The following is a 72089-nucleotide window of genomic DNA, read 5'->3' as shown; positions in this document are numbered from 1 at the left end:
GCTTCCCGGGACATGCATGGCAAACATTACCGCTCATTTTCTACCGAGTGGGGATGGAGAGAAGATGATAATAGGCCACACTAAAAACGACCCAAGGCCATCGTTCAGGCAAACCTGAAAAAACAACTCAATTACCAACCCACCTTTCACATGAAAATAAAACATGTCACTTGTATCATTTGGATGAGCATGAGGGACTAGGATGAGCTAGGGAGCCACACCACAACAACCAATAAAACCCCAACAACTTAGAGAGTAGAAGGGGAATTGTTCACATATGCCTCCCTGGACAAGCATAGCCAACATTACCACTCATGTGCTACCAAGTGGGGATGGAGAGAAGATGAAAATCGGCCACCCTAGAAATGACCCAAGGCCATCGTTTAGGAAAACCATAAAAAACAACTTAATTACCAACCCACCTTTCACATGGAAAGAAAACATATCACTTGTATCATTTGGATGGACACAAGGGGACTAGGACAAGCTAGGGAGCCACACCAAAATAGCCCATACAATTCCAAGAACTTAGAGAGCAGAATGGGAATTGTTCACATATGCCTCCTGGGATAAGCATGGCCAACATTACCACTCATGTGCTACCGAGTGGGCATGGAAAGAAGATGAAAATCGGCCACCCTACAAATGACCCAAGGGCATCGTTCAGGCAAGCCCAAAAAAACAACTCAATTACCAACCCACCTAAAGCACGAAAAGAAAACTTATCACTTGTATCATTTGGATGAGCACGAGGGACCAAGATGAGCCTGAGAGCCACACCCCAACAACCCCTACAACTCCAATAACTTGAAGACCAAAAGGGGAATTTTTCACATATGCCTCCTAAGATGAGCATGGCCAACATTACTGCTCATGTGCTACTAAGTGGGGATGGAGAGAAGATGAAAATCGGCCTCCCTACAAATGACCCAAGGCCATCGTTCAGGAAAACCCAAAAAAACAACTCAATTACGAACCCACCTTTTAGACAGAAAGAAAACCTATCACTTGTATCATTTGGATGGACACAAGGGACTAGGACGAGCCCGGAAGCCACACCACAACAACCCATACAACTCCAAGAACTTGGAGAGTGAAAGGGGAATTGTTCACATATGCCTCCTGGAATGAGCATGGCCAACATTATCGCTCATGTGCTACCGAGTGGGGATGGAGAGAAGATGAAAATCAACCACCCTAAAAATGAACCAAGGCCATCATTCAGGCAAACCTAAAAAAACAACTCAATTACCAACCCACATTTCACACGGAAAGAAAACTTCTCACTTGTATCATTTCGATGGGCACAAGAGGACCAGGATGAGCTAGGGAGTCACACCACAACAACCCATACAACTCCAGGAACTTAGAGAGAAGAAGGGGAATTGTTCACATACGCCTCCCAGGACAAGCATGGCCAACATTACCACCCATGTGATACCAAGTGGGGATGGAGATAAGATGAAAATCTGCCACCCTACAAATGACCCAAGGCCATCGTTTAGGAAAGCCTGAAAAAACAACTCAATTACCAACCCACCTTTCACACCGAAAGAAAACTTGTCACTTGTATCATTTGGATGGGCACGAGGGACCAAGATGAGCCCGGGAGTCACACCACAACAACCCATACAACTCCAAGAACTTGGAAAGTAGAAGGGGAATTTTTCACATATGCCTCCCAGGATGAGCATGGATAACATTACCACTCATGTGCTACCAAGTGGGGATGGAGAGAAGATGAAAATCGGCCACCCTACAAATGACCCAAGGCCATCATTCAGGCAAACCTGAAAAACCAACTCAATTACCAACCCACCTTTCACATGAAAAGAAAACCTATCACTTGTATCATTTGGATGGGCATGAGGGACCTGGATGAGCATGGGAGACACACCACAACAACCCATACAACTCCAAAAAATTGGAGAGAAGAAGGGGAATTATTCACATATGCCTCCTGGGACAAGCATGGCCAACATTATTGGTCATGTGCTACCGAGTGGGGATGGAGAGAAGATGAAAATCAGCCACCCTACAAATTATTCAAGGCCATTCTTTAGGCAAACCCAAAAAAAAATCTCAATTACCAACCTATCTTTCACACAAAAATCCCACCGAGGGACCAAGATGAGCATGGCCAACATTACCACTCATGTGATACCGAGTGGGGATGGAGAGTAGACAAAAATGAACCACTCTAAAAATTACCCAAAGCCATCATTTAGGCAAAACCGAACAAAGATCCCAATTACCAGCCCACTTTTCACATGAAAGGAAAAAGCGCACCCAAACGAGTTTACATGGACGCCCCCACATGACCCGATCATACCCAACCAAACGCGTTTTCATGGGTGCCCTCACAAGACCCGACCCAACCCAACCCACCCGAACAAGTTTGCATGGGAGCCCACACATGACCAAAACGAAGGGAGAGCTAGGAAAACGAGCCACACGAACATGCAAAAAGCCCACCCAAGGTCACAACTTAGAAGTTTTGATACGGGCTCGTGCTCCCGGGCATGCCCTCACACTAAAAGACCTGACCAAATGAGTTTACATGAGCGCCCTCAAATGACCTTCCCGAATGAGTTTACATGGGCGCCCTAAAAAAACCCACTCGAATGAGTTTACACTGGTGCCATCGAACGACTTGCCTGAATGAGTTTACACAAATGCCCTCAAACAATCGGCCCGAATGAGTTTACATGAACACCCTCAAACGACCCTCCCAAACAAGTTTACACGGGCACCCTCAAACAACCCACCAGACGAGTTTACATAGGTCCCCACAAGATCGAAATGAAGGCACAAGGGAGAATCGGGAAAATGAGCTACACGAACATGCATACATCCCACCCCGGGTCATAACTTAGCATTTCTGATATGGGCTCGTGTGCCCGGGTGTGCCCTCACACTAAATGACTCGACTGAACGAGTTTACACGGGTGCCCTCAAATGACCCACCTAAACGATTTTACACAGGTGCCCTTGAACAACCCACCCAAACGAGTTTACATGGCCACCCTCAAACGACTACCTAGACAAGTTTACATGGCTGCCCACCCGACCAAAACAAAGGCACAAAGGAGAGTTGGGAAACCGAGCTACATAAAAGTTCACAAAGACCACCATAGGTCACAACTTAGCATTTTTGATACGGGCTCGTGTGCCCGGGCACGCCCTCACACTGAACGACCCAACCGAGCGAGTTTACACAAATGCCCTCAAATGACTCACCCGAACGAGTTTACATAGGCACCCTTGAATGACCTGCCCAAATGAGTTTACACGAATGCCTTCAAATGACCCACTTGAACGAGTTTACATAGATGCCCTCAAACGACCCGCCCAAACGAGTTTACATGGGCACCCTCAAACGAACCGCCCAAAAATTTTACATGGGAGCCCACATGACTAAAACGAAGGCTCAAGAGAGAGCTGGGAAAATGAGCTACATGAACATGCACAAAGCCCACCCTGGGTAAGAACTTAGCTTTTTTGATACGGGCTCGTGTGCCCGGGTGCTCCCTCACATTGAACAACCTGACTGAACGAGTTTACATGGGTGCCCTCAAATGATCCACCCGAAGGAGTTTACATGGGGGCCCTCGAACGACCTACTCGAACGCGTTTACACAGATGCCCTCAAATGACCGCCCGAACGAGTTTACATGGGCACCCACCCGATCGAAACGAAGGCACAAAGGAGAGCCGGGAAAACGAGCTACACAAAAGTGCGCAAAGCCCACCCCGGGTCACAACTTAGCATTTTTGATATGGGCTCGTGTACCCGGGCGTGCCCTCACACTAAACGACCCGACTGAATGAGCTTACACAGGTGCCCTCGAACGACCCACCCAAACGAGTTTACATGGGCACCCTCGAACGACCTACCTGAACGAATTTACACGAACGCCCTCAAATGACCCACCCAAATGAGTTTATAAGGATGCCCTCAGACGACCTACCCGAATGATTTTACACGGGTGCCGTCAAACAACCCACCTGATGAGTTCACATGGGTGCCCACACGATTGAAATGAAGGCATAAGGGAGAGTCGGGCAAATGAGCTACACGAACGTGCACAAAGCCCACCCAGGGTCACAACTTAGCATTTTTGATACGGGCTTGTGTGCTCAGGCATGCCCTCACACTGAGCGACCCAACCAAATGAGTTTACATGGGTACCCTCAAACGACCCGCCCGACTAAGTTTACATGGGCACCCTCGAACGACCCACCTGAATGAGTTTACATGGATGCCCTCAAACGACCCACCCGAACAAGTTTACGTGGGCGCCCACCCGACTGAAACAAAGGCACAAAGGAGAGTTAGGAAAACGAGCTACACGAAAGTGCACAAAGCCCACCCTGGGTCACAACATATTTTTATACAGGATCGTGTCTCCCGGTGCGCAGTCACACTGAATGACCCACCCAAACGAGTTTATGCAGGCGCCCTCGAATGACTCGCCCGAACAAGTTTACACAGGTGCCATCGAATTATGCGCCCGAATAAGTTTACATTAATGACCTCAAACAACCTTTCTGAATGAGTTTAAATGGATGCCCCCGAATGACCCACCCGAATGAGTTTACACGGACACCATCAAACGACCCGCCCGAATGAGTTTACGTGGGTGCCCACACGACTGAAACGAAGGCAAAAAGGAGAGCTAGGCAAATGAGCTACACGAACATGCACAAAGCCCACCCCCAATTCACAACATAGCATTTTTTATATAGGCTCATGTGCCCAGGGATGCCCTCACACTGAACAACCCGACCGAACGAGTTTACACGAGTGCCCTCGAATGACCCACCTGAACAAGTTTACACAGGTGTCCTCGAATGACCTGCCTAAACGAGTTTACACAAACAGCCTCAAATGACCCACCCAAATGGGTTTACATGGATGGCCTCAAATGACCCACCCAAACAAGTCTACATGGACATCCTCAAATGACCCACCTGACGAGTTTATATGGGCACCCACACCATTGAAACGAAGGCACAAGGGAGAGTCGTGCAAACGAGCTACACGAACGTGAACAAAGCCCACATCGGGTAACAACTTAGAATTTTTGATATAGGCTCATGTGCCAAGTGTGCCCTCACACGGAACGACCCGACTGAACGAGTTTACATGAATGCCATCAAATGACCCACCCGAATGAGCTTACACGAGTGCACTTGAATGACCCGCATGAATGAGCTTACACGAACACCCTCAAACAACCCGCCTGAATGACTCACCCGAATAAGTTTACACAGATGCCCTCAAACGACCCGCCTAAATGACCCACCTGAACGAGTTTACATGGATGCCCTCAAATGACCCGCTCGAACGAGCTTCCTAGACAAGTTTATACGGACGCCCTCAAATGACCCACCTGAAATAGTTTACATGGACACCCTCAAATGACCCACCCAAATGAGTTAACAGATGCCCTTAAAAAACCTGCCCGAATGACTTTACATGGGTACCCACACGGCCAAAACAAAGGCACAAGGGAGAGCCAGGCAAACGAGCTGCAAGAGCGTGCACAAAACCCACCCTGGGTCATAACTTTGCATTTTTGATACGGGCCTGTGTGCCCAGGTGCGCCTTCACACTGAATGACCTGATTGAACAAATTTACATGAATGCCCTCAAATTACCTGCCCGAACAAGTTTACACAAGTGCCCTCGAATGAACCGCCTGAATGAGTTTACATGAACGCCCTCAAATTACTCACCTGACCCGCCCGAATGAGTTTAAATGGATTTTGTTAAACGACCTACCCAAACACCCTGAAACGACCCACTTGAATGTGTTTACATAGACGCCCTCAAACAACTGACCCGAATGAGTTTACAGAGAGCGCTGAAACGACCCACCCAAATGCCCTGAAATGACCCACCCGAATGCCCTGAAATGACTAACTGGAATGAGTTTACACGGATGCCCTCAAACAACCTGCTCGAATGAGTTTACACAGATTCCCTCAAATGACCCACCTGAATGAGTTTGCATGGATGCCTTGAAACGGCCCACCCAAACGAGTTAACACAGATGCCCTCAAATGACTCGCTCGAACGACCTGCCCGAATGAGTTGACACATATGCCCTCAAGCAACTTGCCTAAAAGAGTTGACATGGACGTCGTCAAACAATCCGCCCGAACGAGTTGACATGGACACCCTAAAACAACCCGCCCAAACGAGTTTACATGGATGCGTACATGAGCTAAACGAAGGTACAAGGGAGAGCTAGGAAAACAAGCTGCACGAATATGCACAAAGCCCACCCTGGGTCACAACTTAGCATTTTATATATGGGCTCATGTGCCCGAGTGTGCCATCACACTAAATGACCCAACCAAATGAGTTTACATGAACGCTGTCAAACGACCTGCCTAAATGAGTTTACACAGGCACCCTCAAACGACCCATCTGAACGAGTTTACACAAGCACCCTCGAATGACCCGCCTGAACACGTTTACAAAAATGCCCTCAAACGACTCGCCTGAACGAGTTTACACAGATGCCCCCAAACAACCCACTTGAATGACCTGCCCAAATGAGTTTACACCGAGTCCCTCAAATGACTCGCCCGAACGAGTTTACATGGATGCCCTCAAATGACCCACCCAAACGCGTTTTAATGGGCACCCACACTACCGAAACGAAGGCACAAGGGAGAGCTGACAAACGAGTTGCACGAACATGCACAAAGCCCACCCCGGGTCACAACTTAGCATTTTTTATACGGGCTCATGTGCCCGGGCGTCGTCATCACACTGAATGACATGACCGAACAAGTTTACACAGACGCCCTCAAACGACCTGCCTAAATGATTTTACATGGAAAACGACCCTCCTAAACAAGTTCACATGGAAAACGACTCACCCGAATGATTTTACACAGCCACCCTCTAAAGACATGCCCGAACAAGTTTACACAGCCGCCCTCAAATGACCTGCCCAAACAAGTTTACATGGAAAATGACCTACCCGAATGAGTTTACACGGCCACCCTAAAATGACACACCTGAATGAGTTTACATGGCAAATGACCTTCCCGAACGAGTTTACACGGGCACCCTCAAATGAACTACCCGAACACGTTTACATGGAAAAAGACCCACCCAAATGAGTTTACATGGTAAGTGACCCTCAAACGACCCACCTGAATGATTTTACATGGAAAATGACCCTCCCGAATGAGTTTACATGAGTGCCCTCAAATGACCTGCCCGAACGATTTTACATGGCAAATGACTCGCCCGAACGATTTTATGTAGGCACGCTCAAATGACACGCCTAAACAAGTTTACATAGAAAACGACCCGCCCGAATGAGTTTACACAGGAAAACGAACCACCTGAATGAGTTTACATGGGAAAACGACCCGACCAAACGAGTTTACATGGGCAAACAACCCGCCCGAACGAGTTTACGTGGGCTTCGAAAAATGGGCCACACGAACATGCACAACGCCCACCCCCAATCACAACTTAGCATTTTTGATATGGGCACGTGTACCCTAGGCACCCTCACACAACACGACCCAACCTAACTCGACCTACCCGAATGCATTTTCACATGCAGCCACACATGACACATCCCCACCTGCCTGAACAAAATTTGGGGTTTCCATGGGTGCACGACTCGAACAAAATTTGGGTTTCCCGTGGGTGCACAACTCAAATGAAGGCACAAGGGAGCGTCAGGAAAATGAGCCACACGAACATGCAGAAGACACACAAGAGGTCACGACACAACATTTTTGGCACGGCCACGTGTGCCCGGGCACCCACACACAACACGACACGACCCGACCAGCCCTAGGCAAGCCAGCCTGAACCTTCTAAACATGTTTACACGAGCACCCACACATGACACTACCTGACCTGCCTAAATGAAATTTGGGGCTTCATGGGTGCACAACCCGAAATTGTTTTTGGGTTTCCATGGGTTGCATGACCCGAACGAAGGCACAAGTGAGTTTTAGGAAAACAGGCTGCATGAATGTGCAGACGACACATAGGGGGTCACAACCTAACATTTTTGGCACGACCACGTGTGCCTGAGCACCCACACATGGCATGGCATGACTGACCTGCCTGAACGGGTTCACACGGGCACCCACACACGACACGACATGACCCAACCTGCTCAAACGAAATTTGGGGTTTCCATGGGTGCACGACTTGAACGAAGGCATGAGGGAGCGTCGGGAAAACGAGTCACACGAACGTGCAGAAGGCACATGGGGAGTCACATTTTAACACTTTTTACACGGCCAATGTTCCCGAGCACCCACACACAGCATGTCATGAGCCGACCCAAATCACCCAAACAAATTTGCATGGGCACCCACACATGACACGACTCGACCCACCCAAACGAAATTTTGGGTTTCTATGCGTGCACAGCCCAAAAAAAATTTGGGGTTTCCATGGGTGCACGACCCAAACAAATGCATGAGGGAGCATTGGGAAAACGGGTTGTACAAATATGTAGAAGACACATGGGCGGTGACGACTTAGAATTTTTGGCACGACCACTTGTGCTTGGGCACCCACACATGGCACAACATGACCCGACCCACTGAAATGAAATTTTGGGTTTCGATGGGTGCACGACCCGAACAAAGGCATGATGGAGCATCAGGAAAATAGGCCACACAAACATGCAAAAGAAACATAGGTGATCATGACTTAGAACTTTTAGCATGGCCACGTGTCCCCAGGCACCCACACATGGCACAACATGACCTGACCCACCCTAGGAGAGTCAAGACGACCAGCATGAATGAAATTTTGGGTTTCCATGGGTGCATGATCAAACAAAGGAATGAGGGAGTGTCAGGCAAACAGATCGCATGAATGTGCAGAAGGCACATGAGCGGTCATGACTTAGCATTTCTGGCATGGCCACATGTGCTCAGGCGCTCACACAGGGCACGACACTGCACGATCCAGTCCGCTTGAAAAAAATTTATGGTTTGAATGGGCACATGACCCGAACAAAGGCACGAGGGTAGGAATATATTTGACCCTAATACATAAATATACCCGGTGTAACATGCCCTTAAGTTCTTCAACATTTTCTTTTAACTCTTCGACTCACCTATAACACTTTAACATGTGTTAGGCCTATTTCAATGAGCAAGAAACTCAATGATAAATATAATATATATATATATATATATATATATATATATATATATATATATATATCTTGAATAAATACAAATATCAAAAGTACATTTAAGAAGACCGAACTCAGTTACACTTTTTTCAACACCCACTCTTAACTAGGGAGGTATTCATAAATCATTACAAGGTGTTTGGCTATTTCTCAATATTGAGTAATTCACATAAGAGAAACCGGATTGGCAACCCATCTGTTATAGCATCATAGTAGCCAACATTGTTCATAGCAAGGCCTTGACTAATAGCTTTATCTCTCATAAGATCATAGCACAATTTTGGTGAGACCAATGGCTTATAAACACCTTATTCATTATCTCTCAAGGTACATACCCACCCAGGTGTTCCTTGAGTATGACCTTCTAGGACAATTCTTGCCTTGGGTTTCCAACCCTCAAAGAATATCACTCCTCTTGCCTAATCTTCTCTTGGATTCCCTACACATCCTCAAAAAGCATCAGATGCCAGATGATTACCCAATCCTCCCATTATTTCTTGCCAAGTGAAGACAAGAATGTTGTGTCTATCTCTTCCTCTTGATTGAGGAAGACATGGCCAAGTTTCCTCTGACAATGAACTTTCCCAAGCTCCTTTGTAGTTGGGAACTTGTTAGAACTCCCTCTTAGCTAGGGACTTGTCCATTCATCAACATCGTCTTCTTCATGGGTCCTTCAGCTGCTTTATCTCCTTCTTTCCTTCGATGTCATGAAGTCTTTTTTTGAACTTCTTCTTGGCATGGTACCAACCATCGATCACTTTCCCTCCTGGTTTTTCATGTCATTGCTCCATTCGTGGAAAGTGGTCTTCCTTATATATATCAGGTCCTTTCTGTCATCTAGCTACTCCTTTGTCATCTTGTCTATCCTTAATAATACTTATCACATGGATGCTTAGTTGTACTTGTTTGTTCCCATACTTTGATTTAGCAGCCCTTCATGACTTCATCATGATATTGCTTCAACATCAAATGGTGCTTTTGTTGGATGTCTTCTTCATCATGACATATTTGTAGAGTTGAATTGGTTATCTGCACCTTACTATCACTAAGGCCTTCGTAGGTGTCAAGGGTCCTTTGATCTTTTTCTTCCTTTGTCAGAGTTTCCATGCCTTCTTTCAAGAGATGTTGAGGAACCTTGTCAAATAGTGATTCTTTGTGACCACGATGTTCTTCACATGCTTGATCTCTTTCTTCATTTGCTTCTTTTTGGATTGATCAGTCAACCACCTTATACTCTTGATGAGAGCACTTCTTCGTGTTGACCTTTACTCCATTGTAGTACATGCCTCCGAGCATATCGTTGGTGAAAGAGATCCTTTTATTCTTGAACATGACTCTAGAAAGTTTCCCATGACCCAATATATATGATGACATGACTTAAACGTTGATGCATACATACCTCATCTCGATTATGATTTTATCATCTCAGCTTTATTTGATAGTTCTCCTCAATTGGCATAGCCTTTCTTACTTCATCTGCTATCGCCTGTATATCATCCTTTCTTTAATCCAATAAATGGGACTCCTAATGAGACATCTACCCCCTTATGTACAAACCTTATTTTGAAGATTCTATCAGAGGATCTTGAAGACCCTTAACTTGCTTCCTTTGTTGATGGAGGCCTTCTAAGAATTTTGATAACGATCAACCATTTTTTCATCGTGGATGAGACCCTATAATAGGTAAGCTCCTTCTATGTGAATATCTTGAGCTATGTCTACACCATGCTCCTATATTCTAGAAGATATCTTTAACCATGCAATATGTTCTATTTCTATATGCTCCTATACTACTCAAAACATTGAAATAAGACTTTAAGCAAAGAGGTTGATTTAGTCATAGGAAGATCTTCCTTATTTTTCTTCTTGTCTTCTTCTTTCACTTCTTGAGTTACATGAGATTCTTCCATTTTTCTCTTGTTGTTGTTGTCCTTCTTAAGTTGAGGACAATCCCTTTTGTAGCATCCATATTCTTGGCATCAAAATCATTGGACTTTGGACATGTAGTGGTCCCAACCAATTTGTTACTTTCCTTGCAAAAAGACATTCATGTATACTCAGAAGGGGACATATACTTACTTGATAGAGTTTGAGATGTAGTGAACTTGCTTTCTTCTTAAAGACTTGATGGCTTGTCTTCCTTAAATCTTGATGTTCTTCAAGTTTCTTTCTTCAAATGGACTTGCTTGATGACTTGACTCGTAGTGCCTTTCATTTTTCAAGATGGTGTAGCTTGATGTAGGTCCCTCTTTGATTTATTCTTATTGTAGGTGCCTTTATAAAAGGCATTTCTTCTTGCTTTGCAGTCTTCCATGGTGAATGATAGATGGTAGACCTTCTTGTCCTTGATGTGATTAAGACTTCTTGGCTTGATGCTTCAATCTTGTAGATGTTCTTGAGATTCCCTTTCCTTGATGTCTCACCTTAGCATCGATACCATGTTGAAGAATCTGGGGCAATGGGGTATAGTGGGATTCTTCTAGAATCGATAACAATTTGTGAATATATTTTACAATTTATCTTGTTAGCTTAATCTTCTTCTCTTCTTATTAATGCATGTGTGCTTACTTCATCAAACTGGTGCCAAAAACATAAGAACAAGAGCACAAGATGTTGGCTCTTTGTCAGGGCAAAACCTCTCTCTCTTAGCATAAATTTGTCTTATTGAAGCCTGTTATTGATCACTACCAAGCCCTAGATCCTTAAGAAGAATATCCTCCAAGCACAAGCCAAGTCCTACCTCATCTTTTGACTTTGTTTCTTTGGCACTTCGTTCCCCGACACTTAGTGAGATCCTTTACCAATGAAGAAACCTTCATTCTCTTGACCAACAGAGCCTTTTTCTTGATGTGAAGTTGTAGACTCAATGTCCGTGTGCTTGCGCTGCGACTTTCGTCGTGGGAGGGACACGAAAACACCAAGTTTACTGTTTTTGGGTGATTTCCATCATGACAAGACATGAAAACCCCAAATTTCCCACACTTGGGGGGCTTTTGACAAGGCATGTCACACTCCTACACTAGCGGCACACTTCCAACCATACTATAGGAGGTGCGACACAACCGACCACTTTATTTTCACCAATACTTGCGATCATGGACTACGCCTAACTTTCAGTACTTAGTTCATTTTCTTCTTTACCAAGTATTATTTTTTCCTTTATAACAAAGTGAAAACCATTAACATTCACCATAAACAACATTAACACATATAAATGCACAATAGTATAAAGGGAGGGGCAACTCCCTATAATGAGTCTGCCCGAATAATCAATATATATATGTGTGTGTGTGTTAAATCTTGAGGAAACCCCAAATTTACACTTAGCCAATTTTTACATTCATCGGCAAACTTTGTTGCCTAGCTCGTCAGTACGCCCGAATGGTCATCGCAAGTTCTGCCCAACTCTCTGTTTACCCTTGAATGCATTCGTTCAGCTCGTCATGCCGTTTGGCCAACTTGGGCGCCCTCCCCGTGTCACCGTGCACACCTACTCGACATGTCCGCATGTTGGTCGCCTTCGTTCACAACCCATCACACTTTGTTTTGTTTCACCTCCATGTCATTTGCCCAACTTGGGCACCCACCCGTGTCATCGTGCACACCTGCCCGACCGCACCTCCACACATGTCAGTTACACCTCACTATTTTGCAAACCAACACACCGTTCAACTCATTCAATGCTTCCACCATTCAGTGGGCATGCCTTCATGTCACCCTGCACAAACCACCATTCAGCTTGAACCGAGAATGCCCACCCATAGGTCAACCTACACACTCGTTTAGTCCAACTGATGTTCCATTCGACAGGCACACACACCCATGTTTCCCTTCCCGAACCCACCACCAAGTTCTCTGCCTTGTTCACCCTTTGGTCCCCCCATCGTGCGGGCACATCCACATGCCTAACCACAAAACTCTCGAAGACTTCAGCTCGCACTTCAACTTGTTGTTCGTCCAAGTGATCTGCCTCTCCAACCAACTCGCCTCTGTCTATGTATATGCATTCACATCATAGCGTGGGGGCATCAAGCTCACCCACCAACATACACACAATCATTGTCTCATTCATACTTTAACTTATTGGCCCACTTGTTGTGCGAAGTGACCGCCCACCCATGTGATGGTTCACCCATCAGTTTTCCCGCTTGTCGGGTTGCTCGGGACCACCCACATGGTATAAACACTCCAACGCTCAAACTTCGTCACGTTTCTCCCATTTACTTTCGTGTGTGTTGTGACTCGTCTAGCTCGCCCACGCCCTCGCCCGACTGCCAAGCGCAGCTCGTGGGAGTTACATTGTCCCCCACTTGAAATCATTGTCATCCTCAACAGTCTCTCATCCTAGTAACCACCTATCACCAAGATATCCATACCAAGGCATGTAATCCACCTGTATGTCATACATCAGAAAGTCTCCTCAATCCATGATCATCAACCACATCCATCAATCTCCACATGGTGATCCCACTGTGAAAGGTTGGTCCCTCCATCTCAAGCCACATGCTCACTACAACATATCATGTCAACTCCATCATGTATCGTCATCTTGTGAACTGCTGCCATGATACTCCAACACAATGCTAACACATATCTACACACTGCTAGCCCTCATGATTTGAACTAGTTGGGTGATCAGTCTAACTGTCACGCTCAAATAATAAGAATGCACATCCTCATGCCATCATTTGTTGATTGTCAGAACATCCTGTCACAACATCAACTCGATCAAGAATTTATATCCATCCAAGTATAAGCCATGTCTAGGTCCATGAAGTAACCCTCATCTCATCTGCAACATGTTGTCTAGGATGTTGGGTATCAATGTGCTGCATGAAATTAGACGCATCTATCCCAACATCATCATCCATCTTCAAAACATCCATATCCTCAAAGTGAAGAGAACGTCTCATCAACCCCGAGTCTCGATGTGCCACATCCAGGTCCATGAAGAAACCTCCATCATATCTATAATGTGCCATCCCTCAAGTCTGCCATAGAAACATGTACACACCTGTCTCATCTCCCATGTGTAAAAAGTGGTTAAGTCTCGGCTCAACCCATCCCCAACTTTTTCCACCAAGGCATCATCATTGTTGCAACTCTGTCACTCCAAAGTGTCTTATATCAATCCTCCACATCAAGTCACTCTTCCAAGTATACCCATATATGCACTCAAAATTATGCACCCCATCCTACATCAAAGTCCCTGACCTCAACTCCTCAATGCATCAGATCCTCTAAGTCCATAATATGAAGTCCTCAAAAGTCATAACCTCATGTAATGATGGGCTCCATGAGAGATCTCCAACCAACACTCTATCAAGCATACATGTCTCAGCTCAAAGGTCTTTGCATGATGCCTCAGCTCTCCATGTAGTAGGAATGCTCCATTGTATTCTCACAATTCCAACCAACTCCATGGCCTTATTGTACAAGAGTGCACAACCTCTCCATCGGCTCATCAATAAAACATCACCATGTCGCACCAACAAATCCTCCTACAAAACATCCCTGCCTTGGCACTCCTCATTGGATGCGCATAAGTGACACCTCTACAAGTGCTCTTGCATAATGTATCTGCATAAGACTGCCATGTTCCATGTCTCCAGCCTGATGTCCATGACTCAAGTTTCCCATGTTTTCCAACCATTTAGACCCATCACAACAATCGGTCATCCTCATCCAAGATTGCAAATCAGTTTAGTGAACTCGGTCACCCAACCATATCATCATCACATCACCAGTCTCTTCCATAATAGCTCCCCCACTAAAGGTTCCACCAATAGTTCTTCTTGGTCTCGGCCATGAGAAGTCTACCCAAGTATCATCATACTCAAGTGTGTTCCCTCCTCCAATTTGTCTATGAGTCGTGCTGGGCACTTAGCCAATTCTTCCATGTGGCTAAAGCATGACCCATTCCTCCACAATGATCATCATGTTCTTCCCTTGTCACGGGCCCTTGTACCTTCTACCATAAGGTCACAAAAAATCCCAACACGTCTTGTAAAATTCAATGGTCCTTGCTTCTCCATACAAGGTCTCATCGTAGACATACATGGTAAGATCCTCCCTTACATCAACAAACTACTTTTGCACTTCCCTGCATACGGTTCGTCTACCAGATGCTCAACTGAAACACAAGTACCAATAATACTTACTTCATCATGAGGCTCCTCCATGTGAGTATCCTCATCCATCAATGTCTGCAAACTGCATGATTCTAGTCCAACTTGATCAATCTCAAGTTTGTCTTCCATCGTTGTCATATCTGCAACATCCTCAAACATCACAACTTCCTCTTCTTCGTCATCGCAATCTGTAGCTACATCCTACTCCATTGCCCAACCAAGTTGAAGAAGTTTGTCTTCAACATTCCTTTCCAAGACTTCAAATTTATCTCGAATCCATGGGTTATCTTCTTTCATCTGCTTCCACTTGTATAAGGTCAACAATAGCTTCCCTTCACATTCTTCCAAACCTTCCATGTCTTGTCATTCAGCTTGGCCAAGTACGAAGCTTCACCTCTGCTAAACCTGTCACGAAGCGTAGTGGGATCAACTTCTCCGCAAATCCTGCACCTCATCCACCATCACCTCTGATACCACCTGTCACACCCCTACACTAGTGGTACTCTTCCAACGACACTATAGGAGGTACCTCACCACTGACCACTTTCTGTTCACCAATACTTGCGATCGTGGACTATGCCTAAATTTTGATACTTAGTTTAATTTCTTCTTTACCAAGTATTATGTTTTCCTTTATAACACAGTGAAAACCAATAACATTCACCATAAACAACATTAACACATATAAATGCACAACAGTATAAAGGAAGGGGCAACTCCATATAATGAGTCTGCTTAAATAATCAATATATATATATATATATATATATATATATATATATATATAAAGTTAAATCTTGAGGAAACCCCAAATTTACAATTAGCCAATTTTTACATTCATCGGTAAACTTGGTTGCCCAGCTCATCGGTACGCCTGAACGGTCACTGCACATTCTGCCCAACTCTCTGTTTACCTTTGAATGCATTCATTCATCTCATTGTGTCATTTTCCCAACTTGGACACCTTCCCCATGTCACTGTGCATGCCTACGTGGCACGTCCGCACATTGGTCGCCTTCGTTCACAACCCATCGCACTTCGTTTCTTTTCACCTCCATGTTTTTTGCCCAACTTGGGTGCCCACCCATGTCACCATGCATGCCTTCCCAGCTGCACCTCCACACACACTGGTTGCACCTCTTCGTTTCACAAACCAACACACCATTCAAATCATTCAATTCTTCCACCATTTAGCGGGCATGCCTTCATGTCACCCCGCACGAACCATCGTTCAGCCTGAACTAGGCACACCCACCTGCAGGTCACCCTGCACGCTCGTTCAGTCCAACCGATTTTCCATTCGGCAGGCGCACATGCCCGTGTCGCCCTGTCTAAACCCACCACCCAGTTATTTGCCTTCTTCACCCTTCGGTCTGCCTGTCGTGTGAGCACATTCACACGCCTAACCACAAAACTCCCAAAGACTTCAGCTCGCACTTCGACTTGTTGTTCGTCCAAATGATCTGCCTCTCCAACCAACTTGGCTCCACCTATGTATATGCGTTCACATCAAAGCATGGGGACGTCCAACTAACCCACCAATGCATACACAACTGTAGGCTCGTTCATACTTCAACTTGTCGGCTAACTTGTTATGTGAAGTGACCACCCACCCATGTGATGGTTCACTTGTCAGCTCGCCCACTCATCGGGTCAGCCGGACCACCCAAACGGTATAAACACTCCAACGCTCAAACTTAATCACTTTTCTCCTGTTTACATTTGTGTGTGCTAGGGCTCGTCTAGCTCACCCGCGCCCTCACCTGGTGTGCCCTCACTCGATCACCAACCATAGCTCATGGGCATTGGTGAGCTCCAGTATTGTAGCAATAATGCTACAACTCCTGGGGCTTCCTTCTCTAATTTTATCAACCTGGTAGTTCGTAACAAACTTGGAAGCGACGGTGCTGTATGCACAAGTACTAGCTCTTGTCGCAGCTGTCACTTGGTCAGTTGGCACAAGTCCGCTAGGGCTCAAGCCAACTTCTATATGTTCTCAGAAGAAGCTTTCTAAATGATGAACGAAGGCTATCTCAAAGGAAATTAACCTACTTTGCAAGAATGAACTGAAAGCCAACCAAACATGGAAACCCTAGTAAACCCTAATCTGACTAGCTTAATCTTTATGATGCAATGGTGGGAATGCAACTTCTAGAAATGATGCCATTACTTCTAGTGAGATGAGATGCATGAATTTAAACTACTTCCATTGAAGAGAACACGTTTTTGTATTTTTGCTCAAGTGGGTGGAGTTATTATGATTGTGCTTCTTACTGGGTCTTGACTGTGCAAGGGTAGTTCAAGGGGAGGAAGGCTTGGGAACGGTCAGGAGGACTCTGAGAGGTTCCAAGGGATCCCTCACATCATTCCACAGAAGTCCACCACGTTCGGGTGCTTGGCAACCGTGTTTGCAGGCTTCTACAGGATGTCTGCAGGGGATCCTACAGGAAACTCGGGATTTCTACAGGAAGTCTACTAACTTCTACAAGATGTTCTACAGTCGGAGTTTTGGGTGATGGAGGAGTGAAGGAGTTGTATGGATGGATGGGTAAGATGAAAGAGGAGCTTGTGATGACCTATGGACAGAGAGATGAGATGGAGAGAGAGTGGATGGAGCTGGTTGGTCGATAGAAGGGTAGAGGCAATGGAAGGCTGAAAAGTTGAGGCAACGTGGATAATAGAAGGGTTGGAAGGCAAATGAGCTGAACAGAGGATGAGTAGGTGGCTTAGGCATGGTTTAGAAGAATAAGAACACGATGGAGTGGTGTTGCGCAGTGTAAATGAAACAAATCACCCCTATCTTGCATGTAAACGAAAGTTCACCAACCTATTCTAACTGTTTTATTAGGAATCAAAGAACAACAATGTAAGTTGAAGGGAATTCATGCATGATGCTGAACCAAAGAGTCATTACTCAAGATATAATCGCATGGACAATTCTTCAATCGAAAACATTACATCAATACTTGCATGCATATGTTAAAACAGTGTTTTTGGCAGTTCGCATGGTCTACACTTCCGGTCCCCAAACAGAGGTGAAAGTGGGCATGCATTCAACCTTTTTGAACTCAACGTAACTTCAATCTCCCTACGCTAATTATGAACTACTGAAACAACTGCATTCATGAAACTAACCTACATAACCAAACCGAAACAGTCAACTCAACAAACTGTATTTTTCAAGTGCATGTAAAGGAAAGAAATGCAATGATAAAAGAAAGACAAGTAACAATACAAAAAGAAGGAGGTCTATTGCTCTCAGGTTGGGCCCTAACCTGAGAGCTATAGCTCCCCTAAGAACTCAGAATCAAATCCAAATATGCCTGCCTTTTATTAAAAGATCATAATCATGAGTCTAACAACATGCCAAAATTGGCTTACAAAGAGCAAAAACAGAGCTATAGCTCGTAATCCAAAATCTACAACAAAAGTTCAAGAGTCTCATCGAAGGCTATAGCCTCAATATTTATACATGATGAGGGCCAAGCTGGCCTCCTCAATTAGTGGAGCTTGGCTGTCCAACTAAAAGTAAACTGTTGTTCCTGTAGAATCCATTGGCTGCCTTCTAGCTCGGTGGTGATAGCTGTTGGAGCTCGGAGTTGGGGTGGAGATCACGAGGAAGGTCATTCAAGTCTGTGGACAACCTCCCTATAAACCCGCAATGCCACCTTGGTTGTCTCCTTGTCTTCATTTGCATGGTATTTGCTCCATTTAATGTCAAAAAAACCTGAAATCATCATGTATTAGCCACATAGGCATAATGACTGCCCTTCTTCCTACAAATAACACGAATATACTAAGAAATTATGCATAAGTGATAAAAAATGAAGGGTTGAGCAAGGTAAGTAGGCCAAATGAGCCCAAATTGTTACCAAAATTTGGGGCTCATTAGGTGTTACAAGGCGGGACATGGAATCCCTGGGTTCCCCGCAATTTGGCGACTTTTGTCGAGGAGGGACTGGGAGACCCCATGTCAGGCCCCTATACTAGTGGTAGAATTTCAACCACACATAGGCAGGTGCAGCACCACTGTACTTTTTCTTTTTACCAATACTTGAGTACATGGTATGCGCCTACTTCAACACTCGGTGAATTTTCCAATAAGTGTTCTTAACAATGCAGCAAAAATAACTTACCATCAATTTATCTTCTTCAATTATTCTTTCAACCTGTTGTGTCATGTGGTTTTGTTGCATTTCCCGCAGCCTGCATGACACAAATCCACACTTGAACTCTGACTGGTGTCACCCACACCCAAGTATGCCACCTGTCTGCTCGACTTTCCATTCCACAATGCCCAAAATCTGCCCGTCGGTGCGGTCCATAGTGAGGGCACATGGCCTGCACATAGTGTGGCCTACCAAACCAGTCGGTAACCTGCCCTGCTCTACCTTTCTACACTACTAAGTCCGACCCACTTGTTTTAATCCACCCGCTAGTGTGGCCCTCTTACCCACTTCCTTCTCTTCCTTTTGATTTCACCCAACTCCTTCCTTCGCACTTGTTCTACGATGTGGAAGTCTGAGTTCGATGTTCATTCGTCGAATACCATCCTCCTTACTTATACACATCCTTTCGCCAAAAGGCCATGTCTCTTGGGGCTAACAAGGGTTGGCTCCATAAACATGCATGCTCGGCCGACCTACCACATAACCTCGACACACCCCATTCCAACAAACTGTTGCATCCCTTCGTTTTCATCGTTGCACTGATGGGTCAGCTCCAACACTTAATCAATTATACCCGTCGCCGCATGTCACACACCTGCCTGCATCCTAACTCGTCCACACATGGTCACCTCTTTCATTGAGGCACCCAACACGGTTTTCCCGTGCACCTTCCATTGGTGACTCGTACAACTTGCACATATCAAGGGGCGTGCGCCCTGCCCAACACGGAGTGCCCGCTACAAGTGTGTCCATCAATGTCATGCATAAGCGAATGTCATGCCAAGTCTTTGCATATAACTGAATGTTCACTCAAGTCACGTATAACCGAACGTGAGTGCCAGTACTACGAGTTTAGTCTTTTGACTCTCTTAGGTGCTCCCGACTCGATTACCTGACACCCCAATCCCCCCTCCCCCGTACGTGGTAGAGGTTTTTGGCGCGATGGGACATGGAAACCCTAGATTTCCCACACATGGGTAGCTGTCGTCATGGCAGGGTAGGGAAACCCTGCTTTTCCTGCACTTGGACAACTTCTGTCACAACGAGGCATGGAAACCCCAAGTTCCAGAGATAGAGCAGGCAAGTGGTTTCCACCCCGCCGCGAAATGGAAACCCTGTGTTCACAAAAATTAGGTGGTTCTTCATCATTCCACAACATGGAAACCATGAATTTCATAAAATTGGGCAATTTTAGTCGTGTTGTGACATGGAAACCCAAGTTCCCCACACCGGGGCTGTCGTTTTCACCCGAGCGGGAGATGGAGACCCCAAAGGTTGCCAAAATTAGGTGGTTTCCCTCATTCCATGAAAAATAAGCCCCTAGATTCCACAGACTTGGGAAGTTCTCTGTCATTCCACGGCATGGAAACCTGAGTTCCCTGAATTGAGGTCATGGTTTCTGTCATGCCGGGACATGGAATACCCGATTTTCCCATATTGGGCAGTTTCCGTCATGCCACGGAATAGAAAGCCCCATGTTCCATAGACATGGGAAGTCATTCCTTATCGCACGATGACATGGAAACCTGAAGCTCCCTAGACATGGGTGGTCATTCCCTATCATGTGATGACATGGAAACCCAAAGCTCCTTAGACTTCGGTGGCTCCTCCCTATCACACGATGACATGGAAACCCGAAGCTCCCTAGACTTAAACAATAGTTTTAGCTGCGGCGTGAGCGACATGGGAACCCCACGTTTCACAAACTTGGGTAGAAACTTTTTTTGTGACATGAAATGGAAACCCCGTGTGTCCACTGACTTGGGTATCAGTTTCCGTCGCACTATGAAATGCACACCCCGAGTTCCCCAGACCTTGGCAGCTTTTCATCGCCCCATAACATGGAAATCTAAAGTTCCACAGACTCTCAAATGATTCAAGGTGTCCTGCGACATGGAAAGCCCAAGTTTCCCAGACTTGGGTGGTTTCTGTCGGTGGTTCTGGCCACGCTACGACATGTAAACTGCGAGCTCCCCAGACTTGGGCAGTGGTTTAGAAACACCCCAAGTTCCCCAGACTTGTGAGTTGGTTTGCATCATAATGGAAACCCCAAGTTCCCCATGTTAGGGCATTTTTTAAAACCTCACGCTTCCATCATGCTATAAAATATGGAAACCCATGATTCCATCAAGGGCAAGACATGGAAAACCCAAGTTTCCCCAGACTTGGGCGCCTTCAATTTCGGCCATGGTGCAACATGGAAACCCCAAGTTTCCCAGGCTTGGGCATGACATGGAAACCCCAAGTTTCCCAAGGCTTGGGCACTACCGGTTTCAGTTGTGGTGCGATGTGGAAATGCTAAGCTTCCCAGGTTTGGGTGTCGGGGTGCAACTTGGAAACCCCAAATTTTGGGCGTGACATGGAAACCCTAAATTTTTTTGCACTGGGTGGAAGCCCCAAATTTTAGGCACTAGATGGAAACCCCAAATTTTGGGTGATGGGGCATGGCATGGAAAACCCAATTTTTTCCATGCTTGGGCAACTTTTCCGTCTCAACGTGGAAACCCCCAATTTTGGGCGCTGGAGCGCGGCATGGAAACCCCAATTTTTCCCATGCTTGGGTGCCTTTTCTGTCACAACATGGAAACTGAAAATTTTGGGCGCCGGGTTGTCACATGGAAACCCCAAGTTTTGGGCACCAGAGCATGACATGGAAACCCCAACTTTCCCAGGCTTCGACGCCTTTTCGTCACGGTGTGGAAACCCCAAATTTCCTGCCCCCAAGAAAATAAAAATTGTCATCTACAGGAAGCAGGAGAGAGGGAGGGTTGTCTGTATTTGTTTGAATAATGTGTGACCAGAGTGAAGCTTTGAATTGAGGTGAGAAAAGGCTGAATCTCAATGGATCGTGGCAGCAAGGCCACTCTGCCACTCAGAATACCTTGTCGTGTATTTAAGTCGTCTACAAAGGATTCTTCTCAATGACCATTTGGAATTGAACTTCAAAGCTGTCCCGACCAAGATGATTCACAGTCACGGTTTGCAAATGACACGAGCCCCTGGGGGTGACAAAGCGACACCCCTATTGTAGGTGAAGATATAGTCGAAGAGTGACATGCACCTCTTCTAGTGTGGATTCTAACTTAGTTCAGTCATAATCCGACACACGGTAGCCTCGCACCACTGGCTTTTCAACCAAGCGCGATGACCAATTTTGTGAATCAATGATTCCTCTCGTACTAAGTTGAATTACTATTTCGGTGTGGTTCATCAATAGGGTGAAAATAACCTATCTCATGACGGTCTAAACCCAACTCATGTTCCTTATTAGTGGGTCAACAATCCAACACTTGGTGAATTCTGCTTCACAATGATAGGAAAACCCAACATCGAAGGATCAAAAAGCAATGTCGCTATGAATGCTTGGCTGCCACAAGCCAGTTATCCCTGTGGTAACTTTTCTGACAACTCTAGCTTCAACTTCTGAAAATATAAAGGATCGATATGCCATGCTTTCACAGTTTGTATTCGTACTAAAAATCAAAATCAAATTAGCTTTTACCCTTTTGTTCCACATGAGATTTTTGCTCCTGTTGAGCTCATCTTAGGACACCTGCGTTATCTTTTAACAAATGTGCCACCCCAGCCAAACTCCCCACCAGACAATGTCTTCTTCCCAGATCGATCTGCCAAAATGTTCCTTAAGGCCAAAAATAGGGGTAGTGCCCCATGTCCACCCCACGAAATAAGTAAAATAACGTTCTACACCTCTCAAGTCATTTCACAAAGTCAGACTAGAGTTAAGCTCAACAGGGTCTTCTTTCCCCGTTGATTCTACCAAACCCATTCCCTTAGTTGTGGTTTCGCTAGATAGTAGATAGGGATAGTGGGAATCTCATTAATCCATTCATGCACGTCACTAATTAGATGACAAGGCATTTGGCTACCTTAAGAGAGTCATAGTTAGTCTCGTCGTTTACCCGCGCTTGGTTGAATTTCTTCACTTTGACATTCAGAGCATTACGCAGAAATCACATTACATCACCATCCGCAGGGACCATCACAATGCTTTTTTTAATTAAACAGTTGGATTCCCCTTGTCTGTACAATTTCTAAGTCGATTGTTCACCACCTAGGGGAAAGCCCCCAGCAGGGGGCATTCCATGCCTGTAGCCCAATCGGCACATGACTACCCACCCTCACCACGAGAGTAGCTTGGGCAGAGTACCGATAGCCCACGAGTTGAGGGTGTAGACAGTTAGGCCCAGCCCTCAGAGCTAATCCTTCTCCCGAAATTATGGATCCATTTTGTCGACTTCCTTTACCTACATTGTTTTATTGACCAGAGGTTGTTCACCTCAGAGACCTGATGTGGTTATGGGTATGACCGGGCATGAATGGTACTTGGTCCTCTAGATTTTCAAGAGCCACTGAGGGCACACCAGACACCGCAAGATGTGTGGTGCTCTTCCAGTTGATGGACCCTATCTCTGGGTGAACCGATTCCAGGGTGGGCAAGCTATTAAAAAGAAAAGATAACTCTTCCTGGGGCCCCCGACGACATCTTTAGATTTCCTAACATTTCCGCCTGCCACCATGTCCCAGTTATGGAATATTAACTCGATTCCCTTTTGATGCTCATGCAGAGTGCACCCTTGATACAAGCCGTCCCCATCTCTTAGGATCAACTAACCCATGTCCAAGTGTTGTTCACATGGAACCTTTCCCCACTTCAGTCTTCAAAGTTCTCATTTGAATATTTGGTACTACCACCAAGGTCTGCACCAGGGGCTTATCCACCCAAGCTCACGCCTGAGGTTTCTCAATGACCCCCACGTCCTCCTACTCATCGGAGCCAAGAAGTTTCTCTGACGGTCGAATATAGGTTGCGCACTTCAGTGCAATCCATTTCCAGGGCTAGTTGATTCGGCAAGTGAGTTGTTACACACTCCTTAGTGGATTTCGACTTCCATGACCACCGTCCTACTATCTTAATCAACAAACACCCTTTGTTGGATCTAGGATAGCTGGAAATTCAACACCGTAACTCGACTTTCGGTTCATCCCGCATCGCCAGTTCTACTTACAGAAAATAGGCCACTTAGAGCTCTCGATTCCATTGAGTAGCTCAATGGAGCAATCGCACCCTCTTACCTATTTAAATTTTGAGAATAGGTCGAGGGCATTACACCCCCAATGCAACTAATCATTACCTTTACCTGATAAAATTTGTGTGTTAGCTCTAGCTATCCTGAGGCAAACTTCAGAGGAAACCAACAACTAGATGGTTTGATTAGTATTTGGCCCCTATACCCAAGTCAAACGAACAATTTTCACATCAGTATCGCTACGAGCCTCCACTAGAGTTTTCTTTGGCTCCACCCAGTTCACTCTTCCTGGTTCGCTCACCACTACCAGGGGAATCCTTGTAAGTTTCTTTTCCTCCACTTAATTATATGCTTAAACTCAATGGGTGTTCTCGCTTAAGTTTAGGTCACAAAGTTAGAGCTAAATCCACCCGACCCGATGGGAGGACAAGAGAGGGTAAAGCAAGTTTGAGCGATCCACACAAATCATGTATCAGCTAACACCAACTGCCTATCCAAGGAGAGAAGATCACAGCTCACTGACGCATGCCACGAAACATCACTTGAGATATTTCAGCCAACTGCACTGCAGTGGGCTACAACCAACTCCACTGCTCCCTAACATATTGCAGGGAGCGCGTTTTAATGGGATGTGATGCCCAGATAGACGTGTCCTTGACCAAGGCCTCAGGCATAAATTGCGTTCAAAAACTCGATGATTCACGAGATTTTGTAATTCACACTAAGTATCGCATTTCGCTATGTTCTTCATCATAAGAAGAGCCTAGATATCCATTACCGAGATTTGTTTCCATGTATTACTGACAAATCTGCCACAACATTGAATAGGGGCACCCCCACAACAAATTTAAGGCTAAGGGCCAAAAGGAGGAAAGGAAGAAAAACACATGAAAGAAAGAGAAACAAAGGTGTCTACCCCCCTCATAGGTGGAGGCTCAAACAAAGAACAATCTCCCCGAGCCCCACGCCCTCGCAAAAAGGGGGGAAATGCATGGAAAAATAATCAAGAATGACTAGGGTGGCCACCCCAGGAGCTCGCACTGCTTTGAATCCTTCCCAAACACCAGTCCACAATAATCCCCCTTTTTCTCCATAAAGCTAGGGAGTGAAAGTAAGAAGGGAAGAAAACAAGGTGAAAGAAATAGAGATCAAACGTTGCTATCGGCTCACAAGGGGAGGATCAAACATAGCACAAGCCTCCCAAGCCCCGTGCCTTCGTAAAAAGGGTGGAATTGAAGGGGACGACGACCGAGAAGGACTAGGGTGGCCATCCTAGGAGCTTGCACTGCATTTCGTTGTTCCTAAACACCAATCCACAACAATCCCACCTTTTCTCTGTAAATCTAGGGGCCAAAAGGAAGAAGGGAAGAAAAAAACATGAAAGAAAGGGATATCAACCATGGTACTAGCTCATAAGGGGAGGCTTCAAACAAAGAACAAGCTTCCCAACCTTGTGCCTTTGCAGAAAGGGGGGAACTACAGGGGATGGCGATTGAGAAGGACTAGGGTGGCCACCCTGGAAGCTCGCACTGCATTTCATCCTTCCCTCTCACCAATCCACAACAATCCCACCTTTTCTCTATAAATCTAGGGGCCAAAATGAAGAAGGGAAGAAAACAACACGAAATAAAGAGAGACGTCAAATGTGTCTACTAGCTCACAAGGGGAGGCGCAAACAGAGAACAAGCTTCCCCAACCCCGTGCCTTCTCAAAAAAGGGGGAACTGCAGGGGTCAACAATTGAGAAGGACTAGGGTAGAAACCCCCAGAATTTGCACTACTTTTCATCCTTCCTGAACACCAATCCACAGCAATCCCACCTTTTCTTTGTAAATCTAGGGGCCAAAAACAAGAAGGGAAGAAAACAACATGAAAGCAAGGTATATCAAATGTGGCTACCGGCTCACAAGGGGAGTCTCAAACAGAGAACAAGCTTCCCAAACGTCGTGCCTTCGCAAAAATGGGGGAACTGCAGGGGACAGTGATCGAGAAGGACTAGAGTGGCCACCTTGGGAACTCGCACTGCATTTCTTCCTTCCCAAATACTAATCCACAACAATCCCACCTCTTCTCCATAAATATAGGGGCAAAAGGAAGGAGGGAAGGAAGCAACACCAAAGAAAAGAAAGTCCCAAGAAAAGAGAGAAGCTCAACAGCACACCGAGTAGATGTTGCATAACCAAAAATAAATCAAACAAGGCACCCAATCTGTTACACTAAAATTTGTCACCATGACTATTTGCAGTTAGTATGGCTCCATCAACTGTCATACTATCCTCCTTGGCAAGTCTCATACCTCTGCTCTCCATGTCAAACTCCAAGAAAGAGAGAAAGTCTTTAAAAATCTATATATCTCTGGGTACGCAGTTTCTCTTAGCCTTACCGGCGTGTACGCACCCCAAGTTCACAATACCTACGTACTTGTACGCTCTGTCTGTAAAGGGGAGGGTGCGTACTCCTGTAAAGGTCAAAAGGCGCAAGTTTCACTCCAAAAAATTTAATTGTGGTCATTTCTAGAGCATTCTAGAAGCTTGTTTAACGTGTGTGGAGCGCCTCCAGATGGTTCATGTATCCCTACGAAAGAGGAACTTATCCCATCAAGAGGGGAGCTATCCCATCCAAAGAGGGGCTTATCCCATTGATGGTGGACCTGAATAACTTCCTCTAGAGCACTATAAATACAGGCATTGGGCCAAAGGGAAGGGAGGTTGAAAGCTAAACATTCCTAAGGGTAGATTCTGCTGGAATTAGGACTCCCTTGTAAAGCTTGAGAGGAGAGATTCTCATCCTTTCCTAGCCTTATTTGAGAGTGGGTGAGCTGATCAAAGTAAATGAAAACTCTTGCTGGACCCTAGGAGGGACCTGCACAACACCAAGGCTCAGGTTGTAATGGTTTCTTTTGTTTCCACTTAATACAAATGAACTCATTTTTCTCAACAGATTGTTTTTCATGATTTGTTTCATATACTCCTTGGTCTGTATGATGGATATGTGTTATTTTATAAGTTTATCAGGTGCTATTTAATCTTTTGGCTTGTTAGTGAATGCAGGTTTCGAAGAGAAGGAGGAGCTCATCCGGATCGGCGAGGCTGGACTACTACAAAGCGTTGGACTAAAGGTATGTTACAATCACCTGATTACTTGTATTCTAAATGCATGTTTAGAGAAAGGTAGTGTTTATTTGTCTTGTTTGTCACTAGAAAGCCTTAGCTTCTAGGGAGGTTGGTTTTTTCCACAATATCGACACTTTCCACATGACAAAATGGCGACTCCACTGGGGAATCCATTGATGTGAATGATTTTTCCTTTGTGTGAAACTTTGGTCTGAGAAAAGTCGTTTGTTTTCTGGTTTTTGGTTGTTTGACTGTGTATTTGGGTGGGCTAGCTTAGGGTTAAATTAGATTTTAGTTTTTCTTAGTTTTGCTAGAAGTACGCAGCCTCTGCGTTGAGCATAGTGCGTACCTCTACACACTGCAGCTTTGTGCACAGAGCGTACATGCACCTGTGCAAACAGGTTGCCTGCGTACCCTGTCAAAGTTGAGAAATTTTCAATTTTATCCTTTTTTGCCTTTTAGATTTTGTTTTTAATTTGTTTTCTCTGCCCAGATCCACTGGTTATCTGCCATAAATCTTCACCTAAGCTTGTTTCGTCAGTGTCAAGAGTTTTAGTGAAATTCATAGAGATTTTTCCCTAGGGTTTGATTTTTGCACTGGTCCTATAGTGACTTTGGCTTTAGAAGTTGTAAAACCTTGGATCTCCCTGGTTTTGTTCAGTCTTCTTAAGAGTCGGGCCTTTCATAGAATCCACCCTTGTGGGAAACCTACCTTTGTGTCTTCTCTTTGCGAATCTCGAAAAAGTTTGTCGATTGAACTTTGAATTTTATTCTTGAGAAAAAGAACAAAAGATTTTGATTTTTGTTTTTGACTAGTTTTTGATTCTGCATTAACTAGTCCTTAGTTAAATTTTGACTGAGTAAAACATCCTGGAATCATACTTGGTAGGCTTTTGCCTCGTTAGATTTACTTTTAGGTGCATTTCTCTTCGATTTGATTTTGAGTGAAATTGAGTTGATTTGATTGCCATAGATTTTTTAACTTTGATTTCTGTTAAAGTAAGTTTTACATGCTTTGTTAATTAGGAAAAAATACAAAAAATATCTTTTGAAGGAAAGTTTGTTTTGGTAGCATTTGAGTCTTTGAAAGGAAAAGGAATTTTCGTGAAGTAATTAGTGGTCATGTGTTGTTTGTTTTGGAAAAGATAAAGAGTTTGTTTCTTTGATTTTCATTGCCAAGAAAGTTGTCTTTATATCAATTTTGCATTCTCCAACTCTCTTAGCTAGGAAATTCATTGAAAAAGGAAAATTAGTATAAATCATCCTAAGTGCATCTTTTTAGTGGATTTGAGTCGAGTCTACACACCATCAGTTTCATCTCCACTACCTTTTGTCTTAAAGAAAAGCCATAAAAATTAATGCTTAAAGTAAAATAAACTTAGTAACTTTTTATTTACTAGGGCTCTGAAACACCAATATAGATCAGGCTAGTGTCTTGGAGTAAGAGAGTAATTAACTCTCCAAGACAGTAAAACCAAACAAGTAGCTCATCTTGTGGTAGGATAAATCCAACTGTTTCACTTGTACTCTGGGAAAGCTCCTCTTAAAGGAGAAGCACGAGACCGTGTCCGAACCAGTGAGGGGATCAATCCTCCTTCATTGGGAAAGACGCCAGATACGCACGTACTACAAATGGTAAACCTTGGATTATTGTCGAGGAGCCTGGGGTCACTTGTCGGTAAACCTTGGATTATTGTCAAGGAGCCGGCAAGGGGATTGAGCTTGTTACTCTGCCCTTGCGTGCTATCGGGTCGTAGACTGTTCCCCCAGGTATATTTGTTGCTGTTGGTAACCTTAGTGACCATTATCTTTAGGATTCTACCGAGGTGACGGTGGAGGGAAGATCCCACTGTACCTGGAGCAGACGTCGGCTAGACTCACTTGGATTTTCCAGGGGGTTCACTTCACTCGAGACGGTTAAAGTGGAGGAACTTGTGCCGGTCTATTCATTAAGCAGGTTTCCGGGGTAACTGTTCCACCCACCACTTCTGTACTAAATTCGGCGATGTTGGGTTTCATCTCCAACTAGTGTTTTCGGTTCGGAAGGCTACTGTTTGTGTATGGTTTGACGCCCTAGATTCTTTAGGCGTGTGATTCGAATTTGTTTGGTTCTTTAGAGACTTTAGGTGGTTTGCTTTGAGATTTTACTTTGTTTGCGTGTGCAGTAGTTAAAAGTTTTTAACTGTGGCTGAATTACCGAGATAGTCCCGTAGACTTTGGGGCAAGTCTCCTGAGATTGTTACCGTGGCCGATTTGTTGAGGAAGTCCCGTAGACTTCGGGATGAACCTCCTGACGAGGTCCCGGGTCATTACGAAGGTTTGAATGTCCTTGAAACTCCTAGTGGCAGTAAAGTAGGTTCAGCTGAAGAAGGAGAGTCGTCGTTGGTAGTCCATCCAGATTACCAAGGTCTAGAAACAGGTTATAATCCCGAAGCTGTTGCAGTTTCCGAGCTTGCTGGTAGTTTTTCATCTACTAGTGATATAGGCAAAGAACCTGAAATATCTGAACCTGTTACTCCAACTTCTAGTGCTCCTGGTTCACCTAGGGTAGAAAGAGTCATCACCGAAAATCTTCCTGTTGGTTTGATAGCTATTGAAGGACTTGCTCCAGAGGAAGAATTTGGTGTCTCTATCCTTGAAGATCAACCTACTATTGATCTAAGGGAGCGTGAATCCATCTTTTACAGTCCTCCTAGAAGTACTACTTGGTACCTTTCATTAACCAATTATTTAGACAAATCAGGGATAAGTTTTTCTCCACCCGTACTCCTTATCCACTTGGAGGTATTTATACTCCTGTAAATATGTCTGGTCAGTCGTCCGTGTTCACTCAATCTCCTGAATCTTTCTTGTACGACGGTCCTTCTGTTCCCTCCGGGTATCAGTCACTTTCTGGTACTTTTGCGGGAGCATCTCCTCAACCCATTGAACATGAGTTATTAGCTGGAAACAATGGTAATAAACCGTTGGATGTAGGAGACATTTACATGATGTCAGGTTCAGTTCCCGGTTCTCAACCTCAAGGTGGCCAATTACCGCCTGGGGAGCAGCCTCAATTAACGCCTGGAGGGCAACCTCAAGGTACACAAATTGCGTCTGGGGGGCAACCTCAAGGACAGTATGTACCCATAGTACAATACATTCCTCAAGGTCAACCCCAGCCTCAATATGTACCCCAAGGTCAACCTCAGTATCAATTTATAGCTCAAGGTCAACCCCAGTATCAGTATTTACCTCAAGGGTATCTACCTCAAGGTCAGTACTCGAGTCAAGGTTATCAACCACCCCAAGGTCAATCTTATGTTCAAGGTACGGGAAATGTACCTTTCAATTATCAATCCTACCCTCAATCTGGTTATGGATCTCAATATCCTCAACCTGTCACGGGTCAATACCCCGGAATGAACATAGTGTGGGATCCATCGCAAGTTCAACATGTATTGTAGCCAAGCGTATAGTTGTCATCTCAAGCTGGACAACCCTTAGTTGTTGGTTCACCCCAACAACCAGTCCAGTCTAATGTTCAAACTTCTGTACCTTCGGTAGTTACTCAGTCGCCCATTGCACCTAGTACTCCATCTCAAACGACTGCTGCAACTACCGCAACATCTGTTCCTTCCACCACACTTGCTTCTGGAGTATCGACAGCTCCGGTTTCTATTGTCTCTGCAACTACTCCTCAGACATATTTACCATTGTCTGGATCTACGATTCAAACTACGGTTCAGATGCCTGTAGGACAACCTGGTTTAAGTACGGTTGTCACTAGTCAACCACAATTCGCTTATCAACCGTACCAGGGATAGTACCAATACAGGCCTGATGTCCAACAACCTGTTTACCAGTATCAACCGTATCCTGGGTACACTTATCAACAACCTCAGCAACCCCAGTACGGTCCGGTTAATCCTGGTTTTCCAGGAGGATATAATATCCCGAATGCGATCCCTATTCCAAGTTATCCTGGATATCCTCCTCCTGGGACTGGTCTTGTGACCCAGATTTTTAGGGATCCTAATCGGCAATTACCATTTATCGCAACTTTGGATTTACTAGACTTGTCGCGCCTAACGAACGATCCAATAAATTATCTTCCGTTTTGGCCGCCAATGCCAAATAAGTTGCCCAGTGATATTCCCAAGTTTGAGGGTAAGTCTGGAGAGGATCCGTCAAATCATGTGATGACTTACCACCTCTGGTGTGCTTCAAATTCCATCTCGGATGATTCGATCCGCTTACGTATTTTCCAGCGAACGCTCATTGGTCTCGTGGCCAAGTGGTACATTGAGTTACCACGGGCTTATTTTTACAATTTTAGTCAGTTAGCTACCTCGTTCCTAACTCATTTTCAGTTGTCGGTCAGATATGATAATGGCACGGAGCTACAAACTTCATTAAAACAGTCGACGTCCACTTATATTTCTGATCATATACATGAATGGAGATGTCGACGGCGATTAGTGAAAGTTTTTATCCCAGACCAAATCTTAGATGAATGGTTTGTTAAATCATTATTACCGAAGATTACTGAAGACGTAGCTAAGGCCGGAGTAGTTACTGAGGAGCAAGTGATTGCTCAAGCGCAGTACCTTGACTTAGTTTACACTCAGTCAGGTACGTTACACGAAAAGATCCCAGATCTTCCAAAGTCAAATCAAATCACTGCTGCTCCTTCGGGATCTCATGCTGCTGATGGCATGATTGGTAGGGTAAATACTAAAAGCAAGAAGAAGTCTTCAAAGAATTCTTCGCCCATTATAACCTTACCAGATTCCCCGACAGGAGAGTCTTCTCCTGAAATTTCCGCTGATATTCACACCGTAGAGTCATCTACAGCTAAATCAAAAAACGGTGGGAAGAAGAAAGGTAAGAAGAAGAGTAAAGCAGACAAGACTCCAAAGGAGAAAACAGAAAATTCGGAAACCAATGATGAAAAGCGCAAACCTCGATATCCTTGTCTTATTTGTGAAGAGGATCATTTTACAAGAGATTGCCCACATCGGGCCGAGGTTGTGAAAATCGTCAAAGGTTCCCCAACTCCTGCTGTTTTGAAAGATCCATTTCCAAAGCAAGAGAGTAAGATGATAGGTTCTTCCTCGGGTGCCAGTGAAGAACCCATATTGATGATGTCTCATGTAAGGATTGCGACTCGATCGCAAGATTATGGTAGTAAAAGTCCTGTTGATGGATCAAAAGAAGCAGAATCTTCTCATTCAAATCCATCAACCTCAGCTCCCGGTTCCGATCCACTACAGATCGAGAAACCTAACCCTGACTTAGTAATCAAACCGCCCGCCAAGGGTGTACTTCGAAGGTATGCTTTCAATCTACATGCGAGAGTGGCCTAGAATTACAACATAGTTGAGGATTTAGCTGTTTCACCCTCAGCAATGTCAGCTTTAGAAGTGCTGCAATCATGCCCAGCACAGCGAAAATTACTTTTGTCGGCTATAGGAGCTGTTGATGTTCAGGACCCGAACATAATAATCTTTGATCTAGAAAATAGTACACCGCGTTTGCCTCATCAGATGGCTTTCCAAATCCCAGTGATAGTAAAAAACAGGCCTATTCATCGGACTGTAATTGATGAGGGAGCTTCCACGTGTATTATGTCGATACAGTGTTGGAGATCGCTTGGTTCTCCTTCACTAAATCAATCCCCGACAATTCTTAAGGCCTTTGATGGCCGTGGGTTCCATCCATTTGGCATTCTACAAGATTTTCCTATAGGGGTCGAAGGAAAAACCGTTAGTCTAGATGTGGAGGTGGTTGATGCCCCTCTAGACTACAACCTTTTTTTGGGTCGAAGTTGGTCTTACGCTATGACAGCGGTCGTTTCATCGGTCTTCAGAGTAATAAAGTTTCCATACAATGGCAAGATCGTAACTATAGACTAGCTGGCTTACTTTTCATCCGACCCAGCCTCTTCAGAGAGTATCCAGCATGTCGGTAAAACGACTATCCCTTATAAGGATGTTGGCGTAGGATTAGTTAAAGATGCCGGTTTACTGGGAACTTTTCCTTTTCCTCCAATCAACGTCGTGTCTTCATTTGCATCTATTCATATGATTACTTCAGACACCATTATTTACGACGATCCTTGGATCGTTCCTTCTGAATCTGAGATAGAATCATTCGGTGATGCAATGCCTTTGAGTCCATATGAAATAGCCTATGAAGCCGTGCAGTTTTTTTCCGACCCAAGTTCAACCAAAATCGACCAAATGAATGTGGTCCGTGAGGAATCCCTTTTCGCGTCAACCTTGGAGTTAATAACATTTCCTGAAGTTGTGTCATCTGACGAACAACTTTGTGAAGTCCTGTGCGTAGACGATTTACCATGGGAAGATCTCCATCATAGATCTTCGTTTTTACCTGAGGATGATCGTTTTGAAAACGATTTCTCATCAATCTTTACAGCTGAATATGTCAAAGAAGCTCAGAGTCCAATGAAACATCCTGATTCAGAGCTGAATTTGGGAAACATTTCTCGTACTATTCCCATTGACATTTCTGTCAAGCCCGGAATTGTTGAGCACATTCATATAGGTGCCTCATCTTCAGATGACGAAATTCAAACATACAAGGCCCTATTTCAAGAATTCCGCGACGTGTTTGCCTGGTCTTACGAGGAGATGCCAGGAATTGATCCCGCCATTGTTGTCCATGAGATCAAGACTTACCCGGACGCTAAACCCGTTCGGCAACATCTGCGTCAGATTCACCCACGATTAAAGCAAAAGTTGAGAAGCTGTTGAAAGCAGGTTTCATTTATCCGATCCCGTTAACGGATTGGGTATCGAATATTGTTCCGGTTAACAAAAAACAGGGAACAATAAGAATATGTATCGACTATAAGGATATCAATCGTGCTTGTCCCAAGGACAACTAGCCAACACCCTATATCGATCAAATAATTGATGATTGTGCCGGCAGTGAAATATTTTCCTTTATGGACGGTTTTTCCGGTTACAATCAAATCAATATTCTACCTGCCGATCAACCAAAAATGGCTTTCATTTGTCCATGGGGGACATTTTCTTATTGCAAATTACCTTTTGGGCTTAAGAATGCCGGAGCCACTTTTCAAAGGGCGATGTCTTATGCATTTCATGACATCAAGCACATTGTGCAACCGTATCTCGATGATTTGCCCGCTCACTCCTTACATCGAGCTGATCACCTTGTCCATTTACGAGCAATTTTTATGAGGTGTCGGCATTATCGTATACGGTTGAACCCACACAAATGTGTCTTCTGCATTGAAGTGGGACGATTGCTGGGATTTGTAGTTTCAAAAGCCGGCATTCGCGTTGATCCCTCGAAGGTAGAAGCTATCATCAAATTGCCTCCTCCTTCGAGTCTTCGCCAACTCCAAAGTTTGCAGGGGAAAGCAAACTTTTTACGCCGATTCATTCCTAACTACGCCGAGATTACAAAGGGTTTTACCCGGTTGTTGAAACAAAATGCTCAATTCTCTTGGGATGAGATAGCTCAGAAATCTTTTGATGCACTCAAGCACGCGTTGACCCATGCACCGTTGCTGCATCCTCCCAACTACAACCAGGATTACTTTTTGTACCTCGCCGCCGCTCATTCCACCATTGGAATGGTCTTAGTCCAGGAAGATGAATTCGGAACGGAACATGTGATCTATTACCTTAGTCGGACGTTAAATCCCACTGAGCTCAAATACTCACATGTGGAGAAATTGGCCTTGGCAGCCGTTCAAGCTGTCCAGCGTTTTCGTCACTACATTCTTCTCCGTAAAACTACAGTTATTTCGGATTGCAACCCTATGATCTACATTTTGACTAAACAATTTCTAGGGGTCAAGTACTCTAAATGGATCGTTATCCTGCAGGAGTTCGACTTGGAATTTGAAAAGTCTAAGTCTAAGAAATCTTTAGTTTTTGCAGAGTTGATGTGTGATTTCCCGCGTGCTGACACGGAAACTGTGGCAGAGGAACCCATTGCGGACGAATCTCTATTTCTCATCAGCACTTTAGATCCGTGGTATGGGGATATAATTGTCTATCTCCAAACCCAATCCTTTCGGCCCGAAGTTTCAAAGTCGGAACGTCGGAAAATTCGATTCCAGTCCCAACAGTACAAAATTATTGGAGATACTCTTTATCGTCGTGGGGCGGACTTGGTTTTTCGTCGTTGCTTAACTCATGAAGAAGCTGAAAGGGTTTTGAATGACTGTCACTCTGGAGCGTGTGGCGGTCATATGTCTGGGTATGCCACAGCCCAAAAGATATTGCGCGCTGGCTACTTCTGGCCGTCCTTGTTTAAAGACTGTATTATTGCGGTCCGGAAATGCCACAACTGTCAAGTGTTTGATCGCAAGATGCGCGCACCACCTGCTCCTCTCCACCCTATAATTTTCGTTGGTCCTTTTGCTAAATGGGGCATCGATTTTATTACATGTAACCCTCACTCGGCCGGGGGGCATGCGTATATCATCCTTGCGGTTGATTATTTTACTAAGTGGGCCGAGGCGATGCCTACATTCGAGGCAGACGGCAAGACAGCTGCAATTTTCGTATTCAATCACATTATTGCTAGGTTTGGTGTCCCACAAGCGATAATCACTAACCATGGGCGCCATTTTCGAAACGTTATGATGACAGAACTTACAGGCCAGCTTGGTTTGCGTCACGATAGCTCAACTCCTTATTATCCACAAGCCAACGGCCTGGTTGAGTCCATCAACAAAGTTTTAGTTATCATGATCTGACGAATCATTGGTATTCATCGGTCGAATTGGCACAACATGTTATTTTCCGCGCTTTGGGCGTACCGAACCTCAGTGAAAACATCAACAGGGTTCACTCCTTTCCAACTAGTTTATGGTTTGGAAGTAGTGCTGCCCATTGAATGCGAAATCCCGTCACTTCAAATGGCTGTCGAATTACTTCCAGCTACTTCCAAAGAGGAGAAGCGTCTATTATACTTAGCTCAATTAGATGAGACTCGACGTGATGCTGCATTGGAAATCGAGACTCACGCAAAACGGATGAAAGCTCAGTATGATCGTAACGTGACCCCTCGAAATTTTTCGGAAGGAGACCTAGTGCTATTATATGATCAAGCTAACGATAAATTAGGTGTTGGAAAATTCGTTCCTATGTGGCATGGGCCCTACATTGTCAAGCGAAAGCTAGCAAAAGGGCCTATGAGCTGGTAGATTTTGATGGGGACTCTTTGGGTAAACCCAGAAATGGACTTTACCTAAAGAGGTATTATGCTTAAATGATGGGTATGGAGATTTAGTTAGGTTAGTTTTTTCTTTCTAGCTGGTGTGTTTATTAGTATAGACAGTGTGCTTAGCTTAGAGAGTGTGTTTTTCGTCGTTATTCTGGCTTATCTTGGTTTTACTCTTGATATTGCAGATGTCGACGCCTCTCCAAACGTACATTGGATTCGCTGATGGTGCTTGTCGTAGTACACGGAATATCTCTTCCGCAGCTTGGGTTATCTATTCGCCCTCTGACGAGTTAGTTTCTATGCATGGGGTGAGCCTCGGTCAAACAACAAACAACATTGCAGAATACAGTGCAGTGATTGAATTATTGTCTGAATCTATTTCGTTTGGGATTCGGAGTTTGATAGTGAGGTTAGATTCTGAACTCGTTGTATTACAGCTTAATAGAGTTTATGCCATTAGAAATCCAGTGTTATTAAGGTTATTTTTGAGAGTGCGCCTCTTGGAACGTGAATTTGATTACATTGAATATCAGCATATTCCAAGGTCATTAAATACATTAGCAGATGAGATTGCTTCTCGAATGTTAGACAGACATTTGCAATAATCATACATGTAAATTTAAAAACATTTCATCACACATGTTTAACAAGATAAGCCGGTAATAATGATATATATAGATAGGAGTGTGTCAAAAAATACATCGTCTTCGATCATAGGTTGAAAAACACCTTATGATCGGCAAAAATGATAAGTACAAAAAACCAAAATGTCACATGTGTCTACAAAAGTGACCAGCCAGTCACTGGTGGTGCTCTCTATACGACACCACTGCACGTGCTACCCTACACAAGAACCTCCTAAAAGGTCCTGGGACTGCGACCACATAGCGCTGAAGTCTGATAGGGATATCATCTATAGTCGTCTCTGGTATGTCTGCCGTAAGACGCTCTAGGTCCTGTTCCAACTCGGCTAAGGTCTCTGCGGCCGCATCCTGTGGGGCCGGTGCTGGTGCAACTGGTACTCTCCTCTCGAAAGGCCGGAGATTGGCCGGATGCTGTGGGCCTACATCTGCATTTTGAAAATTGTCACTGTCAGTTTTGAGACGATATAAAAACAAAAAAAAAGTAAATAATTTAAAAACTTGTGGAAAATGAAGTACCTGTGTCATCCCACTGTTCTCCCGGTGGAAGAATCATGTCCGGATCTCCGTGAAAATCAACTCCAGCATACGGAAAATCCTGAATTGAGAAGACCTGGTTCTCTAACCAGTGAAAATACTCCAGTCTAAATCGGACAACCTCCGTGCCCTCGTCAGGATGACGGGCCATCACCGCAACCCATCGCATCAACTTAGGCTCTCAGGGAGGCCTAATCTCAACAGTAAGCTGCTGTGGGATCAGCATCGGAACCCTCTCTAGGGCAAAACTCACAACTAAAGGCCCATAACCAAAAGTCTTCAGCTGTCCGTTTTTGGTCCTAGTCAGTTGGCCCTTTAAGTTGGCCAACACAGCATCGCACCAGTTGAAAATGGTGCCCTGATAGCAATCAATCGCCATCCGCATCTGGGATCCAGTGGCAATGTGCAAAGCGGCAGCCCCACAAAGTCTGGTAACTGTAAAGGCAATTACCATAAGTTCAGGTCGGGATATCTTTTTTATTTCTATCCCCTTATCCTGGTTTTGGTTATTACACCACTCTAGCGGAGGCTAGCAATGGACTGGCCACCCGGCCTAGTCCCGGACAGAGTCAATTGTTCGCCCCTCTTGGGCAAACCAGTGAGAAAGTAAATATCAAAGGGCTCTATCTCGAGCTGGTGCCCTCCAATGTAGAAACACTGATCCTGAACGTTCCACCTTTCGACCAGCCACTCTAGAAAGCGCACCTGGGCCCTCATGCTAGGTATGGCCCAGTATTTGTAAAGACCGCATGCCTTCAAAGCATCAATGGAAGGTTGATGATTAATCGCAGCCAAATCAACATCTTCGTGTTCTCTCTCGCGCCAATCAAGCATGGTGGGCAATCTACACACCATAAAACATCTGTTAGAGTCCATAAAATTGAAGGTTTTTGGTTCATTTTGGAGAAATTGGAGTTTAAAAATCCACTCCGCGGTGTACGCAGCTAGCCCTTTAGAGACAGGGCGTATGTACGCAGGGTCTCTTAAGGCAAGCTGCGTACGCCCGGCATTTTCCCAATGGAGAAAATGTCGGGGCACGCAGGTCACCCATGGGGCACCTGCGTACCCTAAAAAGCGGACCTTGAAACCCCCAAGGCCTCCAAAAAATAAAACTAAAGCCTAAAAACAAATTCTAAACAGATGGAAATGCAAGGGAGGATGTTGTAGAATACCTGATGAGACGGCGTTCGGTTTCGACGGTCGGATTCTCCGCAATGTCCACGGGAAGTTTCTTGCCAAAAGCCCTTTTTCTCTCCTCAACAGTAAAATGGTAAAAATGAAATGGTAAAAGCCCTTTTTATAGGTTTTTTGAGTAAATGAATGTCAAATTTGTTTATTTTCCACCATGAAAAGGTATTTTTTCAAGTATTTTTATCTATCTTTAAACAGGTATGAGTAATGTGTTGGTTTTTGCGCAGGATAAAAGGATTTTCAGGGAAAATGTCATTTTTCACAAACAAAAATATCAGAGTCATCTTTTAAGCCCTTTTCTGACTCCTAAAATATGAAAAGATTGCCGAGTGTTTCTTTTACACTCGTTAAAACGGAATTAAAAGACGGTCCCCTTATAGCCCTTTTCTGACCGTAAAAACAGGAAAAGATTGTCGGATTTTTGTCGTTTCAAATTCGATACTGGAAATAAAACGACGTGTGCTTGATCGCTTTTTACTTTTCAGGTCAAAGACACTAATCATGAAAGTACTCCTTGGTCGCAAGATCAAGCGGTTCTCTCAAGTATTATTTTATACTTTTTCGGGCTTGGGAGACACAACTTTACGAAAAAGTTCAACCTGGAGTCTTCTTAAGTTTTTTTAGACTCTCTAAAATTGAAAAACGCCGAGTTTCTCCTATACTGGACTCGTTAAAATTTCACAGTAAAGGACCTGTTCGATTACAAATAGGAACGGACCACTCCTTCTTAGGGTTCGAATCAAAACTAAGTTGGACTCATCCGAAGGATGAGCTTATAATCAAGCATATGTTATCCTCCTCAAGCTTGTAAAAAATAAAGAGGTACTTGCCAGAAATGGTGGGGGAAAATAGAGAAAAATGAGCCTATTTGTTATCCTTTGTCTCAGAAGAAGCCTTATCACCACTCTTGAACACGACACTTTTCATTCACCTAGGTTGGGAAATCCGTTGCCTCACAGTTGATCAAACCACATTGAAAGTCTTCAACCGGGTATTAACTTTGGGTCAAATGTCACCAAGCCATCTGTTGTGTCGTTATGTGTTCAAGAGGTCTCTGCAAATAAACCATTCATCTGCAAAATACCCGTCATCCATCTCGACCATCCCTGAGTCAGTCCTTACAGCTACATTTTTTCAACTCGATCTATGATTTCGTGTTGTGGGCTTGCCTGCAACGGGTCGCTTTCTATCGACATCAGCACATTATCTAGAAAGATGACCTAGAAATTGTCAGTACCTTGAAGTCTGCATGCATCAGTGGCAGGTTTCTCGCCTTTGACGACGGTTTACATCATTGACTTTCGATCGAAGGATTCCGTGAAATGTTCGACATCAACTCATTCATTCACATCTCATGGATTGTACTGGGTACTTTGAGAACCATTGACATCACTGGTGGTCTCTCTCACGCTTGTTAACAGTTTACATCATTGACTGGTAATCAAGTGGTTTCTACCATGTTCGACATCAACTCATTTATTCGCATGGATAGAATCGTACCTATTCACGAAGTAGAAATGAAGACCCTGGATCTAGTTTCCACCATCCAGGCTGCGAGGAGTTTTGTATTCATTATATAGTAGACTAATCATAAACAGATGGATGTGCCCATACTGTGTCTACAAAGTCTATGATTATGATGTACTGCAAAATCATTCCTATATCAGAGCAGTAGATAGTTTGTTAATTAAAGTTTTCAATCTGAGTATGGGAATGCCTACCTCAGCGATGTTATGATCTTATATATGTATTTTGTGTTGAATACTTGCAGGTTCCGACTGGGCTCTCCACAAGATAATCCTTGAAATGATAAAGTACTTCACCCTTCCTAGATGATATGAAACCCTTATCTACTACAGGCTTCGCACTTTAGGGGGCAATCTGTTACACTAAAATTTGTCACCATGACTATTTGCAGTTAGTATGGCTCCATCAACTGTCATACTATCCTCCTTGGCAAGTCTCATACCTCTGCTCTCCATGTCAAACTCCAAGAAAGAGAGAAAGTCTTTAAAAATCTATATATCTCTGGGTACGCAGTTTCTGTTAGCCTTACCGGCGTGTACGCACCCCAAGTTCACAATACCTACGTACTTGTACACTCTGTCTGTAAAGGGGAGGGTGCCTACTCCTGTAAAGGTCAAAAGGCACAAGTTTCACTCCAAAAAAGTTACTTGTGGTCATTTCTAGAGCATTCTAGAAGCTTGTTTGACATGTGTGGAGCGCCTCCAGATGGTTCATGTATCCCTATGAAAGAGGAACTTATCCCATCAAGAGGGGAGCTATCCCATCCAAAGAGGGGCTTATCCCATTGATGGTGGACTTGAATAACTTCCTCTAGAGCACTATAAATACAGGCATTGGGCCAGAGGGAAGGGAGGTTGAAAGCTAAGCATTCGTAAGGGTAGATGTTGCTGGAAGTAGGACTCCCTTGTAAAGCTTGAGAAGAGAGATTCCCATCCTTTCCTAGCCTTATTTGAGAGTGGGTGAGCTGATCAAAGTAAAGGAAAACTCTTGCTGGACCCTAGGAGGGACCTGCACAACACCAAGGCTCAGGTTGTAATGGTTTCTTTTGTTTCCACTTAATACAAATGAACTCATTTTTCTCAACAGATTGTTATTCATGATTTGTTTCATATACTCCTTGGTCTGTATGATGGATATGTGTTATTTTATAAGTTTATCAGGTGCTATTTAATCTTTTGGCTTGTTAGTGAATGCAGGTTTCGAAGAGAATGAGGAGCTCATCCGGATCGGCGAGGCTGGACTACTACAAAGCGTTGGACTAAAGGTATGTTACAATCACCTGATTACTTGTATTCTAAATGCATGTTTAGAGAAAGGTAGTGTTTATTTGTCTTGTTTGTCACTAGAAAGCCTTAGCTTCTAGGGAGGTCGATTTTGTCCACAATATCGACACTTTCCACATGACACCATCAAAAAGCATCCCACCTCTTCACACCCTCCCACATACATTACGACAGGACACCCTTTCTAGCTTACAACATAACAAACAACCAAGAAAATAAATCACAACCTAAACTTGACCACTAGAAAAGACAAGGGTCATGATGAGACCATTGTACGGAGCACGTTACTGAGAGGTAAACAAACCCCCAACTCCACACAAGGCTTCAAATGATAAACAGAATAATAATAAACCCACCCCGCTATTGCACCCCTCCATATACAAAACACCAAACAACCTTTCCAGCGAGAAAGTCAACAGGGGTTAAGAATCAAACTCCAAAGAGGGGTTGTCACGGGCCGACACTCAATGTTGGAGAAAGCCACGGGCCACAAAATACATCGATGGTGCAAGGCCACTAAAGAGAGGGATGTCTACAAAGCACACACCATGAAGCAAAGAAATGATCGAGTGCCACAAAAAACCCACAATCCAAAGGGAGGAACAAAGACACAACCCACTACTTCTTTCCTTAGAAGGGGAGTGGCTCACAAGAGGATGAGGAATTCCCTCGACAGCAAAAGCATGAGATAAGATTGCCACCCTCATGCCCATTGGCAGGGAAAATTGCGATCTTGATGGAGCTCAGGCTGAGGGAGGGGTTTTTCATTACCTGGACACCCAACCCTTCCGCGAGGGCATATCGAGGAAGAGTCGAGAGGACTAGGGTGGCTAGCCCAACGGGTTGAACCACTCTTCATCCATCCCATACTGACCTTGCCCCAAAAATTTCCCCTCATTGAAGGTTTGAGCTACCAGGCGCGTGCGCAACCACTCCCCTGACCCAACCACCAGCAAAAAAGCTCACCCAAGCAACACATCAACCACCGCCGTATTTTTTAGAGAACCAAATATGGAGGCCCGCACCCTTGGCCCATTCCTTCCAATGATCAAAAGACCAAGCACCACTTCTCTGAATGATTATAAATTTATCCATCATATTTTCCGAGCACCTCAACTGCAACAACCATGCCCAGCCGAACAAGTCATCGGAAGGGCTCCCAAGAAACAAGCTTCTGAACCCCCTATAGAAACACATTGGGGGAAAGAAAAACAAAGGATGGTTGGGACAAGAATGATTGTGGCTTGCAAGCACACACGAAAAAAACAAGCGTTACCTCAAGACAAGCAACCAACAATGTTCTCGCCAAACACCAAACCCACTCCCTTAGAGACACACCACACAGGCCCAAATTGCAATCGAAACCCAACCAACCCGAACCAAAAAAAAAACCCCTGCTATCAATGATCTTACCACAGGTTCACCTATGGTAATGTTGTTACGACTTCTCCTTCCTCTAAATGATAAGGTTCAATGAACTTCTCACAACGTCGATGATGGCGAACCACCATCGTTGATGCAATCTGAAAACTTCACCAGATCATTCAATCGGTAGGAGTGACGGGTGGTGTGTACAAAGGGCAGGGTTGTTGTCTACATGATTTGATGACACGTGCTTACTAGGAATTCCTCATTGAAGACCAATAATTTCAATGGTCTATCCCCATCACGATGCAATTTGAGAATATTTCCCAATCCTCTTGAACCAGGAAGAAAAACTTGTTGGCTACATCAGTGTAGCACATCTGTGGCCCAGAACATCTAAGGGCATCATAGACCTATTATTGCCTCAAACTTCCATGGCCTAAATGGCCATAGTCCCTCTAAGAAGATGCCCAAGGAGGGAAACCGCTGCGTAGCTAGTTATTAGGCTAAGGTCTCATTCCTTATTAGAATCAACCAGACAAATCACTCCAAAAACTAAGAATGGCCATGCACCACCACCCATAGAATCAAGAAAGAGCTCTCAATGTGTCAATCCTTACTATGTCTGGACCTAGTAAGTTACCCCTGTTGAATCAAATTAAGCCGCATGCTCCACTCTTGGGGGTGCCCTTCTATCAATTCCTTTAAGTTTCATCCTTGCGACCATACTCCCCTTGAAACCCAAAAACTCTGATTTCTCAGAAGGTGCTAGCAGAGTCCTTAGAGCAACATCCGTCAATCTCTAGTCAGCATCATTTATGATTGAGACTAGGATGGTATCTAATTGTCTTCAAGTCCCCAACTTTCATTCCTGATTAATGAAAACATCCTTGGCAAATGCCTTCGTAGTGGTCTGTCTTTCATAAATCCAAGAATTTCACCTCTGACAATGAAATACGAATGCCCCCGATAGTCCCTTTTAATCATTACTCCGGTCCCGAAGGCCAGCATAATAGGACCAGACTCCTATCATGTTATTCCATGCTAATGTATTTAGAGCATAAGCTTGCTTTGAGCACTCTAATATTTTCAAAGTAGCAACACAGGAGTTGTGACCTAGCCAATTAAGGCTAGGAGCACGCCGCCGACAAAAGGGACAGAAGGGCAGGTGTACACCGAGTAGGCGGACCGACCTTTATGACCCAAGATCCAACTACGAGCTTTTTAACTGCAACAACTTAAATATACACTATTGGAGCTGGAATTACCATGGCTGCTGGCACCAAACTTACCCTCCAATGGATCCTTGTTAAGGGATTTAGATTGTACTCATTCCAATTACCAGACTCAATGAGCCCAATGTTGTTATTTATTGTCACTACCTCCCCATGTCAGGATTGGGTAATTTGTGTGCCTGATGCCTTCTGTTGTGGAGGTAAATCCTCTCTGCGGACAGAGACGATCCCTACTAGCCCAGACCGGGTCTAGCAACAATCACACAATGCTATCATGCAAGTTCCTAACTGCAAATACAAAGTAGATGGTGAGAACCTACTTGGATTCCAATGCTAGTGTTCGTCGAAGAGATGTTGCCTTCGTTCCTTTGCCTTTGCCGGTCACGATCCAAACGATCTCCGTGATAGGATACCTTCACACGCAAAGAACAACACGAAAACAAGCGTAAAATCTAGTAGATGCAATTATATATCGGTCAGAAAAGATATAACTCGACATCAAACATAAAGCAATGAGAGTGGAACCATAATGATAGTCATCTATTATTAATGAATAACAAAGAAGAATACAACCATTGTTCTGACGTCAAATCCTCCTTTGGCTGGGTAGTCAGCTACACAAGTCTTGCAAATCTTGTTGGGATGAGGGAAAAGCCTCTCTCTCTTTGGGTGACAAGAATCTCCTTACTTAGATTTGGCCTTATGGGTGCAAAGAAGGCTCTTGCAACTTCAAACTCTTGAACTCCTAGAATTATGAGTATTATGACTGTAACTAGCTTGCTCAAGGCATATAGGCAAGCTTTTATAGATAGAGAGGGAAAGAGATAGGATCAACCACATTATTCATGGGATTGGATTTATCACTTGGAAACTTCCATGAAATGTGGCAAACCACTTTCCCTTCTATGGAGATTCGAAGCCAAACCATCCTAGCTCAACATAGATTCAGTTGGTGAATGGGTTGAAGAGAACCTTCGAGAGTTTGTTGGTTGAAAACTTTACTCAATTCGGTTGGCGCGAGTGCGACTCTGAGACAAAGCACCAATAGCGTGCCCTTTTTAGAGGATTTCCCTCATTGGCGCGGGCAGTGAACTGAGGACCCGCGCTAATGCAAAAAGATCTGTTTTCATGGAGATTTTGCAGGAGATGTCTTCAGGGCAAGTGAAGCTCATACTTAGAGGAATATGATGCAAGTGGTTTCAGGTCATGTCACTTTTCACAGGTCCTGGAATGAGTCCTCCAGTGTGCGGGTGAGGGGTAAAAGGGACGGTGACAAATGGTGACAAATTGTTGTGTAACAGATGCCCCCTAAAGCATGAGGCCCGAGAGAGAGAGGGGTGAAATGCTTTACAAGAACATGCGTGACTGAAAACACGACCGCTGGAGAACCTGCGTAAAGAAGTACAACTGATATCTCAAGTACATGATGTATGTGGTATGGGTGCAGCCATCCATAATAGAGTACATAACGATCTAGATCCAAGGTATGGACGCAGCCATCCAGAGAGGATCGATAAATAGACTCAGGCATGGTCACAGCCATCCAGTGAATGAGTCATGTAATGATCATAATAAGCCACAAATCGCAACCTGGATCCCAATAGACAAAATCCAGGGTCTTGCGCTCCATCTCGACCCAAACAGAGTACAAGTTCAAGCATGCGAATACATGAGTTGAAGTCGAACATGCATGAACATCGTCTCATTACCAGTCAATAATGAAAATTGTTAACAGACGCGAGAGGTACCACCAATAATGACAATGGTCCTCAAGGTACTATAGGTACAATCTACGGCGTGTGAATCAATGAGCTGGCGTCGAACACCCGTAGAATCATTCGATCGGAGGCCAATGATGAAAACCTCTCATCGAACACAAAGAACCTGCCATTGAGGCATGCAGGCTCCAAGGCACCGAAGGGAGTCTCTAGATTAGCTTCCTAGATAATGAGCTGAAGTCGACAGGAAGTGACCTTGATCAAAGGTGGGCCATATTGTTTCCCACATCATTGACATGAGACAGAGGAAAGATGTTGTGGTGATTCAGAATTATGTGAGGCATCAGGGGGAGGTTGTAATTCTGCAGAGGTCAACTTCTCTTGAACATATCGGCGGCACGATAGTGGACTTGGCAGTATTTGACATCAAATGAGCAGAGGTCATGGTGACAAGGCAATGAGAAGATGAGAGGTCAAATAGGATAACCCAAACCCACGGAGGCTAGTGTAAAACAAGATGAGATGTCCCCACCCAGACACGAATGCAGACTAGTGCCATGTTCAAGAGCGACATACTTCCGACACGACAATAATTATGGGTCCATTTTCCCCCACCATTTCTGGTGAGTACCCCAGTTATTTTTATTAACAAGCTTGACAGGGATAGCATATGCTTGTAACGTCATCTCGACGGACTCCAATGTCATCAAGTTTTAACGAGTCTGACAGAGGAAGAACTCGGCGCCTTTTCATGTTTAGAGAGTTTGAAAAGACAGCAGAAAAGTAAACTCCAGGGGAGTCTTTTTTCGTAAAGTTGTGTCTCTCGAGCCCGAAAAGGTATAAAACAATGCTCGAAAGAACCGCTCGATCATTACCATCGAGGAGTACTTTTCATCAGTAGTGATTTCGATCTGAAAAAGTAAAAAAGTGATCGAAACCACATCGCTTCGTAACCATTAACGAACCCGAAACGACAAGGGTCCGACGATCTTTTCGTTTTTACACGGTCGGAAAAGAGTTTAAAGACGACCGCCTCTTATTTACGTTTAACGAGTCAAGAGGAATAACTCGGCAATCTTTTCGTCTTTAAACGGTCAGAAAAGAGCTGAAAGAAAACCTCCATTTGTATTCTCTTTAACGAGTCAAAAAGGGAAAAATACTTGGAAATATTTTCATATTTTACAAGTCAGAAAAGAGCTTAAAGGTGACTCATCCTGGAGGAACGAGTGATATAAAGGGTAGCAACTGGTTCCAGTAATGGTGGAACTACTCAAAACATGTAATGGTTAAGAGGTTGGCTAACAAAACCACTCATCGCTATGGTTCCTCAGGAAAGGATAAACAACCAAGTGAAAGCATATGATCGGCCAAAGAGATGGCAACGATGGAATGAAAAAAACCAAGGCTCATCTAGCAGAATTCAGTGGATAAAAATGGCAATCACGAGATGTAAATCGGGTATGGGTTCATTTTTACACAAGCTTGAACCATGGAGAACTTTGCTTGGATTCAGTTTCATGTTTACACAAGCTTGAAACGAAAAATTATGCTTGGTATGAGTTCGCATGCCCCCAGAATAATGACGCAAAATTGAGGTACATGCCCCCCAATCTTCATTGCATTCAACAAAGTGGATGGAATGAAGGTTCACTTTCGAGATCTGGGAAAGACTCGACTTGGATTTTATGAGATCTTAATCAAAGACTCGATTGGGAAAAGGGGTTGTTTCATTTTTTAATGAGGTTGACACAGTAAAAGAACTATCCTCATAACCCTTGTTTCATTTTTTAACGAGGTCGACATAAGACCAAAACTACCCTCGTAACCCTTGTTTCATTTTTTAACGAGCTTGACACAAGATCAGGAACTATGCTCGACACCGAGTTTCATTTTTTAAGGAGCTTGACACAGGAAAACAAACTATGCTCCGACCAAACCTAGTTTCATTTTTTAAGGAGCTTGACACCGGAAAGGAACTATGCTCCAACCAGACCTAGTTTCATTTTTTAAGGAGCTTGACACAGGAAAAGAACTATGCTCCGCCCGAACTTCATCATAATGAATTTTAAGTCGGGGCTTCCAAGATTGCCACTCCCGGTGGAAGGGAAACATCTTGGAAGTGAGGGCCCAATGCCCCCAGGACACTATGAACGATGGCGGCATCACTGGATCCAGGAATGGGATAGGTGGCCACGTAGTTGATCTGTGGTGGGGGAGATGCAACTGGTGGATGAAAACTAGGAGGGGACAAAAACGACGCAGGAGGCATCGGGGGACTAACAAATGACACTTGATCGATAGTCACAATTCTTCCATCGTGCGGAAAGAAAACCACACGGAAAATCGAAGAAACGAGGGCCCCCATGGCGTAAACATAGTCGCGACCAAGGAGAAGAATAAAGTCTAAAACACCTTGGGCAACCAAGACGTCTATATAGATGGTTTTGCCTCCCAAAGTAATAGGGAACTTCGGGAGAACTCCTAGAGATGGACAGGCTCCTCCGTTGAAGGCCAACAAATTCTAAGTGACTGGCCCAAGCTGCGGGGAACCTAAAGCTTGCCAAGTAGTGTACTACATAAGACTGACAGACACCCCTTCATCCAAAACAGTTCCAGGTACTGCCTTAGCACAGGCATGTACTGTGATCTGGAAAGGCATATGGGATGGAAGGCAACCGACGATCAGGCGATTCCAATCAAAGGAAGCGACCAGGCTACTTGGTGGGGGAATCGTATGATTTCCCCCATGTGCCAAAGGAACCAAAGGAAAATCTTCGGGAACAGCTGGGTTAGGAGAGTTATTTCGGAACTCAAAGGAATCTAAAGAGACGAGAAGAAAATGGGCGTGATTCTCTTCCGAAATAGAGTGAGCAAGCGGCGGACTCGAGTCGACACTCTTTTCGACCAATGGTTGGTCTGGAACAGGCTGGGGACAGCCGGGTTCAGGAAGAGAGGCCTGGAAAAGAGAAGAATTTGAAGCAATCTCTTTGTCAGGAGGGGGATGATATGCAGTTGCAGAGAGACGTTGATAACCAACGGGAAGTTAGGGCGAAGGAGCTGTAAGACTTTCCAAGACAACGGAGGCTTTATCCATGAGTGGACAAAGGTGAAGGGGATGATTGCCTTCACAAAGTATACAGGGGATTCGAATCTTCCCTTTTCCCTTACCATTCCCGACAGATGAGGTAGCATCGCCGTGAGCTTCAGAGGGCGATGAGGGGCAGGCCGGATCATGAGACCATACTTCTAAGACCCTAGGAATGTCAGGACAACGGCGAAGAAGATGGTCCTCGTTGCATGTGTACTCGAGGGGGTAGCTGCACTTGTAACCTCTCCCTTAGGAGCCTTCTTCTTCATCGTCTTCTTCTTCTTCTTCTTAGCAACCTGGTTACTTGAATCCAGACTTTCACCAGGCGAAGTAGAAGATGAGGACGTAGAAGTAGGTGTCGAAGGGGAGAGGTCCACCTTAGAATCAACATGATGTTGTTCAGGTGGAGGAACTGATTGACCAGTAGTTGATACGGTAGGGACCAAAGAGGTTGAGAACAACCAAACCGGCAACCCAACAGTTAACCCTGGGAGGGACAACGTTGCCATATAAGGAGCACCAACATTTCCAAAAGGAGCGAAATGACCAGGGTTCCCGTCAAAGGGGATCCCTGGGTTGGTGAACCCCAGAAAAGTTGCCATCGAGAACGAAAAGAAGCCTACTCAAGCTAACGCACACAAGATCTAACCAGGTAATGCTTATCGCGGCCAAATGAATTTTAAGACGCAAAGACACAACTTGACCTTTTCATGTTTTAAGAGTCGAGAAAAGGACAAAAATTTGACTCTAGTCGCCTTCGAATGTTTTATGAGCCCGAAGTGAAAAACTGCTCAAGTGAGCCTTTTCTTTTAAGGAGTCTGAAAAGGATGAAAAGTGACTACTCTAGAGAGACTAGGCAAAGGGTTTACCAAACAAATCTGTAAAACTGCATATACACCTTAGCAGTCATATGAAAACCAAGGACTTCCCATACGGCATTCAATCTTCCCGAATGCTGTGTTCGGTGCGTTACGGCTTGTAAGGTGGCAGACACAGCGTCCTGTGGATAAAGGATGATAACCTAGTGGGGTATCCCCTATATATGCGACGGTACGTGGGAGCTCAAGTCCGTGCTAGACCACTATCGAGTCACAAAAGGAGGAATCACCCAACCATAGTGTGAAACAACAGTGACTAGGTTTAACGACGCCGGAGCACGTCTCTAGCCTAGACCTCTAATTAGTGAGCGTTATGTTCCAATGCGTTTTTAAGTTCATTCAGTTCATTTTATGGTTGATCTTTAGTTAAGTTTCGATTTCCAGGTCCTACCGTATGTGATCTCTCACAATTCCCTAAATGCAAGCTATATGCCAAAAAGTATCATTTCGTTCGATGAACACTAACTACGAGAGAGTTGAGAACTTTTCAATTAAAAAAAATGACCACAAACAATCAAGAAGCACTCTAATGCAGCTAATGACAAATAAATGAAAATTTTCTTTGTTTTAAATCACTTAATCAGTGAAAAGCTTCTAATTTCAATTAACTAATGCAACGCAAAAGAGATTGTTTGTTTTCTTTTCAATGGCAAAGTGCACTAAACAAATTTTGAGAGATAATAACACTGAGTAAAAGAGACAAATTTCACTCAATGAGAACGCAATCAAATCCCCAAAATACCAAGGCAGTCCTTCAAACCAAAAAGAAAATACAAAGACCTCTTATGAGCTATGTGATCCAAGCTCAAATGAAGCCAAGTGAAACCCAAGCGATAAAGAAACAAATCACTTGAAAAAAAAAACTTGACAACTACTGAGCGAATGCAAAGGAATAACCACAATGTTGACCGGACGATCAGAGAACACGAAACACCTCTGGGAGGCTCGACGCACAAAGCCACTAGATGCCCTAGGGCTAAGATGTGAAACCGATAGAAAAAAGCAAACACCCGAATGATGAAGGTCTAAAAACCAGTCAAATCAGGATCAAACACACTCCAGTAATTGAAAAAAAGATAGCTAGACACAAATCCAAGCTCAGAGGGCTTAAGGACAAGCGAACTTGAAAAGTTGACAGGCCTGGCACGACTGTCAGGCTGCAACTCGCGCCTTTATAGGATTGGCGCGGGTTGTCTTTGAGCAACTTGCGCCAATAGCGCGACTGTTTGGCTAAAAAGCGCGCTAATCAAGTTAACTTAAATCAAAACAAAAGCAGGTGACCCAGGGCTTAAGAACAATATCTAGGCAAACCAGGAAGCAAGAAACAGCAAGAAATTCGACCCAGAAAGCTATCTAAGTAATCAAAACAAAAAAAACCAAAGAGACAAGACAAACTCCAAGTTGTTCAGTTCGTAAACCAAACCGGAGATTGACTGAAGTGGCGTTGATCTACTTCGCTAATGCAAAGCAATAGCGTTTCGAAGGCTACCTGGCCGTGCTTCAGGCTCCATCTAAAGTTTACAAATCAAACAACAAGATCTCCCCAGCGGAGTCGCCAAATTGTTGTGCAGATAAATCCTCTCTGCGGACAGAGACGATCCCTACTAGCCCAGACCAGGTCTAGCAACAATCACACAATGCTATCACGCAAGTTCCTAACTGCAAATACAAAGTAGATGGTGAGAACCTACTTGGATTCCAATGCTAGTGTTCGTCGAAGAGATGTCGCCTTCGTTCCTTTGCCTTGGCCAGTGCTGAGCTCCAGTATTGTAGCAATAATGCTACAACTCCTGGGGCTTCCTGTCTCTCATTTTATCAACCCGGTAGTTCGTACAAACTTGGAAGCGACGGTGCTATATGCACAAGTAATAGCTCTTGTCGCAGCTGTCACTTGGTCAGCTGGCACAAGTCCGCTAGGGCTCAAGCCAACTTCTATAGGCTCTCAGAAGAAGCTTGCTAATTGATGGACGAAAGCTATTCTCAAAGGAAAACTACTCTACTTGAAAAAATGGACTGAAAGCAAATCAAAGCATGTAAACCTAGGAAACCCTAATTTAACTAGTCTAACCTCTACAATGCAAAACATGTGAATGAAACTTCTACCAATGCTGCTGTTACCTCTAATAAGTGCAAATGCATGGATCTAAACTACTTGCATCATGAAAGATATGTTTTTGTATTTTTCCTTTAAGTGTGTGCAATGATTGTGATCTTGTGCTAACTAGGGTTTGGTTGTGCAGATGGGATGGAGAAGGAAGGAAAGCATGGGACAGGTTGGGGAGGCTAGGAGAGGTCCCTAGGGATCCTTAGCATCCATCCACAGCGGTTCCTCACATTCAGAAGCTCGGCAACCGAGTGAGTGGCCTCCTACAGGAAGTCTGCAGGGGATCCTACAGGATACTCTGGTTTCTACAGGATGTCTACCAACGGCTACAGGATAACCTATCGTGAGTGTTTGGTGTGATGGAGGAGTGATGAAATGGTAGGGGGAGATGTGTAAGGTAGGAATGAGGCTGGTGATGGCTGTAGAAGTGAAGGAATAGGATGGGGAGTGAGTGTAGGGAGTGGGTTGGAAGATAGAGGGCTAGGTCAACGAAAAGGGCTAGAGAATGGAAGTACGAGAGGAGTGAAAGACTTTGGGAGATAACCGAGCGGAGCAGAGGTCAAAGATGTGTTTGCATGCGTGATCAAGATGGAGGACGAGGTAATGGAACGAGAGAAAGCAGTGTAAATGGAACAAATGCTTGTGACTATCACCAAAATGAAAATGCATTAACTTAGACTACCTGTGCTTATAAATTCAATGAACATCAATCTAAACGCGAAGGAGAATGTGCATGAAGCTGTGGTAAAGGAGTGTGGTGCAGGTGTGAATCATGTGGAAGCATCTAACATAACGTGACCGTGTTTGCAGCAATCATGGAATAAAGAAATGCGTATTTTTGGTGGTTAGTCATGGACTGCACTCCAATCCTAGATGAGATGGCAGTGAGCCTTAACAACCTTTTTGTTGGAGCTCCAATAGATTGTATCTATCCTCTTCTAGCCTAAGCAACTGTAAACCAATTCACCATAAGCAAATCCTATCTAAACTCATGAAAACAACTAAATTAGCAACCTGTAATTCGAATTGCATGTGAAAAGGAAAACTCAAAGTGCTGAAACGAAATGGAAACAACACTACAGCAGAGGGGATCTATGGCTCTCAGGTTGGGCCCTAACCTGAGAGCTATAGTCTCCTTAAGAAAACTCAGAGCTAGATCAAAATCTGCCTTCTTTATTCATAATCTGATATCATGCCAAATTGGCTTACAAAAAGGAACAAAAACTGAGCTGTGCTCCAAAATTACAATAGCAATACGAGAGTTTCAACAACCTATCCAAGGCTAAGGCCTCTATACTTATACAAAAACGATGATCCAACAAGTGTCCTTGATTTTAGGAGCTCGGCTGTCCAACTAGAGTTTAACTGCTGATCCTGTAGGACGGTCATAACTGTTGTTCCTGTAGAGCAGTTTATAACTGTTGTTCCTGTAGAACAGCTGGCTGCTTCTAAGCTCGGAGGGGAGATGGATTGGAGCTCGGAGTTCTTGGTGGGAATCACGAGGAATGCCCCCAAGACCGTGGACATCCTCTCCTAAAAGTCAGCAGTGCCACCTCATTGTCTCCTTGTCTCCTTTTTCGTTGTCTTTTGCTCCCTTTTAATGCCAAAACCTGGAATCACAATGCATTAGTCACGTAGATAGAGTGCCTACCCTTCTTCCTACAAACAACATGAATAAACTAAGAAATGCATGCATAAGCAGTAAAAAATGAATGGTTTGAGCAAGTAGAATAGGCCAAAATGAGCCCAAATTGTACCAAAATTGGGGCTCATCATCACCCCCCAGCTGAACCATTTGCTCATCCTTGAGCAACTTAGTCAAGATCCTCATCCTTCATGGCTTTCACTGCTCCCCTTACATCCCAAGCTTCTATGGTGATGTCTTCTTGGTCAATGTGAAACCCTGCTGTGTTTTCCACTTTTTCCCATTGTGCCTGGTCATCCTTTCCTGTACTTCCTTCAACCAATCCTAGCAGCAATGGAGGGCTGAGTTTAAGGCCAATCCAGCTGGCCTGAAGTCTTTGCACGGATTTCTTGTAAAGGTCCACTCTTTCCAACGCTTCCCTCATTCTGGTCGGGGTATGGTATTCCCGGATCTTCAAACTATGTGCCAAGGCATGCCACCTACGTGCACAAGCCTGGGCAGCAGTTTCTCCCAATAATCTGTCCATGTCTTCAAAGTGGGCTATTGCTTGGGCTTGCTGGTCCATAAATTTCAAGGAAGCTGTGGGATCATTGGATAACTGTTGGCGGGCTGAGATGAGGGCAACCGGATCCTCTGGTTCTGCCCGAATGTACAGTGGCTCACTCACTTCTCGGCTCATGACCGATTTTTCTTCAGTGGCTCTCTGATCCTCATGATTCAGCCATGAAGCAAAAGCCATCAACTGCAGATCACCCAAGGCGATATTGGGATCCCAAGAGACTTCATTGGGCAAAACCAGATTGTGGATGTAGAATTCTGCTAGCTTGGCTTTGTCCTCTGCTGAGCTAGTATTGCATATTTCAGCAAATTGTTGTGGGTTATGGATTTGCTCAATACCTCTTTGTGCTAGTGTGTTTATCTAGAACTGTAGCCACTGATCCTTTAAGTACAACCCATAAGACTTTGCAGGATGTCTGCACTGCAGGGCCTCCATGGCCCAACTGGCCATGCAAGCCAATTGTGTTTCCTTTTGTTGCAGCTGTTCCTTTAAGGCTTGCACTTCAATTCTTATCTGTTGTTCTTCTTCCTGTAGAAGTGTCTTTGGCCCTTCAAGATTGGTGGTCAGCTCCTTCTTGCCTTCTTGTTCATTTGTGATGCCCTTGGAGGATGTTTCTGCCCCTGCCTTGAGTTCTTGTAGCTGCAACCTTAACTTCTGGTTTTCTTCCTGTAGAAGTGCCTGCTGGCAACTAGCCACATGTTTGGCCATGGTGAACTCGCTCCTGACCTCCCTGAGCTGATCTTGTAGAGGGCCTATGTCCCCCACCCCCTTTGATTTGGCAATTTGCATCCATGTATGGGAGCGGACTCTTTCTTTCTCTAATTCAAAGAATAGGGGTACAGTAAATTTTTGTGGGATGACCTTGCCCGCCTCCAAGAAGGTATAATATGAATTCAGGTTGGGCGAAGGGCTAGGTTCGGGTATATGTTCTCTTGTTGTTTCTACAGGTAGTTCTGCCTCATCCGCCCTTGGTGATGAGGGTCCTCCTTCTTCTCTTTGTTCGGTTTCCTGTAGTCGAGCCAAGGTATCCTGTAGGACGTTTTCAGCTTCCTGTAGCCTGGTCTTCTCGTCCAATAGGTCCACTCGGTCTTGCCATGTGCTCTTCTTCGGGCTTCCCTTTTCGTAGGTAACTGTGACCTTTGAGGGGGATTTTTCTTTGGGAGAAGCAGGGGTGTCCTCAATGACAATTGGGCTGCTGGACTGCTGCTGTGGTTTCCCTATTTTTATCCGAACACTTCTCTGTGCTTTGAAGTAGAGAGGAGGGTCCCTCTTCCTCTTTCCTTTTGGCTTAGGTGGCGTACTGAGGCCAGCTAATACAACCACTGCCTCTCTGGCTAAAACATCCACCTTCTGCTTCTCAGATTTTGGTTTTGCATGGCTTTCTGTAGAAGCCTGTTTTTGCACTTTTGTGCTTCCTGTAGAAGCTGTTATCGGGCTTCCTGTAGAAGCCTTGGTCTTTGCCTTTGGGCTTCCTGTAGAAGCCTGCTTCTCACTGATCTTCGGGCTTCCTGTAGAGGCTCGCTTCTCCTTTCCTGTAGTGGTAGGTGTCTTTACTTTTACTTGCTTTGTTGCAGGGGTTTGATCCTTTTGTTTGCTTGTGAGTGCTGAAGAGGTAATTGGGCTGACATGGCCTGCCCCAACTTTGTCTCTTCTGCTTTTTGACCTTATTTCTCTTGCTGACAGGATGGGGGAGTCAGCTTTTTCTTCAGCCTTCTTTTCCTCAGCCACCGCTTCTTTGTCTTCAGTGCTGGAGGAGCCACTATCTTCGATCAACATTTTAATGTCCCCATCTCGTGTTAGATTCCTAAATGACTCCCAGGAGAGGGGAAATTTATATGAGTGCAGTGCATCCTCCACAAGCAATTTTATTAACCCATGATGGGCTATCTGATCAGGGATGCCCTGTCTTAGCTTTGTAGCACACTCCATTAGGGACTGCAGGAGATAATAAGGGATGCTTAGTTTTTTCTCTACAGGAAGGTCAATTCCGTGCCTTAACTCAGTGAGGAGCCGGAAGTGATATGCATACACGATACTGAACCGGCCTTCACAAGTAATATATTTCATAATGTGCAAACTGACTTCGTTCCATGGTGGTGACAGGCTGGTCCTCCTCACCCCATTTTTATCCTCAGAGAATTCTTCCTCAGGTGGGAAGAACTCCTTCTTGGCTTGCTGACTCTGCTTCCGCTCTTCTTTATCCCATGGCAGACCCATGGGCAGTTCTGTGATTCGACTTATATGCTCTGGGGTGAGTTGGAGGCTGAGACCTCTGAAGCTTACTGTGGCCAGTGTCTGGGATTTAGGCTTCAATGCCTACAAGAATTCCTCGGCTACTTCATCATCGTAGCCCTGTAGTTTATCACAAAAAGGCATCCATTGTGCTCTAGTGAAGAGCTCAACCACTGCCGGGTTTCTCCTTAATGTATTTGAATCAGTGGGCTCTCGCCTGATAAACCCACCAGGCATGATGAACACAGTGGTTTTGACCAAAGGCGGTAGATACAAAGGAAATTCGGTCTTATAGACAGAGCATGCAATGAATTCACAGACCACAGTCTAATTATACTGCTATCATGTAGAAGCGATAGTATAGGCACGGCAATCCAATATTTTTTATGACCAGACTGTGAATAATGACCTTGCCACCTTTGAAAGCCAATTGCGGAAGGAGTTTCAGGGTTACCTCTTTTCTGCCACCTTTTCTTACGTGAAGACTTCACCTTCCTGTAGAGTTGCGTTCCTGTAGAAACTGCTTCCTGTAGGACTGCGTTCCTGTAGGAGCAGTGCGCAGGCTTCGGGGAGAACGGTAGTTGGACTGCGGTTGAGGTGCGCTTCACTGGTGTTCAGTCAGCTGAAAGCTTGGTGTATCAACATGCAGAGGTATTCAGAAGAGTTACTCAAGTTTTGAAGTGGAGGTGGATGGATATACGCGCACAATCTAGCCGATTAGATTTTGAATCGGCGCAGCTCGTGGCGCGGAGGGTGAGCTGTCCCCGCCGGACCGTTGGGTGACATCACCCATCATCCACCTGCACATTCACTTGCTGCCGCATTCATTCCCACAGATCTGCCGCCGCCCTTTTCGGTTAAACTCGTTTCTCGGTTGACGGGACTGATCTTCACGTGTGTGCTGCGTGTTCCCTTTGTCGTGGCTGCCACCCATCATCTGACTATCCCTTCACTCGCCAACGTGGCCAGTCAACTAGCCTTACGGCCGCTCAACCATTCATTTCTATGCCATGCAAACAAATCAAAGTGATACTCATGCGATTTGATGGAAGGAAGGATTAGAACACTTACCTGCGCGCGTCTGCACATGATTTCTAGTTTTTGGACGACGGATCTACCTGCTGCATGTGGCTTACACAGTCCCGGAGGCTCGTGGTTACAGGATGCTGGCGCTGTAGTGGACGCTCTGGTTGCATGCGCCCGTGTGTTGTTTGCAGATGGCTGGGCGATGAATGGTATCCACTCCTACAAGTTTGACTGCTACAGGATTCCCGCGGGGTGCCTTGTAACAGTCTCACCTCCTTGGGTGCATGCTACTTGACAATGGAGATGACCTGCTAATCGCGCTCCCGAAGCTTCTGATGCTCGACATGGATGTGGTATGAGCTCTCGGTGTTCATTTTTCTCTGACAACTGATTTTTCCACGAGAACTCATTGATCTGGTTTGCTGGTGCAAGGATCTTGGTTGCATGGCGACGAGGATGGTGGCGCAAGGTATCAGCGTCGTGCATGGGCCCAAAAGAGGCTTGCATGCGTCCACACCAACCCGTAGTCATCAGATCTGCTCATGAAACGCATTCTGGCTCGTTCTGAGCTTCTACAGGAAGTTTCCTGTAGAAGTGCAGAGCTTCCTGTAGACAGGCAGCTCTTCCTGTAGAAATTTGCACCTTCCTGTAGAAAATCGCACCTTCCTGTAGAAAATCTGTGTCTTCCTGTAGGAGACTCAGTTTATAATAAAAGTGCACATACCTTGAAGAACATAGGCATTCTTGGAGGAGGTGCTGGTGAGGTGTCCTGGCTGCATGATAAGGACTTCTGGCTTTGAGTTGAGAGGCTTCCTCTCCTCCATAGAACACCTGCAATCTGCATGCAAATTTCACATAATGACTTATTGATCTTGTTTTTTCTTTTTGTTTTTTTTTTTTTTTTTTTTAAAGATAGCAGGGGCGCCTCAATGAGGTTTTCACCCCTACCACCTACCTTAAGCGCCTCAGAGATGTTTTCACTCAAGGATCTTTATCTCTTTTTTTCTTTTTTTCTTTTTTGAAAGATAGCAGGGGCGCCTCAATGAGGTTTTCACCCCTACCACCTGCCTTGGGTGCCTCAGAGAGGTTTTCACCCAAGGATCTTTATTATTTTTTTTTTTTTTTTTAGATGCTTCAGGGTGTGCCCAAAGCAGGGGCAGGACCCTTCTTTATGACCAATACTGCCTTCTCCATTGTTTTGATGAACTCTTGTCTTGAGGGAGGCTTCCTGTAGATCTTCAAGCGATGCCCATTGACAAGCATGGGAATGGCTTCCTCATCAATGGTTCGAATGAGGACAGATCCATTGTCATGACACTTTTCCATTGAATATGGTCCTAGCCATCTGGTTCTCAACTTCCCCTTGAAATCTTTGTATCTGGAATCATACAACAAAGCCCAATCTCCCGGCTGAAATTGCTTGTCATGGAGATGTTGGTCATGCCACACCTTCCTCTGAAGTTGAACCACTTCTGAGTGAAGGAGGGCCTGCATGCGGTGCTCATCCAGTTCATTCAGCTGCAATAACCTTTCTTGCTGTGCATGGCTGAGATCTAGGTCCAGCTGAGCTGCCATCCTCAAAGTGTTATACTCAAACTCAATGGACAGCAAAGCTTTCTTCCCATAGACCAGCTCATAAGGTGTGAAGCCGGTGGTGGTCTTCCAAGTGGTGTTGTAAGCCCATGTGGCTTCAACCAGGCGATCTGCCCAGTCCTTTCTGCTACTACTCACCACTTTAGTCAAGATTCCTTCTAATGCTCTATTGGTGACTTCCACCTGCCCATTTGCTTGAGGATGATAGGGGGTGGAAGTCCTATGCTTGATCTTGTGATGAGCTAGTAGATCTTCAACCAAGTTGGATGTGAACTGGCTCCCTTGATCAGTCACCAGCTCTCTTGGGTAGCCAAACTTGTAGAAGATGTTCTCTCTTAAGAACTCGACCACCTTCTCTTCTGTTGATGCTTTGATTGCTTTAGTCTCTGCCCACTTTGTCAAGTAGTCAGTACACACAATGATGTAGGATCTCTGCCTCGAAGAGGGATTGATTGGACCCACAAAGTCCATGCCCCACTTCTCAAATGGCTCAAGAGTCACTTGAGGTTGGAGAGGCATCTCATCCCTTTGGGTCGGTTTCCCCATTCTTTGGCATTGGTCACACTGGCTGACATATCTTCTGACATCTTGATGAAGTGTGGGCCAATAATAGCCTGCCTGCAGGATCTTGAAGGCAGTTCTCTTTGCTGCAAAATGTCCTCCACAAGGCCCATCATGACAGGTGAGGAGGATGTCAAAGACTTCCTCCTCCCTTACACAACGCCTTAAGATCTGATCGGGGCCAAGCTTGAACAGATTGCCCCCAATCCATGTAAATGAGGCACTCTTTCTGATGATTTTGCTCTTCTCTTTTGAAGAGAGGTGCGGAGGGAACTGAGCTGAAACAAGGTAGTTTGCTATATCAGCAAACCATGGAGAGAGTACTGAGATAGCAAACAGATGCTCATCAGGCATTTGGTCATCCACCGTCCCATCTTCATCTACAGACAAATCCAATCTAGACAAGAAGTCAGCAACAACATTTTCTCTCCCTGGTTTATCAACAATGGTTAGATCAAACTGCTACAATAAAAGTAACCATCTAATAATACGAGAATTCACATCTGGTTTATTCATCAAATATCTAATAGCAGCATGGTCAGTATGTACAAAATTCTGGTAACCAGTAATATAATGTCGGAACTTGTTCAGTGCATGAACCACAGCTAAGAATTCCTTCTCGGTTACAGTGTAATTCAGCTCTGCTTTGGACAAGTTTTTGCTAACAAAGTAAATGGCATATGGAAGTTTTTGCTCAACTTGTCCTAAGGCTGCACCTATGGCTTTGTTCGAGGCATCAGTGTGGATGTGGAAAGGTAGGGCCCAGTTTGGACCTCTCAGGATTGGAGCTGACACTAACTTGTCTTTTAATTCATTCAAACTCTTCTGACAATCGTCAGTCCAATTAAACTCCACATCTTTTGCCAACATACCAAACAATGGTGAGGCTAACTTGCTGAAGTCCTTAATGAATCTCCGGTAGTATCCTGCTAATCCCAAGAAACTCCAGACATCCCTTACTTTTTGAGGAGGTGGAACCCTCTTGATGAGAGCAATTTTGTTAGGATCCACCTGCAATCCTTGGGAAGAAATGGTATGGCCTAGCACGGTCCCTTCAGTCATTAGGAATTCACATTTCTCAGGGCTAAGGGACAAGTTCATCTCGATGCACTTGGTTAGGACCTTTCCCAAGTTGGACAATGCTTCCTGGAAGTTGGCCCCATAAGGAGTAAAGTCATCCATGTATATTTCCACTGCATCATGGACCAACTCCGAGAAGATGCTCAAGACAGCTCTCTGAAAAGTAGCAGGAGCATTGCATAGCCCAAAGGGAAGGACTCGGTAGGAAAAGGTACCCCAAGGACAAGTAAAGGTGGTCTTATCTTGGTCTTCCGGGCTGATTTGGATTTGATTGTACCCGCTAAACCCATCCAGGAAAGAGAAGAACTTCTTTCCTGCCAGTCCATCCAACACTTGATCTATGAAAGGTAGAGGGAAATGGTCTTTCTTGGTAGCTTTGTTCATCTCACGGTAATCTACACAGATCCTCCACTTCCCATTCTTCTTGGGAACCAACACTAGAGGGGACACCCATTCACTATCTGAGATGGGGTAGATGAATCCGACATCCAACAGTTTTTGCAACTCTTCCTTGACAATGTCCTTAAGGGCTGGATTCATTCTCCTCTGGGGTTGCCTAACTGGTTTACAATCCTCTTTGATGTATATATGATGGGTACAGACCGAGGGATGGACTCCTTTCATCTCCTTATAGCTCCAAGCAAAAGCATCTAAGTGGCTTGCCAATAGGCTACACAACTCCTTCTCCTGGGAAGGAGATAGGGAGGAGTTGATCTTTAATGCTCTCTCAGGGCCGAACTCCACACTTTTGACTCTGGGAGTGACAGGGCTGGTTGTACAAAGGTCCACTAAGGTGCTAGCTTGGGCATCCTCCACCAACTTCTCTAAAGATAGTGCACTGGAAGGTGGATTCTGGATCAGGGTCTCAATCAAATCATCCTCGGTAGGAGGGTCTCTTCTAGTGGTATCTAGGGTGCACAGAGGTGCAGAGTACACCTCGTCTTCCTCTCCTTCCTCCAACCAGAGTGGTAAATCATGCTCTAAAGAAGGTTGGGCAGGAGGGTATAGGACTAGCTGCTTGGACATGGGACCATTTTTGATGGTCATGTTTCCTGCCCGACAACTTATGTAAGCATCTGCAATAGCTAACCAAGGCCTTCCCAAGATGAGAGGATATCCAGTAAGCTTGGCCTTTGGTTGCAGAACCAGGAAGTCTGCAGGGTATTCCCAAGAATCAATAGAGACCAAGACATCCTCCACAATCCCTTCGGGAGTCACGGTGGAGCGATCTGCTAATTGCAGTACTGTCAAGGTCTTCCTCAAGGAACCCTGAAGATTGAGTTTAAGCATGGTATCCCTGGTCATCACATTGATGGCCGCCCCCAGATCAATCAAGGTGTGGGGGATAATGGTGCCATTGATGTGAACATCTACTACAGGACTTCCAGGATCTAGGTACTTTGGGCAGATGACTTGTCCTAGCATAAGGTCAGACAGCTGTCCTATGACATTGATAGTTGAGGCATCTTTCTTCCGTCTGCCTGGGTGTTTGAAACACTTCTCCTTAACCAGCTTGTTATATATTGGCACATCCTTGATGGCTTGGAGAAGTGGGATTTTTACACACAACTGCTTGAGCTCACCCAAAAGCTCATCTTCTTCTGGGTTAGGTTGTGTGGTGGTTGTTAGTCTCTCAGGAAAGGGTGGAATAGGCTTTGGTTCACTCTCCTGATGGTTTTCCTCATCCTCTAGGGGAGGAGGTTGGCAATCTAGAAGAGTCTTTCCAGATCTAAGATTGATCTCCTGGATCTCCACAGCATAGGTAGGACATGAGGTCTCCCCAGTATATACCTGCTGAGCCTGTCTATTGTTGGGGTTTGGGTTCGGTTGAGCAGGCATCTGAGGTTGCCTTGGAGGAGCAGGAGGTAAAGGCTGAGGTTGAACTGGTGGTGGAGGCAAAATGGCAGGAGGAGTGTTGTATTGGGGCCTCCACCCCGATTGAGGAGCACTCCATTGAGGCTGCGACTGGGTATGTGAGTGATATGGATGAGAAGTAGGTTGAGTAGGGTACTGAGGTGGATAAGACCATGGAGGAGGCATGGACCAAGAAGGATGAGCAGGGGGACCCCAGGAAGGCATGGGAGTCGAGTGGTTGGGGTTGTAATAAGCTTGAGATGCCCCTTGCATCCCCTGCTGATAAGGTCTAGATCCTTGAGGCCTCCTTTGGTTGATGAAGTAGAGAGGTTCAGTGGGGGCTTCGGTTCCTTGGTACATGGCTTTAAACCCAGGTAAGGTTGGACACTGATTTGTTGGGTGGTCCTCCTCACAAATGAAACACACTTCAACCGAATGCAATGGACATTCGTTCTTAGGGTGTCTTCTGGTGCACCTAGGACAGAAGACAGCCAAGGCTCTCTCAGCTTCTTCTTTCTTCTGCTGGATCCTGAATGTGTCCAGCTGCATGGCAATGGTCTATCTCACCTCACTCTTAAGATCTTCTAATTGGTTTGTAAACTCATGTTTGGAGAAAGGGACACCGGTGGAGAGGAGATTTCCTCTACCTCGTTTTCTAGCTGCCCTGGAATGATTTCGAAACACAGTCTTGATGTCCTCATAAGGCAGTTGGTAAATGTCCCCCCCAGCTAACATGTGAAGGGTGTCTAAGAGATCTTCAGGGACTCCTCGGAGTAGAACCAACTTGAGGGATTCAGGGTCAAGTGTGCACCTGGCCCGTTTATAGCTAAGTTGGAACCTCTCCTCATAATCCTCTAAAGACTCATCATTCCCCATGGTCATTCGAAAGATCTCTCCCTTGGTTTCCTTGGACCTACAATAATCCCTATACTTGGTATTGAAGGCTTGCTGCATCTGAGCCCAAGTAGCGATGCTATTCCCAAGTAATCCCATGAACCAGCATAGTGCTGCATCCTTAAGAGTGGAAGGGAAAAGCTTCAGCTTTTGCTCATCTTCAGTATAGTCATAGGTTCTACAAAGGACAGCAAACTCAAACAAGAAGGTATCAGGATCCTCAGTGGTCAGTCCATGGAAGTGAGGCAAGGCGGAGGGGCTAATGTTTTTCATTTTCATATCTCCATTGGTCTCTCGGATGGGGAAAGCTCCTTCTATTCTCTCATCTTCTCTCCTATTATCAGCCATGGCTTCAGATGGAGTGGTTTCTAACTCTTCTTCTTCTATAGGGTCTTGGTATATCTCAGGATGTTCACCTATAGGTTCCTCTGGGTCACTGTCACCAAAGAAGAGAGAAGGGTGACTCAGTGATGTGGTGGGGGTGTTTGGTAGGAATTTGCCTGATCTATCTCGGTTCCTACGAGGCATGAAATGGAAAGGACTTTTCTTTTTTGAGTGCTTTTTCTTTTTCTTTGGTACCTGCAAAACTGAAACAAAGTGATCTACAACTAGCTATATTGCTCAAATGAAATTGCAGAATTGGAAAGCTAATCTAGGAAAGCAAGACAAATTACTCTAGGAAAATAAGAAATATTAATCTAGGAAAGCAGGAAATGATAATCTATGAAAGCAGGAAATGCTAATCTAAGAAAGCAGGAAATGCTAAGCTACTTTTGCAGAATGGAAATGAAATAAACTACTGAGCAGAAGTAAGAGTACGAAAGTAGAAGAAAAGCAACAATTACTAATACTCTGACGCTTCCCTGGCAACGGCGCCAAAAAGATGGTGAGCTCCAGTATTGTAGCAATAATGCTACAACTCCTGGGGCTTCCTGTCTCTCATTTTATCAACCCGGTAGTTCGTACAAACTTGGAAGCGACGGTGCTATATGCACAAGTACTAGCTCTTGTCGCAGCTGTCACTTGGTCAGCTGGCACAAGTCCGCTAGGGCTCAAGCCAACTTCTATAGGCTCTCAGAAGAAGCTTGCTAATTGATGGACGAAAGCTATTCTCAAAGGAAAACTACTCTACTTGACAAAATGGACTGAAAGCAAATCAAAGCATGTAAACCTAGGAAACCCTAATTTAACTAGTCTAACCTCTACAATGCAAAACATGTGAATGAAACTTCTACCAATGCTGCTGTTACCTCTAATAAGTGCAAATGCATGGATCTAAACTACTTGCATCATGAAAGATATGTTTTTGTATTTTTCCTTTAAGTGTGTGCAATGATTGTGATCTTGTGCTAACTAGGGTTTGGTTGTGCAGATGGGATGGAGAAGGAAGGAAAGCATGGGACAGGTTGGGGAGGCTAGGAGAGGTCCCTAGGGATCCTTAGCATCCATCCACAGAGGTTCCTCACATTCAGAAGCTCGGCAACCGAGTGAGTGGCCTCCTACAGGAAGTCTGCAGGGGATCCTACAGGATACTCTGGTTTCTACAGGATGTCTACCAACGGCTACAGGATAACCTACCGTGAGTGTTTGGCGTGGTGGAGGAGTGATAAAATGGTAGGGGGAGATGTGTAAGGTAGGAATGAGGCTGGTGATGGCTGTAGAAGTGAAGGAATAGGATGGGGAGTGAGTGTAGGGAGTGGGTTGGAAGATAGAGGGCTATGTCAACGAAAAGGGCTAGAGAATGGAAGTACGAGAGGAGTGAAAGACTTTGGGAGATAACCGAGCGGAGCAGAGGTCAAAGATGTGTTTGCATGCGTGATCAAGATGGAGGACGACGTAATGGAACGAGAGAAAGCAGTGTAAATGGAACAAATGCTTGTGACTATCACCAAACCGAAAATGCATTAACTTAGACTACCTGTGCTTATAAATTCAATGAACAGCAATCTAAACGCGAAGGAGAATGTGCATGAAGCTGTGGTAAAGGAGTGTGGTGCAGGTGTGAATCATGTGGAAGCATCTAACATAACGTGACCGTGTTTGCAGCAATCATGGAATAAAGAAATGCGTATTTTTGGTGGTTAGTCATGGACTGCACTCCAATCCCAGATGAGATGGCAGTGAGCCTTAACAACCTTTTTGTTGGAGCTCCAATAGATTGTATCTATCCTCTTCTAGCCTAAGCAACTGTAAACCAATTCACCATAAGCAAATCCTATCTAAACTCATGAAAACAACTAAATTAGCAACCTGTAATTCGAATTGCATGTGAAAAGGAAAACTCAAAGTGTTGAAACGAAATGGAAACAACACTACAGCAGAGGGGATCTATGGCTCTCAGGTTGGGCCCTAACCTGAGAGCTATAGTCTCCTTAAGAAAACTCAGAGCTAGATCAAAATCTGCCTTCTTTATTCATAATCTGATATCATGCCAAATTGGCTTACAAAAAGGAACAAAAACTGAGCTGTGCTCCAAAATTACAATAGCAATACGAGAGTTTCAACAACCTATCCAAGGCTAAGGCCTCTATACTTATACAAAAATGATGATCCAACAAGTGTCCTTGATTTTAGGAGCTCGGCTGTCCAACTAGAGTTTAACTGCTGATCCTGTAGGACGGTCATAACTGTTGTTCCTGTAGAGCAGTTTATAACTGTTGTTCCTGTAGAATAGCTAGCTGCTTCTAAGCTCGGAGGGGAGATGGATTGGAGCTCGGAGTTCTTGGTGGGAATCACGAGGAATTCCCCCAAGACCGTGGACATCCTCTCCTAAAAGTCAGCAGTGCCACCTCATTGTCTCCTTGTCTCCTTTTTCGTTGTCTTTTGCTCCCTTTTAATGCCAAAACCTGGAATCACAATGCATTAGTCACGTAGATAGAGTGCCTACCCTTCTTCCTACAAACAACATGAATAAACTAAGAAATGCATGCATAAGCAGTAAAATGAATGGTTTGAGCAAGTAGAATAGGCCAAAATGAGCCCAAATTGTACCAAAATTGGGGCTCATCAGCCTGTCACGATCCACACGATCTCCGTGATAGGATACCTGCACACGCAAAGAACAACACGAAAACAAGCGTAAAATCTAGTAGATGCAATTATATATCGGTCAGAAAAGATATAACTCAACATCAAACATAAAGCAATGAGAGTGGAACCATAATGATAGTCATCTATTATTAATGAGTAACAAAGAAGAATACAACCATTGTTCTGACGTCAAATCCTCCTTTGGCTGGGTAGTCAGCTACACAAGTCTTGCAAAGCTTGTTGGGATGAGGGACAAGCCTCTCTCTCTTTGGGTGACAAGAATCTCCTTACTTAGATTTGGCCTTATGGGTGCAAAGAAGGCTCTTGCAGCTTCAAACTCTTGAACTCATAGAATTATGAGTATTATGACTGTAACTAGCTTGCTCAAGGCATAGAGGCAAGCTTTTATAGATAGAGAGGGAAAGAGATAGGATCAACCACATTATTCATGGGATTGGCTTTATCACTTGGAAACTTCCATGAAAGGTGGCAAACCACTTTCCCTTCTATGGAGATTCGAAGCCAAACCATCCTAGCTCAACATACATTCAGTTGGTGAATGGGTTGAAGAGAACCTTGGGGAGTTTTTTGGTTGAAAACTTTACTCAATTCGGTTGGCGCGAGTGCGACTCTGAGACAGAGTGCCAATGCAAAAAGAGCTGTTTTCATGGAGATTTTGCAGGAGATGTCTTCAAGGAAATTGAAGCTCATACTTAGAGGAATATGATGCAAGTGGTTTCAGGTCATGTCACTTCTCACAAGTCCCGGAATGAGTCCTCCAGTGTGCGGGTGAGGGGTAAAAGGGACGGTGACAAATGGTGACAAATTGTTGTGTAACACCTTCCTTGGATGTGGTAGCCATCATCGCCAACACAAGGGCTCTGTGGTCTATTGAGTTATCATGATTCACCGGAGAAGCACGCAAGCCCACGCCGACCTTTTATCTAAAAGATGCATCCCTTCCAAAGAGTTAGGACTTGGCACACATATTAGCTCTAGAATTACTATGGTTATCCGAGTATTATGGTACCATCAAAAAAACTATAACTAATTTAATGAGCCATCCATAGTTTCAAATTCTGAATTAGTTCATACTTAGACATGCATGGCTTAATCTTTGAGACAAGCATATGACTACTGGCAGGAGCAACCAGGTAGCACCCTCCCACTTCAAAGGGCATATCGAGCATTCTCTTACCAAGAGCCAACCTGAACACCCATCAAGTCAAAGAGATATCAAACTATCATGTAAAACTTTTATGCCTTGCACCTCTTGCATCCCAAGAAGGAAGCACATGCAACATGCCAAGGACATGGTGAACAAATTGGTAGACCTGCCGAGTCACAACGCAACAAGGCCACTTTAGAGTTTGCAACCACACCCCAACCAACAAGGAAACGAGCAATCACTCACCCACTCCATTGCAAATGCCCCAAAAAGCCTCCACGCCCTACACCAAGACCACCTAGGAGTCCACCCAGGCAGTAGCAATGGTGGACCTTGATCACCCGATCGCCTATGGCAGCCTCGGTGCAAAAGAAATAAATGGAGAACGACCAACCACGCAACCTCTATATTATAAATGAGCCCCAACCCTCCCCTCCCCGCACCAAGGCTAGCTAGGAATCCACCCGGAAAGCAGCAACGATGGACCTCGATCTCCCGATCACTTGTGGTAGCCTCGATGCGAAGGAAAAGGAAAGAAATAAAAACAGGATGACCGACCACAAATCCTATGATAGAGAGGCCATACAAACCTCCCCGCCCCACACCGATGCCACCTAGGAGTCCACCCAAATAGTAGAAACAATGGACCTTGATCGGATGATCGCCTGCAGCAGCATCGACACAAAGGCAAGGGAAGGAAATAATACAAGACAAACCAAACCCGCAACCTCCCTTAGAAATGCCCTGCAACCCTCCCCTCCCCCTGCAGAGAGGCCACCTAGGAGTCCACCCGAATAGCAACAATGATGGACTTCGATCGCATGATTGCCTGTGATGGCCTCAATGCAAAGGAAAAGAAAGGAAATAAAACAAGACCGATTGAGCCCACAACCTCTCTTATAAATGCCCCCCAACCCTCCCCACCCCACACTAAGGCCACCTAGGATTCCACCCGGATAGCAACAACGGTGGACCTCAATCACCTGACCGCCTGCGGCAACCACGATGCAAAGGCAAAGGAATGAAATAAATGCAAATCAAGAGGCTCGCTACATAATACAAGAACATATCCAAACAAGAGGAGGGATCAGGCAGCTCTGGACCCCACGCACCCTACGTACAGGCAACCTAGGAGATTGCCCACTGCTTTACCAACTGGACAATGAATAAATTTTACCTACGACCACCTCCACGCAGCAAGGAGGTTGAGCTATTCCACCTTGAAATACTTCTTCCAGATAGCCCCCACCATCGACGTAGCAAGCCTCCTCCCCATTGGACCAGGAGCACATACACAATTGAAACAACAAATGCCCATTAACATTGTGACTTAACATTTCCAACCGCAAAAGCCTACCACACATATGAGATGTAAGGAAAAGCTGACCACTCGATCAAACATATGGGCCAACACATCTATAAAAACCTCAAAGCCAATGCAACCACGGATGATGTGCACTTTGAAAGGAATGCCAACCATTAACTTTACAATAAGGAGAACAGCTTCTCACATCACCCAATGGAAAAAGCAAGTAAGAGGGAGGGTAGGTGGTTTACAACCAAAACCCTTCCACATTCCTCTTAAATGTATGCATCTCAACTGACAATGCCAAAATAGAAAGAGGACAAGAATAAGAAACTGACACCATAAATAGCCAAACAATGAAGAGGCTATCCGTCATAGGGAGCCACACCACAACAATCCATACAACTTTGAGAACTTAGAGTAGAAGGGGAATTGTTCAAATATGCCTCCCAGGACAAGCATGGACAACATTACCACTCATGTGCTACTGAGTGGATATGGAGAGAAGATGAAAATCGGCCAGCCTATAAACAACCCAAAGCCATTCTTTAGGCAAACCCAAAAAACCAACTCAATTACCAACGCACCTTTAACATGAAAAGAATAACCCTTCCCACCAAATAGGGAGGAGGTGAACAATATAACAAGGATCCAATTTCAATGGAGCCACACATGGCTGCCCAGCCCAATCAAAATTGTCTATTCGCAACAACCGAGGGGCATGATAGCGACATAGGCACGACAGAGTTTTGGGGTTTCCATATGGTACCACAACAATGAAGGCTCAAAGGAGCACCGAGAAAACTTGAACATTTTTATCATTTGAATGAGCACGAGGGATGGGAAGGAGCATTGCCAACATTACTGCTCATGTGCTATCGAGTGGCGATGGAGAGACGATGAAAACTAGCCACCCTACAAATGACCCAAGGCCATCGTTCAAGCGAACCCGACAAAACAACTCAATTACCAACCCACCTTTCTCACAGAAAGAAACCTATCACTTGTATCATTTGGATGAGCACGAGGGACCAGGACGAGCTAGAGAGCCACACCACAACAACCCATACAACTCCAAGAACTTAGAGAGAAGAAGGGGAATTGTTCACATATGCCTCCTGGGACATGCATGGCCAACATTACTGCTCATGTTCTACTGAGTGGGGATGGAGAGAAGATGAAAATCGACGACCCTACAAATGACCCAAGGCCATCGTTTAGGCAAACCAAAAAAAACAACTCAATTACCAACTCACCTTTCACACGAAAGGAAAACCTGTCACTTGTATCATTTGGATGGGCACGAGGGGCCAGAACGAGCCAAGGAGCCACACCACAATAACCCATATAACTCCAAAAACTTAGAGAGCAGAAGGGGAATTGTTGACATATGCCTCTCGGGATGAGCATGGCCAACATTATCGCTCATGTGCTACTGAGTGGGGATGGAGAGAAGATGAAAATTGACCACCCTACAAATGATTCAACACCATCGTTTAGGCAAGCCTAAAAAAAAACTCAATTACCAACCCACCTTTCATGCAGAAGGCAAACTTGTCACTTGTATCATTTGGAAGGGCACGAGGGACCAAGACAAGCTCGTGAGCCACACCGCAACAACCCATACAACTCCAAGAACTTAGTGAGTAGAATGGGAATTGTTCACATATGCCTCCTGGGACGAGCATGGCCAACATTACTACTCATGTGCTACTGAGTGGGGATGGAGAGAAGATGAAAATTGGTCACCCTACAAATAACCAAAGGCCATTCTTCAGGAAAACTGGAAGAAACAACTCAATTACCAACCCACCTTTGACACGAAAAACCGACCGAGGGACCAAGATGAGCATGGCCAACATTATCGCTCATGTGCTACCAAGTGGGGATGGAGAGTAGATGAAAATTAGCGACCTTACAAATGACCCAAGGACATACTTTAGGCAGAACCGAAAAAATATCTCAATTACCAGCAAACTTTTCACATGAAGAGCAAAACTTCTCATGAACGAGTTTACATGGGCACCCCCACAACCATACCCAATGGAACGAGCTTTCATGGGTGCCCTCACATGACCCGACCCAACCTGACCCACCTGAACAAGTTTACATGGGCACCCACACATGACCAAAACGAAGGCACAAGGGAGAGTTGGGAAAACGAGCCACACAAACGTGCAAAAAGCCTAGCCTGGGTCACAGCTTAGCAATTTTGATACAGGCCCGTGTGCCCAGGCACACCCTCACATTGAATGACTTGACCAAATGAGCTTACACAGGCACCCTCAAACGACCTACCTGAACGAGTTTACGTGAGCACCCTCAAATGACCCACCCGAACGAGTTTACATGAACATCCTCAAACGACCCGCCTGAATGAGTTTACACAGACGCCCTCAAATGACTCTCCCAAATGAGTATACACGAGCGTCCTCTAATGACCCACCCGATGAGTTTACATGAGCACCCAAAAGACCGAAACAAAGGCATAAGGGAGAGCAGGGCAAATAATTTTCACGAACGTGCACAAAGCCCACCCCGGGTCACAACTTAGCATTTTCAATATAGGCTCGTGTGTCTGAGTGCACCCTCACACTAAACGACCCAACCGAACAAGTTTACATGGGTGCCCTCGAATGACTTGCTCAAACGAGTTTACACGAGTGCCCTCAAATGACCTGCCTGAATGCGTTTACAC

At 44.8% G+C, this 72089-nt stretch overlaps 1 non-coding gene and 2 pseudogenes across 1 annotated transcript; all 3 read right to left on the bottom strand.

Annotated features, from left to right (window-relative positions):
* Positions 1-22313: 22313 nt before the first annotated feature.
* LOC149191741 (25S ribosomal RNA) lies at positions 22314-24940 on the bottom strand (annotated as a pseudogene).
* Positions 24941-25183: 243 nt separating this feature from the next.
* On the bottom strand, positions 25184-25337 carry LOC149191740 (5.8S ribosomal RNA). The gene has a single exon (XR_016255334.1). It is a non-coding gene; the product is annotated as a 5.8S ribosomal RNA (ribosomal RNA).
* An 18119-nt stretch (positions 25338-43456) lies between these two features.
* On the bottom strand, positions 43457-44879 carry LOC149191739 (18S ribosomal RNA; annotated as a pseudogene).
* Between the last annotated feature and the right edge of the window lie 27210 nt (positions 44880-72089).

This window comes from Pinus tabuliformis, chromosome 2_2 (assembly GCF_031772625.1).
Source record: "Pinus tabuliformis cultivar Carrire ecotype Pingquan chromosome 2_2, CPIR1, whole genome shotgun sequence".
Classification (NCBI taxonomy): Eukaryota; Viridiplantae; Streptophyta; class Pinopsida; order Pinales; family Pinaceae; genus Pinus; species Pinus tabuliformis.
Note: the sequence above shows the minus strand (reverse complement) of the source record. Positions and strands in the feature narration are given on the sequence as shown.